Here is a 72089-nt window from a genome sequence, read left to right on the forward strand (position 1 = left end):
ACTTGAAGTAGCTCAAGAACCATAACCTTATGTAGTAATAGTTGGCACTAGTTTTAACAAGTATTGTTAAACTTGAATAATAGCTATTAATAAACACAAATTGTTCGCATTAGTGGTAGAAATCATCTATGACTGGAGAAATGTGGAATCTCTCATTGATGAGCTTTTATTGATGGTTTCTAGAAAATCCATCAAATTCCAAGATGCTATCTAAAATCTCGAATATGATAAATGACTTAGAGTCATGAACATGAGATGTAATCCATGTATGAGAATCAAGTATGGGCTTGATTAATGTGACAACCCGAAATTTATTCCGTCATTTTAACCCCTTTTTCCATTAATAAGCCTCGTTTTATTTAACTGTCCGTTAACTTTAGGAATGGTTAATTAATTTGGGACTTTTTAAATGACTTGCTAAGGGTTGAAGCAAATTAGAAACACTGTAACATCCCGGAATATCAAGAGTAAAGTTGAAGGGCTAAAAGAGTAAATTGGGAAGGGGAACTCGGCGAGTCCATGGGTGGACTCGGCGAGTAGGGTCGCGACTTTGGTCGCGTGTTAAGTGGCCGACTCGGCGAGTCAGCGGATGGACTCGGCGAGTAGGCGCTAAGTGGAGAAAACCCTAAATCCGGAGGATGAGCCCTATTTAAAGGACATTATACCCTCTCCCCAGCCTCTTTACCCCTATAGAAGTCCAGAAAGCCCTGAGGCGTGATTGTGAGGGATTAGAGTGCAATTGGAGCTTGGAGAAGTGGTTGTTGAAGAAATCTTGAAGGAGAAGAGACTTGGATCAAAGAGCTTCGCAAGGATCCGAATTAATCTTCTCTTGGAGCTTCCTTTTGAGGTATTATTTCATTGTTTGAGCTGCTATTATCTAGATTCATCATTTTTGGAGGTGTTAGAGATCATATCCTTTGGTGTATTGGAGTTTAGAGGTTAGATCTGAGGTTGCTACCTCAGATCTGGAATGGAGAAGGGTTGGAATGCATAAAAGTCCCTGTTTTTGAGTGATTGAAGGAGCTATCTTGTCCCAAAACCAAACCCTAGAGTGAAAATGCCTAGATCTCCTTGGATTCACGTAAAGTTTGCCACTTTACGTGATGGATGGCCTTAGGAAGGGTAGATCTATGGTTTGGATCATCTGCATGGCTTGGAAAGCCTCGGTATAGATTCAGACCCGGTGGTACTCGGTGAGTCACATGGGTAGACTCGGCGAGTTGCTTGAAGATAGGCTAGAACTCGGCGAGTTGGATGAAGATGGCCTGGAACTCGACGAGTTTGAAGAACAACTCGGTGAGAAGGTTGAAGATAGCCTTAAACTCGACGAGTCTATCCTTGGACTCGGCAAGTCTTGTCGAGAAGTCCCAATCTTTTCTGGTTGAGCCGAGAATCGGTGAGTCAAGGGATGGCTCGGTGAGTTGTGTGCGAGTGGACTCAGAGTTGTTGGACTCGGCGAGTCTCGGGGTGACTCGGCGAGTTGGGTCACAGATTGAAGGAAATGTTGGGCATGGGGACTCGGGGAGTCATCAGGTTGACTCGGCGAGTAGAGTCAGTCAGGGGTTGACTTTGACTTTGACCAAGGGTTGACTAGTTGTCTTCCAGGGGTATTTTGGTAATTATTGAGTTCAGTGCCTTGGTGTTGTTCAGTGGAGGAGTTCGTGTCGGAGTTGGAGCAGCGGGATCTTATCTTTTCAGCCGGCAGTTTCGAGGTGAGTTATCCACACTATATCTACAGGGTCTAAGGCACCAAGGCCGGCCCTTTATCGGATTGAGATCCGGGTATTTGTTGTATGTTATTGTTTTGATATGTTGCATCTTGGTAGCTAGGATGGTATATGTTATAGACCTGGTTAAGGTCGGTTCCCTGATATGTAGGGTGATGCTATGCTAGTGACCGGTTAGGTCGGTATCCTGGTTAGCATGCTGGTATGTTATGTGATCTGTTTGATCGGCTTGTTGACTGTGAATTGTTATATGATTGTATGTTTATGTCCACATGGTTGTTTGGACTGGAGTTGGGTTGAGGCGAGTCCTGCTTTGTGTTGTAGGCCAAGATACCCAGGGCGGACCGGTTGTCCAGAAGGCCCAGCGTGTGGTCCGGATAGGCTGTAGGCCCCAAGAGGGCGGACCAGACGTGCCGAGGCTCGGAGTGTGGACCAGGCCGACTGAAGGCCCGACGCGGGCGGACCAGTCATACTGTAGACTCAGAGAGTGGACTGGGTGGATTGAAGGCTCGGTGCGGGCGGACCAATCACACTGTAGACTCGATGTATATGGCTAGACTCGGAGGGTGGACCAGGTGGACTGTTGGCCGGTGCGGCGGACCAGTCACACAGTAAACCCGAAGTGCATGACTGTTCTGTGATCGGATATGATATGGCATGTTATGCGTGTATGGTATATGTGGTTGGTATTTTGGGGATATCTCACTAAGCTTTCGGGCTTACAGTTGTGGTTTTATGTTTTTCAGGTTCTTCAGGAGACCGTGGCAAGGCAAAGGCGTGATCGTACCGCTCCTCATGTTTGTGTTGTGATGAAATTCTGGGAATACTTTAATTTAACTATAATGAAAACCTTTTTGTAATAAATTAATGAAATCGGGGTGTCTTTGAAAAGTTTAAATTGGTTGGAATTTTTTCGGCCGTTACAAGTTGGTATCAGAGCCTTGGTTTGAGTGAATTGGAGGAACACTCGTGTGACTCCAGTCTCAAATCGAGGAGAGTTTTCAAAAGAGAATTTAAAATGGTTTTCAAAATGAGTAAAGGAGGATGCGGAGGTACGATCAGCCGGAGCCAGTAAGTAACCCCAAAATACCATACATGATATTTGTTTTTGAGCCAGTAAGTGATGCCTGTAGCCTAGGGTTTCCTTGTGGGAGATTTCCAGTGTTCCTCTAGTGGTGAGGGTTGAGAGCTTGTTATGTATGTTTTCACTAGGGTGTTGTGGTAGTACTTCATACAAATATGGGTAGGTGTGGAAGGTAGTATCGGCCCGTACTACTGAAAGCATAGGAACCATACGCGTATCAGGGAAACCATAACCTCTAGGGTTGGATTGAGAGTTGGTTCCCGAGATAGCAGGAAGAATTTGAGATTTTGTGGTGTTATTTCAGTATGGAGATTCCGAGACATGCTGGGAGTGGATCTGGATCAGGATCGGGAGCAGGAGAGGGAGTTCCGGGTGGGTCAGTACCGCCCGAGGTTATTGGTTAGATGAGCACGTGCGAGTTGGATGCGAGGATTCGTGAGATCCTACATGATGAGGTTGTTGCGTTGTTCCGGGCCGAGTTGCCGGAACTGTTTGGGTCGATCAAGACCGCCATGGTTGAGTATTTTGATGAGCGCTATGCAACTCCCACAGAGACGGCTGCCCGGCGGCTACAGCGGCTGTAGCAGCGGCAGGGGGAGGAGCCGGTCGGGGTTTTCAGTATCGGGACTTCGATAATACGAAGCCTCCAACCTTTGATGGAGTTCAGGACCCGATGTTGCTATGAGATGGTTATCGGACTTGGAGGGGTGTTTCTTCACGTGTTCATGCCCTGCTGATCAGAGGGTGAGGTGTGCTCTGAACCTGTTGAGGCTTGGGACGAAGGATTGGTGGAGATTGACCACGGGGTCATATTCGGATGCACAAAGGGCTGCGGTTTCATGGGATCAGTTCAGAGAGATGTTCAGCACTCGTTATGTTCCGCGAGTTGAGAGGGAGAAATTGGCTCAGGAGTTCCTGGAGCTGAAGTAGGATTCAGAGTCGGTAACTGAGATCACCAGGATGTTCACTGAGAGGGCGATGTTCTGCCTTGAGTTCGCTTCGGAGCAGGCTCAGATGTCTCGATATCTGAGCATGCTCAAGAGGGATATCAAACAGTTTGTGTCTATGCAGAGGTGCAAGACTTTGTTGGAGTTGCAGGAGGCCACCATGCGGCGCGAGTTAGAGATTGAGTTGTAGTTGCATGAGCTGAGGCAGGCTCCGGTGCAGTTGCAGCCGGCGCCGAAACGGTCCAAGACCGTTGATTCTAGGATGGGAGATCTAAGTAGCCACACTTGTGGGAAGTGTGAGAGGAGTCACACCGGATTTTGTAGGTCCGGTGGTGCATGCCGCAAGTGCGGAAAGGAGGGGCACTATGCGAGGGATTGTCGGCAGTCAGAGCCGGTTCGGGATTTGAGGATTTGTTATCATTGTCATCAGGTTGGACACTTGAGGGTCAACTGTCCACAGCTTGTTGCAAGACCGGTGCAGGCTCCAGCACCGGCCACTTTGAGGATCACGGATGGAGGTCAGGGTGGAGCGGAGCCCCCAAGGGCTCAGGGTCGTTCTTTTCAGCTTGCAGCCGAGGAGGTCAGAGCAGTGTCGGATGCAGCCGCGGGTATGTTTCTTTCTTGATGTCTTGTTATCTTGTGTGTATTGAGGATTATTGTTTATCTGCTGGTTTCATTGTGTGGTTTTCGGTATGGTATTCGTTGTTCTTTGAGAGTTATGGTATGGTTATGGGTTATTGTTTGGGAATTTCATTGGTTATAATTTAAGTGGGGTTTTTAGTGGAAATCTGGCATATGGTTTGAAGGTTGGGTAGCCTCTGCAGTCTGAGGAGGGGTTAGCTGAAGATTGAGTTTCTTTCTAGCGGGTTAATCAGTGTTGATATGCGATATTGTGAAGGTTGTTAGTGCTAGTGGGAATCAGTCCGCGTGTAAGTGTTGGTTTTGTGCAGGGTTGTTTTGGGAGGTCGGTGATAGCGACCGGTGATTGATAACCAGTGGTATAAGTGGGGGAGAATTGGAAAATTCTCCGGAAGATGGATGATCATGTGAGGTTGCTTATCTGTTTGGGATTCCGCAGTGATAAGTCAGCCCAGAGTGTAGGTTGGTATGAGTAAGTGTCGGGCATGCGGGGCGGGATACAGACCTAGGGCATTTGATTGTGGAAGGCCTAGGATCGGGTCGGGATCGAGTATGTATGATGGAGATAGAGTTCGGAACCCCTAGAGGGCTAGAACAGTATGCATGGGATGATTTCCCGGAGAGATAACTCGGAATGAGGAATGTTGGTTGAGCGGTCCAGATAAACTGAAGGCCGGTCGGCATACCAGTCAGGCCGAAGGCTCAGAGAACGGTCCAGCCAGACTGAAGGCACTAGAGGGCGGTCCAGATTGGCTGAAGGTTCTGAGAGTGGTCCAGATTGGCTGAAAGCCTGGTGAGGCGGTCCAGTCATGCTGAAGACTCTGCAGGTATTGTTAGATCGGTTCAAGGAAATGGATTGAGTATGTTGCGATGTGTTAGCATTAGAAGGTCTGGCCCCGAGTATTGATCTTGATTAGTGGAGATGGTGCATGGACTCGAGAGTCCTTGCGAGTAGAGTCAGAGCATGTGTGTTGGATGGATAGCGGTTACGCTATGAAGGAGTGGTGTAGCATTGGGCGAGCACCGTGGCACTTGTCGTAGTGACAAGGCAGCCAAGTGGATTTCCCTGGTAAAGGAAAGAGAGAGGAGTGTAACTCCGAGAGGGAGTGCAAATTCACGGAAGTGAAAGCAGCAGCACAGAGCTATGTTTGGAGTAATCCAAGTATGGTCATTGAGCAGCGTGTTTGCGGCAGTGGAATGGAATCACATCCGTTTTGGGATGTCTGCTGAGGTCGTGGAAGGAATTCCGCGGGTGTAGAGCCAAGAGGCTCGGAAGGGATGCAGGGAGGGAGTCTTAGGCTCTCAGTGTGATTCTAATCAGGGAATTGTGTATGTAGTAGTGGTTCATCCTGGGGGATGTTTGGAGATGTCGTCAGTGTAACGGGTTTTCCCAACCCGAGGGTGCTAGAGCTAGTTCAGCATGTGTATGTGATTTCAAGAGGAGAACTCATGGGAGTTGCTCTGAAGAATGTGTCTTTCTGTCAGCAGAATGGATAGAGTTGGACTCGGATCGGGAATTCGGTGGTTCATGGTTATTTCTAGCTCATATGGGTCGAGCGATTGTCGTGATTTGGAGCAGTGATGCATCATGGATAAAACTCAGTTGTTAAGTGGGGTTATCAGAGGGTGAAGCCGGTGGCCGGCTTGAGACGGTGGTCAGGACACCATAAGAAAGGAGAAAGTGAATTCGAGTTTCGATGGTTGTGCCTTGAGGAACCTGGTCTGGTTAATGCCAGGCGGCGCGTTGCGGTAGTATTTCTAGAGTTGAGTTGCCGCAGGCTTCGAGGGTGAAGCCTAATTTAAGTGGGGGAGAATTGTAACATCCCGGAATATCAAGAGTAAATTTGAAGGGCTAAAAGAGTAAATTGGGAAGGGGAACTCGGCGATTCCATGGGTGGACTCGGCGAGTAGGGTCACGACTTTGGTCGCGTGTTAAGTGGCCGACTCGGCGAGTCAGCGGATGGACTCGGCGAGTAGGCGCTGAGTGGAGAAAACCCTAATTCCGGAGGATGAGCCCTATTTAAAGGACATTATACCCTCTCCCCAGCCTCTTTACCCCCTGTAGAAGTCCAGAAAGCCCTGAGGCGTGATTGTGAGGGATTAGAGTGCAATTGGAGCATGGAGAAGTGGTTGTTGAAGAAATCTTGAAGGAGAAGAGACTTGGATCAAAGGGCTTTTCAAGGATCCGAATTAATCTTCTCTTGGAGCTTCCTTTTGAGGTATTATTTCATTGTTTGAGCTGCTATTATCTAGATTCATCATTTTTGGAGGTGTTAGAGATCATATCCTTTGGTGTATTGGAGTTTAGAGGTTAGATCTGAGGTTGCTACCTCAGATCTGGAATGGAGAAGGGTTGGAATGCATAAAAGTCCCTGTTTTTGAGTGATTGAAGGAGCTATCTTGTCCCAAACCCAAACCCTAGAGTGCAAATGCCTAGATCTCCTTGGATTCACGTAAAGTTTGCCACTTTACGTGATGGATGGCCTTAGGAAGGGTAGATCTATGGTTTGGATCATCTGCATGGCTTGGAAAGCCTCGGTATAGATTCAGACCCGGTGGTACTCGGTGAGTCACATGGGTAGACTCGGCGAGTTGCTTGAAGATAGGCTGGAACTCGGCGAGTTGGATGAAGATGGCCTAGAACTCGACGAGTTGGAAGAACAACTCGGCGAGTAGGTTGAAGATAGCCTTAAACTCGACGAGTCTGTCCTTGGACTCGGCAAGTCTTGTCGAGAAGTCCCAATCTTTTCTGGTTGAGCCGAGAATCGGTGAGTCATGGGATGACTCGGTGAGTTGTGTGCGAGTGGACTCAGAGTTGTTGGACTCGGCGAGTCTCGGGGTGACTCGGCGAGTTGGGTCGCGGATTGAAGGAAATGCTGGGCATGGGGACTCGTCGAGTCATCAGGTTGACTCGGCGAGTAGAGTCAGTCAGGGGTTGACTTTGACTTTGACCAAGGGTTGACTAGTTGTCTTCCAGGGGTATTTTGGTAATTATTGAGTTCAGTGCCTTGGTGTTGTTCAGTGGAGGAGTTCGTGTCGGAGTTGGAGCAGCGGGATCTTATCTTTTCAGCCGGCAGTTTCGAGGTGAGTTATCCACACTATATCTACAGGGTCTAAGGCACCAAGGCCGGCCCTTTATCGGATTGAGATCCGGGTATTTGTTGTATGTTATTGTTTTGATATGTTGCATCCTGGTAGCTAGGATGGTATATGTTAGAGACCTGGTTAAGGTCGGTTCCCTGATATGTAGGGTGATGCTATGCTAGTGACCGGTTAGGTCGGTATCCTGGTTAGCATGATGGTATGTTATGTGATTTGTTTGATCGGCTTGTTGACTGTGAATTGTTATATGATTGTATGTTTATGTGCACATGGTTGTTTGGACTGGAGTTGGGTTGAGGCGGGTCCTGCTTTGTGCTGTAGGCCAAGATACCCAGGGCGGATCGGTTGTCCCGAAGGCCCAGCGAGCGGTCCCGATAGGCTGTAGGCCCCAAGAGGGCGGATCAGACGTGCCGAGGCTCGAAGAGTGGACCAGGCCGACTGAAGGCCCGGCGCGGGCGGGCCAGTCATACAGTAGACTCAGAGAGTGGACCGGGTGGATTGAAGGCCCGGTGCGGGCGGACCAATCACACTGTAGACTCGATGTATATGGCTAGACTCGGAGGGTGGACCAGGTGGACTGTTGGCCGGTGCGGCGAACCAGTCACACAGTAGACCCGAAGTGCATGGCTGTTCTGTGATCGGATATGATATTGCATGGTATGCGTGTATGGTATATGTGGTTGGTATTTTGGGGATATCTCACTAAGCTTTCGGGCTTACAGTTGTGGTTTTATGTTTTTCAGGTTCTTCAGGAGACCGTGGCAAGGCAAAGGCGTGATCGTACCGCTCCTCATGTTTGTGTTGTGATGAGATTCTGGGAATACTTTAATTTAACTGTAATGAAAACCTTTTTGTAATAAATTAATGAAATCGGGGTGTTTTTGAAAAGTTTAAATTGGTTGGAATTTTTCGGTCGTTACAAACACCCTCATTAATCCCTTGGAAAATTTTAGTTTCAACCAAGTCAAAATACGACCACTAAATCGGGTGCGACCAAAAACACCGTTTAACGGAAGTATCGGGTAGATTTTCACTGAGCCTCAATTCAAGCCCCTATATAAAGGGGAGTGGACTTCATTTCCACCCTTTTCACTCTCTCTCTACACTCTCTCTCTACAACTTATTTTCGAGCCAAAAACGCCCGTTTCGAGCCCCAAACGAGTAAGCAATCTACCCTAACATGTTGTATAACTTAGTTAGCATACAAATTCGTGTTTAAAACATCAATTAGGGGCCAATACATGTGTTTACCGCCCAAGAACTCTCTTGGACCGTGAACACCCTTAAGTGGGGTTTTTAAGCCCCAAAACCCCTCAAAACTACCCCAAGGCTTAGATATGGTTAAATGACTTATGGGAACGGACTTAGAACACCTTGAACTTAACTTTTGGGGAGTAAACTTGAGTTTACTTCCCAAGAACATGCTTGGGCCGTAAACTCCTCTTTATGGGGATTAAACTCAAGTTCAAGTGTTAGAAATGCCCTCAAACACCTCCTATGGCCTTGGTAAATATCTAGAAGCAACCCCCATTGAAGTAAAGGCTTTAAACTTTAATTAAACCAAGGAAATAGAAGTTTACGGCCGTAAACCCCCATAGGAAAGGTCCATGGGCCGTAAACTCCCATTAAGTGCCCAAATGATGCCCTAACTTCTTCATTTGACTTGGAAAAATGCATAGAACTTTATTTCCTACCATTTAAGTCCTTAAAACACCAAAGGAATATGTACTTAGGAGCTTACAGCCGTAAACTCCTTAATTGGTCCATTTGTTGCCTTAAATCCATTCATACACTTTGTATTTGGACCTAGCATAATTCTACAAATGATATAAGACCTTGAAACATCCTAGAACACCCCCACCATGAGTTTACGGCCGTAAACTCATGGGGACAAGGTCTTAGGGCCGTGAACTCTATAAAGAGTTCACTCTTGAAGAGTAAACTCCGTATCTAAGCCATACACACCCTTAAATATTACCCGGGACACTCCAAGCACTTTAACCAAAGTGTTTTATGCACTTTAGGATGCTTATACATGATTAATTAGCATTATGTTTACTAATTGTATGTAAACATATGTCATCATATGTTAATATGTCACTAAGTGTGTTCAAGTCTTTACTTGACACCGAGCACCCAACTGGCACCTTCGTCGGATCCACTTACAACAGGTGAGTTCATACCCCTGAATTAACCTTTTTAAATGTTTTTACATGTTTTTATGGGGGGAATACAAGTTAAACATGCCAGTTATCATATCAATCACATGTGATTGATAACCCGCATGCACAATGATTTATTACACTGTCAACCGTTTTACCAAGTATGATAATGTAAATGGTTTTCTAAAATGTCTTTACTTGCCCAAATCTTTACTTATATTGTTTTTATCAAAGTTATGATCAAAACGTGTTTATGAAAGGTTTTCAAAGGGTTTCTAAAGGTTCCCAAACTGATTTTACAAAAGAATACCAAGTCATGATTGTCTTACGTATAATGGTTTTTCAAAGTTTTCATCAAAGTTTTCATCCATGTTTTTATACTCCTACTTTGTTAGATACTATTGCTTCGTTATACTTCCACTTAGTTAAATGCTATTACTTTATTGACGCTTCTACTTCGAGATACGCTTATACTTGTTTACGCTTTTACTTCGTGATACACTTTTACTTCGAGATACACTTTTACTTCGTGATACACTATTACTTCGAGATACACTTTTACTTCGTGATACGCTTCTACTTGAAAACGCTCCTACTTATTCACGCTTCCACTTATTAACACTCCTACTTTATTAATGCTACTATTTCGTAAACGATTATACTTTATTAACACTTCTACTTCGAGAAACGCTTCTACTTCGTGAAACACTTCTACTTTGTTAACGCTTCCACTTAGTTAAAGGTATGCCTATACGTGTATAGTTATATAAATAATGTTTAAAGGACTTAGGAAGGCTAGTTCGCCCTATTTCCTTTTCCTCGTTTGGATGTGGTCTTGTGGGATCGGATATCCATACGAAGTTCGTTTGATCATTAATTATATATCATGTATACATGTATAGACATATGGGTTTTACATCGGTCTGTTCAGTTATGAGTCTCTACTGCTAGTCTAGCACTTTCATCAGAATTCACTATTTGGGATACATCTTCAGGACACGGCCTTCTCCGTTGTCTAGTTGGTAACCAGAGTCTCTTGTAGGGAGAGCGGACATTGTGTGTATAGATCTATACGGGATTGACACTCCCGCACCCTGACTGCTAGCTACAGTCCATGGCCTACCAAGCCAAGGGGTGACAAATGTCATACTTACACCGACGCTTGTAGGGTGTCAAGTACTCTAGTGTTGATTAGTATGGTTACGAGTATCTCCAGGTTACCTTATAATTCATGGTCTTAAGGTAACGATATTTAACACTGTATGCTGGAAACACACTCTTAGAATTACACTGTTTTAGACCTTGCCAGCTGTATCTTTCATTTGATACTGTCTGGGGTCTGTATTCATTGTTTTGGACCTTGCTGGTTGTATCTTTCATTTGATACCGTCTGGGGTCTGTATCACCTTTTTTTAGACTATGCCAGGCGTATCGTTCATTCGATTCTCCCCTGGAATCTATGATTTCTTCTGCCTTAGTCAGCAGTCTTCACTGCTGAGGCGTATGTTATTTTCCCTGATATTCTCCTACTTTCTCTAAAATCAAATACCGTGTTTTGATAATGATAGTGTTTAAGGGAAAATTACTTTTGCAAACATAACTCTGTCCAGTCTTGGTAGAGGACTGCTTTTAATTAGAAAATATAGGATTTTCTGGAAAGGACTCTAATACACTGTAAACTCTAAAACTATTACTTTTATAAAGTTATTTTGAACTTACACAAATGCCACTAAATACTTATGAACTCACCAACATTTATAAAAATGCTGATACTCGCTTTCAAAATAACTTGTATTCTCAGGTCAGTAATAAACAGGTACATCTCAGGAGCTTTTGGTGAAGACAGTCTAGTACCAAGCTGCACCTATATTATTACTTGTATTACTTTAATGTTTCTATGTAAAGTAAACCATGTAAAACTATTACTATTAATGCAATGGTTGTTGTACTTTGATTACTATACTGCATATGTTGTGATACTTGATATGACGTCATCCACCCCAGAACGTTTCCGCCGTTCCGGTTTTGGGGTGTGACAATTAAAATCTAGCCCTATAGCAAGGCTAGAAGGAAAATTTTAAAGCAAGACTTATAGTAAAAGGATTTTCTCATACTCATGTCATTGACTATAGTCCTTATCATACACAAGAAGCTATGATTATATCAATAAGGATATTATTTATTATAAAATAATATTTTTAATATGAGACAAAAATTAGATTTCAAGAAAGACCACTTTTCTTAATAGACATCTATTTGAAGATATCTATATAGATTAGCCTAAAGGTTTTCTTGATCCAAGTTATCCTAACAAAATGTGTAGAGCTTGAGATCCACTTGTGGATAAAAAGCAAACATCTCAATGTTGCAATCATTATTTCAATATAAAACCACAAAGTATGTTTTTATATCAAAATGAATAGAACATGTTTGTTTACTATGAACTAGTGCGATATAGTGAAATTCTTAATCATGTGTGAATGAGACATACTTAATCATTTGAAATCAAATTCTTACTAAGCAAGATAGTTTTCACCTTGAATCGGAAGGTATTTATAAAATGAAAGACTTAGGAAGAAGAAGATACATTCTTGGAATGTAAAATCTATAAGGATAGATAAAAGGAATGTTAAAAGTTTCATGTCCTGATATATTGGCAATATCTTGAAAGGGATCAAAACACAAGATACTTTTGGAGAATTATTGGCATTGTTATATGGCACCATTTTGAGATAGCCTCAAAATTACATAGCTCATAGACTTGAACTAGATGAAATGATTTATATTGTATTTGCTTGGCAAATGAATTCATCATTTACGCCATATTATGCATAGGACATGGTATTTGATCAGGCTGTAAGCATGTCATAGGATACTAATTGAATATATGGTGAAGTCATCAGAGGACTAAGAAAAACATTCTAAGAGTACTTTAGAAGAACTAAGAGAATGTATATGAGAAAATCAGTATAGAAATGATCTTTATGGAAAGAGCTACACAAGATGTTAATTTGTAAACAGATATATATATATATATATATATATATATATATATATATATATATATATATATATATATATATATGAATTTATAATTGGATTTTGACTTCATTATGGAATGAAAGGTAAGTTTTGTTGGAATGAGGTCCAAGCAAAACATAATGACACAATCCACTACAAAATAAGAATACACTACTTTTGAAGTTGAATTCAAATATGATTGGATGAATAAGATCATTGAAAAACTATGTTGATTTCTTCCATTTGAGGATCACATAGAAATCTTTGTGACTTCGAGAGTATAATTAATCAAGCTAAGGGACTCTCTGTCATGAAAGAACACCAATCATATCTCGAAGGTATTTAACTATACCTAGAGTAAAGTTAAGTATGGAGATGAAAGTATTCACAGAATTCACACAAATTAAATTTTGACAGATCCATTGATAAAGTCATTCTTTTAAGCTAACTGTGATTGGTCACACTTCAGCAATAAGACTTTATTATTCTAGAAATGGATTTTTGATTTGGATTTAGTATTTGGATATTGGAAAATTATAACAACAACTATTAGACAATTTTATGATATAGTCTTCACGTTAATACTTGTTGTGTTCTATATTAACATGTTTAGTCCATGAATAATGTTATTATTCTAAAAGTTCATAGTCGGTTATAATTGTGGGAGCAACTATAAATTAAGACTAATATGAATTGGATTGGTTGACTCCCATTAGATGAAAGTAGGCAAGTGGTTGTAACCAAGTTTCACAGGTACTTGTCAGAGAACTAGTATTGAACTGACCCGCATCAAGATCATGTCATGGATCGCTATCGTGAATGATACTTGATTAAAAGGTACTATCTTTGTATCCTTGACACATGAGATACATAGTGAGACTTAAGTGTAGGGAGTACTATGCTTGATATGGTCAAATGTTGTTCTATAAACGGGAAATTATAAAAGCCATTTTCAGGTATGGTGTGAAGTATGCAAGAGACTTATGTAGTCAAGATAGGATTTGTTCCTCTTATGTGTTGAGAGTTAGGCATGTAAGGTGCCTAACCAAAAAGTTGAAGAACTAATGAGATTGATCACGATCTGAATCTCATGTTCAACATGATATCTATAGCAAAGGGATAACTGATAAACTTACCTTATGCACCAATTGTAGCTTTGAGCTTTTTGGGAATTGGGAGTTGATAGAATGGCATAAACAGTTATATGGTCTTAGGCGTAGTGAAATGTTGCTAGACATTCACCACAGTCTATATTAGTCTAATATGAGTCTTGCGCAAGTGGGAGACTGAAAGGCATAGTATGCTCAAGAGTCATATTAAAGTGATACTACTAAATAACATATGATACTAATGGGTCACACTAAGAACAACTTGATACAATTTATTATTTATTAGAAATTGATTTTAATAAGTATTCAATCAAACTCTTATAATTAAATTGGAAATTATTTATTTCATGGAAATAATAAATTCCATTAGCAACTAACTTAATATATATCATATAGTATGATTTATAAGCCATGTACAAACTTTTGCACTAGTTGAATCCTTTTGTTTCTTTCCTAAAAGACAATGTTTATATTTTATAAAAGAGTTTATAAAAGTTTGACTTTTTTTTCTTCTTCTTTACGCAATTTTCGAGATACACATAAAAAGAAGAAGTGTATGACTTGTCTAATCATGCTTTAAAAGCATGGGAGACATGCTTATAACAATGAGGACAAGTTTGCTTAAAGTGCTAAGGACTAATGGGTAATAACTTCACTTTATGCATATAAATAAGAGAGGTTGCACTTGGAGTATTTTCTCATTTATTCTTTGATGCAAAATCCGAATCCTCTCTTCCCTCTCCCTTTCTCTCTAGGTTTGTTTGGAAAAGTTGAAGAACACTTGCATCTTCAAGCCCTCTTTAAGTTCATATTGGTTATAAACTTAAAGCTTAAGGGTTTAAGAGTTTTGGACTAACATCTACATCAAGTTGAGTCATTGTTGGTGTCTCAAAGGTTCCACATTCTTCATCAACTTCCATGCATCCCATGAGGACCCAAAGGATTACAAATGTTGTTATTTTTTTCATCATTTCTATGGTTGGCGTGTTTAATCTTTCTATAACTTGCAAGAAGATCGTTGGTGGGTATAAAATGTTTATGTTTTTTCAAAATTAAAAGTCTTCCGTTGCCATATTTATCAAGTTTATGAAACTATTTTTGAACTAACATGAATTCTTTGGCATAATATGTTCTTGATTTCTGGTTTTGTTCGTGTAATTAAGCTTCCAATGCATGCGTTAATTCTGATATGAGTTTCTAGGACTATCTCCTTAAGGCTGCTGTTTCTCGTTCGATCATGTCAATTCTTAGATTAAATGTTTAGATGTTTAAGTTTCCATGTTGTTATTTTGGTTAGTCTTTAAACTTTTCTACTCATTAAGTTTTTGTCAAGTTGCTGCTATCTCAAGCTCCTAAAAGTTCACTTTGCTATGCTAAAGTGACTAGCTTAGCTATTCTTTTGTTGCTTGTTTGACAATTAGGTGTTTGTAACATTACATTTAAAATAAAATAAATTATATATATATATATATATATATATATATATATATATATATATATATATATATATATATATATATATATATATATATATAAAGAGCATCCTAACATTGGTTACAAATATGCCCTAACTTTTTTCTCAAATTTGATTCCTTTTTTTTTTAAACTTAATATTTTGTAATAAATTTATTTGTATTACTTTACTAATTACCAATATTTACACTTTTTACGATATTGTTTTCACGAAATCGCCAAAACACTTCTTACAAATTCAAGGTTCTAAATAACGTAAGGCGTGAGTTGGCGGCAATGCCAAGCCTCAAGCTTTTCTGAGCCTTGGCGAGTCATGACGTTTGTAAGGCGTGACTTATGGCGACAATTTTCTATATAATTAATATTTTTATATATATTTTCAACTATTATTCATTTTATACACATATATGAGTTAAGGCGGAGTTTTGGCAAAGCTTGGCGGCAGGTACAAGCCTTGGAGTCATGGCGCCCCATGGCGAGCTTTTTAGAACCTTGTACAAATTTGTTCCAACGTTTTTTTTCAACTTTGTTTTCTTATAGTTTTAAAAACTTAATATGCTTTAAATTGTTCTTACATTTTTTTTAATAAAATCCATTCTAAAATTTAAAATAACATAAATTAAAAAATTACATTTTAGAAATCCTAAAAATAAAAAATAACATGAAAATAAAAATAACATTAAAAACCTAAAAAATAATTAAAGTGAAAAATTAAAAAATCTAGAAAAAAACATAATATCCAAATTTCAGTTGCGTTTGAGCTTATATTTTTCACGAATTAAAGTTTTCATCACTTGGGCCGCCTCCTGATCTTTGGTGTTGATGTGCCTTACATCTTTCATCAGCAACAAATATTATGTGAGTCGGACTGTTTCAAACATATGTTTCTCTAAAGTTGTATTCAATTGTGCCATTTATTCCATCATTTCCTCCGATCTAGCTGACCGATCGGTTCCGACCGACGAATTTGAAAATGTCGCTTTTCCTTTTCCTCATTCTTGATTTTTTGTTTTGTCCCTTCCCATGGGACGAGGAGGCAGAATATTTATTCGATGTCATCGTTATCATCATTAAGATTAAGGTCTACGTGACCATCCGATGAAACTTGTTATAAGCTCGAATATGAAGATGTTCGACTTCTTTTTGGTGGATTAGCAATTTCTTAATGGGTTGCAAGTTCCCTCCACCCAACTCGTTTTTTTTTTTTTTTGACAACTTCACACACATGAATAAACTTAAAAGGCTTTAGCATGTCTTCTTGGAATATTGCGTGCGTTTTTTTTCAACAAATTCACCTCATTTTCTTTCTCTAGCCCATTGTTTTTCATAGTTTGTGTAAATTTCGTTCCAAATGTGTCACGAGTTTGTTAACAAGATCCCATTTCAAGTTTCACTGGTCGGATGTCTGCTAATTTGGATCTCAACCTATTCCCTTACAAAACCGCTCCGTAATACGTAACGAAAATTGATCACACGATTAACCATTTCCCATGTCGCCGTCTTCACATATATCGACCTATGCCTTTGCTAACTCAGTTTCTTCTTTTTCTGTCCAACTTATCGGATCGGCCTAACCTTTTCTTTGTTGAGTTTGTTCTTCTTCATGTTCCGAATTGGAAAGATTTCAGTTGAAGGTGTGAAAGGTGGTTGGGATTGAAATTGGAATTGGGTTTTGGCTGATTCGTTTTCGGTTGGGATTGGAATTTGAATTTTTGTGGCATTTAGAATTATTAATAATAGCTAGGAACAACATCCACTTGTGCCTGGTAAGGTGGTGGTGATGTCGGATCATAACCGAAAAATACAAACGGGTAGGAAACATTTTGTTTTGGAGTATTTTGCTTGGAAGACTTTGGATTCTCGGACCACATTTTGATTGAAAAGTGTGTAAATTGGTAATATGTTGAAAGAATGGTACATATATATAATAGTAAATTTGTTTAAAAAAACAGAAAAGAACATGCAAAATTATCTGTTGCCAATAATTGGCAACATTCATTTCCTTCCAACCGTCACATTTCACCCCGGTAGAAACCCACCGTCAGTATTATACCGGCTGTAAAAGAGACGTCGCGGCCCGATATTTAACAGCCATAAACCATCCACATCAGCATAGCTCCGATGATTTTTTTATGATACTCTTTAGCCTTAGTGGTTGGTTTTTGTTGTTATTAACATGTTTTAAGTGAATGATAATTCTCTACCCTAAAATTACTCTTTTAAGCACAATCAATCAATATAACCCCTAATTTTGTTAAGAGTTAAACATAAATGCGTGTGTATATATTACCCCCTAGCATCACTATCTTCAAGATCACACACTCTAAAGAATCATGGAAACTCAAAAGTTTCTCCAGTCACCGCATCTCCATGCGTTCCCATTCAACCCACTCCGCAAAAACACTTTACTCACAACTGTTAAGGCCCCATTATCCACCACCTCCACACGACGCACCGTCTTATTATCGCACCGTCCTTCCATCACACCAACCCGAGAGAAAGACGCAAAAAAACGTGTCGTTATAACCGGTATGGGTATAGTCTCTGTCTTTGGAAGCGACGTCGATAAGTTTTACGAAAGACTCTTAACCGGGGAGAGCGGAATCACTTTAATAGATCGATTTGATGCTTCAGAACTCACCACACGAATCGGTGGTCAGATTCGTGGGTTCGATTCAAATGGATATATTGATCGAAAAACGGACCAGAGACTCGATGATTGTCAACGGTATTGCATTGTTGCAGGGAAGAAAGCACTTGAAGATGCTGCTATTAGCGGTGATGAACTCTCCAAGGTTCGTAATCCATTTCATTGATATGTTCGCTAGCTATATGACATGACACTTGACAGTGATTTCCGATGACATGCAGATTGATAAGAAGCGAGCAGGTGTGCTTGTTGGATCTGGACTTGGAGGCGCAACCGTGTTTCACAATGGTGTGAAGTCTCTCATACAGAGGGGTTTCAAGAAAATCACACCTTTTCTAGTACCTTATGAGATATCAAACATGGCTGCTGCTTTACTTGCTATTGATCTTGGCTTTATGGGACCAACGTACTCCATTTCAGCTGCATGTGCAACATCCAATTATTGTTTGTATGCCGCTGCAAATCATATCCGTGAAGGGAAGGCGGATTTGATGATTGCTGGTGGCGTTGAAGCTGCGGTTGTTCCTATTGGAGTCGCTGGTTTTGCTTCGTGGGGAGCATTGTCTAAAAGAAACAATGATCCTCAGACTGCTTCAAGACCATGGGACAAAGATAGAGATGGCTTCGTGATGGGTGAAGGCGCTGGTGTTTTGGTAAATTTCTTACGCTTTTCATCTCTGGATTTCATATACATATCTTTTTGTAGTTCGTATTTACGTGTTTTTTTTTTGTAGGTGATGGAGAGTTTAGAACATGCAATGAAAAGGGATGCTCCGATACTAGCTGAATACTTGGGAGGTGCAGTAAGTTTTGATGCACATCATATAACTAGTCCACGATCCGATGGATTTGGTGTTTCATCTTGTATTCAAAGATGCCTTGTGGATGCTCGTGTTTCGGTAGAAGAGGTACTTTGCTTTTATTTTTTTCAAGATTAATTTCCTTTAAACCGGTTTAAACAATAAGAAATTCATTGGATTCGCTTCTGAAACATGTTCTTGATTGTAGGTAAATTACATTAACGCACATGCAACTTCAACAATACTTGGCGATATAGCTGAGGCAAATGCTTTGAAGAAGGTATTCAACAACATTACAGGGATCAAAGTTAACGCTACTAAGGTGAACATCTTATGCCCTATGTTGTTACAACATCAAATTAATAATGACATTATCTTTTTGTTTAACGGCTAGTTGGTTGATGGACAAAAGTGAACATCTCAGATGGTTGGTTTAAACAATATTAGCCATTACTAATTTGAACAAAGATTACAAAAGTGAAAACCTATTGGACTTTAGAGCCCATAACAAGTAACTTGAAAACGCTCTTATATTGTGTAGACAAATTAAAGCTTCTTTCATTTTGAACTTTTATGAAAAAACTCCAACAAACAGTACTTCTATTACATATATTCTTAGTTACAACAATTCCGTGATTTGGACAAAGACTGCAGAGTTGCCAAAAAGAAAAAGTAATAATAATAATAATAATAATAATTTCGTTTTGTTTTAAAGATTAATTTAGACTGAACTACTAATTTGGTTTTGTTTTAATGTCAGTCAATTATTGGGCACTGCATGGCAGCGTCGGGAGGTGTTGAAGCGATAGCTACTATTAAAGCGATTCAAACCGGGTGGTTACACCCAACCGTTAATCAATTTGTATAATTGATTACCCTACATTCCTATTGGCTATTATATTCTCTTTCATCAATTTTTCTTTAATTTTTTGCCTTGTCATTCCTATTGTAGAACCTAGAACCTTCAGTCGAATTTGACACCGTTGCAAATAAAAAACAAAAGCATGAAATCAACGTTGGTGAGTTTGCTTCCTCCATGGTTTAGTTGCAACGATTAATATATATTAAGTTGATCACTTTTCAATCTTCAATTTCTGGTATATATGCAGCCATTTCAAATTCATTTGGTATTGGTGGACATAACTCGGTTGTAGCATTCTCTGCATTCAAGCCTTAATTTGATTACGAAGAATATGTCCTCGATCCATGAAGAAGGTGCATGTCATTCGAGGCATTTGATCAATATGTGTCATGGAATAGCATGTATAGAATAATTCAAAAGTCAAAAGTCAATATGTTGTAACGTGGATGGATGTGTGGTGAGACGTTGCATAACGAGTATAAATACTTATTCATTGTATTTTCTTTTCATAACAAATAACAATAAAATACAATTCAGATCCATTTTCCGCTTTATCTTTAAGAACATATTTTAATTTATTCCTAAAACTACTAGAATCAGAGGTATATCATAGACAGAATCAGAGACGGATTTATTTCTTTGATAATTAGCGACTGATCACTGAAGGAGCTGGATTTCCACATATAGCCTATCAATTTTCATTGATTCAGCAACAGATTTCTAAGAAATATTATGTGACTATGTGTTCGTTAGGGTTTAATGATTTTGAGGATTTATGCTATTTAGTTGCTTAAATGTCTTAAATGGTCTTATAGTTAAAGAAAAGTTTATTCTAAACATGTTCATTTGGGTTTGATTAGCAAATATAATATTGTGTACATGTATTGTAATGTTAGCCCATAATCAGGACTATGGGGGTCTCGAAAATCTGGGTGCTGATGAATGTAGATAATCTCCTGAAGGTGACCGTGGAGAAAGTAAGTCAGAGATCGCCAAACTGAGAACGGCCTACGGTTTGAATAGTAGCCGGTTTAACAATCAGACTAAAAGTCTCATCATAATCAATATCACGTTGACTATGCCCGTTAGCAACTAAATGCGCTTTGTTGTGCGATACCAAACCATCAACATTAAACTTCAGCTTAAATAACCACATAGATCGAACCACATTCGACCTTGGTGGTCGAGGCACACGAACCTAAGTATCATTTGTAATAAGAGCATTATACTCCTCATTCATGGCTTTATGCTAGTTTGCATCTTTCAAAGCCTATAAGTGAGACCTCAAGATAAAGGAGAAGGAGTAGGTGTGAAGGAGGTGATGTGGCTGAAGGAGAGGAAATGTGGGCGTCACCCTTATGGAGAAGGGGAGCAGGGGTAGGAGATAATATGCGATGAAGATTTGGAAACATATCGGAGCCATAGAGAAAATCATAAGATGACGGATCGAAGGGTGTGATTGAACCGTATGGGAAAATAGTCTCGTCAAAGTTGACGTGACGGGAAATAAAGATCTTATTTATAGAAAGGTAAACGAGAAAAATACAAGGTGTAGAACATGGCAAAACTTTATAAGTAGTGTGAAGGTGACGGAAGCGTACGCAGCCAAAAACACGGAGGTTATCATATGCCAGATTACGCTAGAAGAGACGAAAGTGAAGAATGTCACTGGAGATGGACACATATGGAAGAATGTTGAGTAAGTGAGCTGCCATGTGAAGTGCTTTAGGCCAAAATGTGGGGGTAGGTGAGATTGGAAGAAGAGGGTACACATCATGTTATTAGTGATGCGAATCATATGTTTGGACCACTCATTTGTTGAATTTGGTGTCTAAACTCATAACTATAACTGAGATGTACTTGACCTGATTGTAGCATGGTCATTTTGGGTTGTCTTCACCAGTGCAATTTGATAGGATGGACTTTTGAAAACAAGGTTATTTATTATTTATTAATATATTACAAGTATAATATATTAATATGAAATCATATTATTATTTAATTAGTATTGATCAAAAATTAATTTGGAATTAACTTTGTAGTCAAAAGAGACTAATTAAATATATGAGGAATGAATATGTAAACTAATGATTCTTATAGTGTGGGCCAATGATCCATGATTATGTAGATGGGCTAAACCAATGAAATTATCCATGGATAGTCCATGGAGATTAAACCCATGAAGCATAAGAATGTGAAAGGTCATTAGGGTTTGCAAAGATGTAACCATAGCACTATAAATAGAACCCCCATGAACCAAAATTGGTTACACCTTCTTTGTGAGCTAAGTAACTTATTCTCTTAAGCCACCCTTTGCATATTGGTGTTTGTGAACCATTAGATGCATCACACTTGGGGTGCTCAAGCTTCAAAGGCCAGGAACTACAAGTCCTTCATAAAGGTACGTCACCAAACTAGTAGTATCATTCAATTGTTCAAATGTATGCTAGTTAGGACAATGCTTTGGAAAAACTGAAAATGCATGTATAATTAGAGAAAACATAGATTCAAAGCATTTAGGATTGCATGTGCACCGTAGGAGTGTTATTGTCCTTAAAACCCAACATTGGTATCAGAGACTAGGATTGTTTTCTATTGTATTTGATGCTTACTAGTTTTTCAAAGCTGAAAAAGTCAAAATTTTGGCCTCTAAATGGTAAACTCGTCGAATCCATGAACAGACTCAATAAGTCCACTGAGTAACAGAGCAACTCGTCGAGTCAGTTCATGTACTCGACAAGTTGAAGGCTCTATTTTCAGAATTTTGAGTTTCTTGGCCTGGTTTGGACTGGGAACACTACCAAAAACTGTTTTGGATTATTGGAAATGTTATTAATGATATTGTAGTGCTTGTACTCATCCAACCACAAGATAATTGTCAAAGTTTTAAAGTAATTGTTGTTTTATATGATAAACAAAGTTGCTTGCAAATTGTTGACTTAGAATTATCTTGTTTGTGAGTTTGGTTAGATCATCCATGAATTATGTGATAATTTGTGTTGTTAGAAAATGATCTAAATGAATTTTAATAACCTTCATAACTTGTCCTCAAGTTATGGAAAATGAAAAGTCTCATACATTAAAATGACATTAAACTCGTAAGTTATGAAAATGAAAGGACAATTGTCAAATATTAAGATAATAGGTTAATAATTTTTATTATTTGATAAGAATTGCCTTGCTATATGAGTTAGAATTGATCAATAGAATATTATATGATAATTTTCCTTATTAGAATTGATATAAATGTTCTTTAATGGGTTCCAACTTGTCCTCTAGTTATGGAACATGAAAAGTCTTATCATAAATGTTTTAATGAACTCTATAACTTGTCCTTAAGTTATGGAAAATCATGAGTCTTTTCGTAAAACCAACATTAACTCATAAGTTATAGAATTGAAGAGTTTTGACAAGTTTCAAAACTTGCCCTCAAGTTTTGGAATTTGTAAAGTCTCACTAATGAAACTTTATTTCCAAACCCCTAGAGTTTTAAAAGTTATAATTCAACCCTTATACTTTATTATATTATAAGTTTAATATATATATATATATATATATATATATATATATATATATATATATATATATATATACATACCTATGTGTTCTTTTATGACTTATGAGTTAATGGTTTATTAAAATAAAGACTCTTTATTTTATGTAACTTATGTGTTCTTTAATGGACTTTAAAAGAAATGACTTTTGGTAATCCATACCTTAAGGACAAATTATGGACTCCATTAAAAACATCTAGATCAAGAATTAAACTAACAAATAATTTGCAAATAATTCCTATGATTTAACAAAACTCATAAGTGTATGAACATTCATATCAACAATTTCAAGAATCATATAAACACACATAAAACTTGAAATTTTGACAATAACCTTTGAAATTGGATTAGCATAATCATTACCACATCAAAAACAGGTTGTATAAGTCCAAAACAGTTCAGTGTAATGATTCTAGTCTAATTCCAGCTTAAAAACTCGAAAATCTGCAAACTGGAAGACCAACTCGTCAAGTTCTATAAGGAACTCGTCGAGTTCAGGCTTTAACTCATGAACTCGTCAAGTTTTCAGTCTGGGCAGATTCTTGGTTTTGAAAAATAAGTTGCATCAAGTATAATTGAAAACAACTCTAGGCTCTGATACCACTGACGGGTTTTGAGCATTCGTGTTAACATCTGCATTTTGTACGTCTCCTTTATTGGTAAGAAATGGGCGTATTTGGTTAACGTATCGACAATCACCCAGATAGCATCCAATCTGTCCGATGTCTTATGTAATTTGGTTATGAAATCCATGGTAATCCTTTCCCATTTCCACTCGGGTATTATTGGTTGTTGTAACAATCCCGAGGGCTTCTGATATTCCACTTTTACTTTGGCACAAGTGAGACACTTTCCCACGTAAGTGGTAATATCTGCTTTCATGTTTGGCCACCAATAATACTGTCTAACGTCCAGGTACATCTTATCGGAACCTGGATGGACGGAGTATCATGGTTTGTGCGCTTCGTTCATGACTACGTCCCTGAATCCTCCAAAATTTGGGAACCAAATACGTGTCATGAAGTTGTAAGCTCCGTCTCCTTTGACTTCCAAATTGTTATCCATTCCACACAGTGTTTCATTAGCGGCATTCTCCGGGTTTAATGCCTCAAATTGAGCTTGATTTATTTGTGAAGTTAGGTGAAGGTGGATGGTTATCGATAATGTTTTCACTCGGTGACCTGAGTATTCTTTCCTGGTCATGGCATCGGCTACCACGTTAGCCTTGCCTGGGTGATACTTGAGCTTGAATTCATAATCATTTAGGAGCTTAACCCACCTTCTCTGCCTCATGTTGAACTCCTTTTGATTTAGAATGTGATGGAGGCTTTTGTGGTCCATGAAGATGGTGCACTTTGTACCATAAAGGTAGTGCCCTCAAATATTTAGGGCGAAGACCACGACTCCCTGCTCAAGATCATGGGTGGTGTAATTTACCGCGTGTGTCTTCAATTGCCTAGACGCGTAAGCTATCACCTTTCCACGCTGCATAAGGACACAACCTAACCCTTGGTTCGAAGCATCGCAATATACTACGAAGTCTTCGGTTCCCTCTGGTAAGGATAACACTGAAGCACTAAAGAGGCCTCGCTTCAAGGTTTGGAAGGCAGCTTCTTGTTTGTCCATCCAGTTGAAGGGTACACCTTTTTGCGTTAGATTGGTGAGGGGCTTGGATATCTTGGAGAAGTTTTGAATAAACCTTCGGTAGTAGCCTTCGAGACCCAAGAATTTCTGAATTTTTGTTGGTGTTTTCAGAATAGCCCAACCTTCAATAGCCTTAATCTTGGAAGGATCCACATGAATTCCTTCCTCACTGACTACATGGCCCAAGAAGTTTACACTACGAATCCAAAACTCGCATTTGGAGAGTTTTGCATATAACTTTTCAGCTCTAAGAGCTCCCAAGATTTGACGGAGGTGTTGACCATGCTCCTCCTTACTTCAAGAGTATATGAGTATATCATCAATGAAGACGATTATAAAATTATCGAGGAATGGGTGGCAGACTCGATTCATGAGGTCCAGAAATGCTACGGGGGATTTGTCAGACCGAAAGGCATAACAACGAATTCGAAATGGTCGTATCGAGTTCTGAAAGCAGTTTTTGGAATATTTTTTTCCCAGACTCAGAGTTGATGATAACCGGATCTTAGTTCTATTTTGGAGAAGTAACTAGCTCATTGATGTTGGTCAAATAGATCATCAATTCGTGGGAGTGGATATCGATTTTTGATAGTAAGTTTTTTTAACTCCCGATATTCGATGCACATTCTGAAGGATATGTCCTTCTCCTTGACAAACAAGACCAGAGCTCCCCTGGGTGAGAAGCTTAGCCGGATGAATCCTTTGTTCAGAAGTTCTCTTAGATGACTGGATAGCTCCTGCATTTCGGCAGAAGCTAACCTGTAGGGTGATCTGGCAATTGATGTGGCTCCCAGTATTAGGTCAATTCGAAATTCGACCTGTCTTTCTGGGGGTATTCCCGGAAGGTCTTCAGGAAATACATCCGGAAAGTCGCATGCCACTAGGATGTCTTTAATATTTACTTCCTCCTTTGCTTTATCCACAACATGAGTGAGGAAGGCATAGTTTTTTTTTGTGGATACACTTTTGTGCCTTGATGCACGAGATAAGATGAAGATTGGCGTCAGGCTTATCACCGTAGATTATTAGGGTTTCGTGATTGGGGAGGTGAAGGCGAACGACCTTCTCGTGGCACATAATATCAGCATGGTGGGGGCTTAACCAACCCATGCCGATTATCACATCAAAACTCCTAATATTTACTGGCATCAAATCTATTTGAAATGAATGGTTGTTTAATGTTAATGTGCACCCTACGTAAACATCTTTGGTTGTTTTGGTTTTCCCATTAGCCATCTCCACCGTGAAGGCTTCGCATAGCTTCTGGGGTTGTTGGTTTAGTAAGTGTTTGAATTTATTACTCACAAAAATCCTCTCAACTCCACTATCGAATAAAATGCATACGTAAGTGTTGTTGAGGAGAAACGTACCAATAACAACCGTTGGGTCTTGAACTGCCTCTCCTTGTCCCAAATTCAGGATCCTACCTGATCCTCCTGCTCCTTAATTGTTGGCTTTGGGGCAGTTTCGCCTAAAATGTCCAGTTCCTCCACATCCATAACAAGTGTGACTAGCCCCATTGTTATTGTTGCTGTTGTTGATGATGATGTTGTTGGTTGGCTGTTGGTTATGTTGGGGTTGAGATCTGCAGTATCGGGTAGTGTGCCACTTGCGGTTGCAATTGGTACGCTGCATTTCTCTACACTCTCCATGGTAGTGAAATCTGCATTTGTTACATTTTGGTAGGGTTCCAGAGTATAGCCTCATAGTGGTTTGCGTAGTTGAGGCTGGAGCAGCTGGTGTAACTTGAGCGGTAGCAGTGTGGACTGCTACGGTTTATTGCTTTTTGGTGGATCCATGATTCTGTCGCCCCTTTCGTTTTTTGTCCTTATGTTTCTTGTTATCCCCTTCCTTCTTGGTCTCAGTTTCAGCGGTTTTGGCTCCTTTCTTGTTGCCATGATCGTAGAGCTTTTGGGCTAGTCTCTTCGCACTGTCAAAGGTTTCCAGATTCACCGCAATCATGTTTCCTTGTATTGGAGAAGCTAATCCCCAAATGAACCGCTCGATCTTCTTCCTTTAAGACGTGATCATACCCGGGCACAGAAGGGTTAGTTCACTGAACCTTATGATGTAGGCCTCAATATCTGAGTTCTGTACTATGAGGTTCCATAACTCCTGCTCCAATTTTTGTATCTCCCCACGGGGATAATACTCTGCCATCAACATTTCTTTGAGCTCCTCCCATGGCATGGCATTTGCCACTGGGAGTGTCTTAGCTTCCACATGACCATTCCACCAAGAAAGCTCTTGGTCGACGAACGTGCAAGCTGCAAATTTCACCTTGCATTCTTCAGTGCATCCGCAAATCTCAATGACTGACTCAATCTTTTCCATCTATCGCTTTAGAGTTATCATGCCTCCTGTTCCATTGAAACTTCGTGGTTTGGCATTTGAAAAGTGTTTGTAGGTACAGGCTTTTGCATGCCCTTAATTTGTTCCTTGGTTCGAGCTCTCAGTTCCCTGACCGTTACCGCCACCATTGTTCCCAGTTTGAATGTGTGCCAAGGCTGTTGTGACTGCAGCCGAGACTGCTGCTTGGAAAGAAGTAGAGTTCATCTCTGGTGGAGGTGTGGTGGTGGTGTCATGTTGTTGTTTCTGTGTATCGGTCTTTGAGACATCTTCTGTCATGGAATAGAAAATGGTGAATACTTAGTAGTTTTCGGTTTCGAATTTCTTCGGCATATAGCATTTTCAGTGGTTCGGTTGTGCACATAAGTGAATTCATACAATATCATGAAATAAGGAAAATAAAGCAAATAGCAGATAACAACATCACAAATAATGCGTAGAACTATTTCATTAAAGATATAATATTCATAGTACAAAGCATGAAAATTTGCCTTTTTAAAAGGCATACAATACATAGAGACATATATGATCCGACAACATAACGGCTTTATGAGTAGTGTAGTCACTTAAACATAAAGCCGGTCCTACATACAATAATACATAGAAAGAGACATAACAATAGTGGTGATGGGTGGAGTGGATCCTAATCGTGGCGGGAGGTTTCAGATGCCGAAATAGCGTACCAAACAGTCATCTAACTCGCTCATCTCCCGAGTGATTTTGTCTCTCTCTCTCTCTCTCTCGCTTTCTCTCTCTCTCTCTCTCTCTCTCTCTCTCGTTCTGCCTGAACTGCTCTTGCTTCTGCTGTAAAAAGTTGTTGCCTGAGAACAACAACTTCCTCCTCCGAGGAGCACGTCCGATCTGTGGGGTCCTCTGGAGCTATGTGTGGATCTGATATCATCCCTAACGGGTGGGATTCACTAAAGACTTCCTCGACGCCCTCTACTTCTTCAGCCTCCTCATCGGATCCCTCGTCACTATAGTCCGTCTCTAGGTACTCCTCATGTTATATCCATGGACCTGCCTCCTGAACCATTTCAGGTTCCTCCTCGATCCAACCATGGGCCACCAGGGCCTGATAATAGAGGTCACCTTGTTGTTGCTCGACCATGATGTTTGTGCAAGAAAGAGAAATGGAGGTGTGAGAAACATGTAGGGGTGTATATAGATAGCATTCTAAAATACTTCTATAGCATTTTTAATTGTTTTTGTTTGATTCCTTAAAACTTTTTGGATACAAGGTTGGTAAGTTTCTAGATTCATTGCCCACCATGATCACTCCCAAACACATGTTGGTCGTATTTTGAATAAATATAGTTGATCATGCTATATTTACCCCCAATACGACTACATAACTGTCCTGGTTTAACCATGATGTTCAATTTCTCCAAAAATGTTTATTGTTATTGTAATGATGCACACATAGGTGTGCATTTTATTTATTTTGTTCAGAGTATTTTAGTCCCAATGCATTTATAGTTGCATATCTTGTATGATTAGATATGTGAGTTCACTATAAACATTACTCTGATACCAATCTGTCACACCCCCGAACCAGACGGCGGAAACGTCCGGGGTTGGGTGACTTCATCTTGTAATATCATCACAGTGAATATAATAGAAACAAGACAAACATCATCATCACACGTACAATAACACAACGATACTGAGTTTACATCATTGTAATTGTTTACAAGAGTTACATCCCAAAAATATCAATGTTTATAATAGCAACAAAATGCAACAAATTTCCACAAATTCTCAATGTCCACCTGCTTAACGATTTCATAAGAATACAAGTTATTTTGAAAATGTTCAACATATATAATGTTGGTGAGTTCTTAAGCATATTTGTATGAAAAGTTTGTATCCCTTTGTAAACGCCAGAAAATCTGATATTTTGCGTAAAAGAAATAAATGGTTTGAACGCTTTGTATCAAATCTTGTAATAAAGCATGTGTGTTTTCTTGTTTTGAAAATGTATAAAGAGAGTATTCCAGAAAATCCTATTATTTCTGTTGTAAGTAGTAGATGATTGTATTATGTAAGTTTTCCCAGAAAATCTGATATTTTCTGCTTGTAAAAGTGTTGTAGTATAATAAACCAAAGACCGTAAATTGATGTTTGTATAGAATCGTGATTGTAGAATCGTTTATGTACTCCGTAAATTTTACAGCGGAGTTATTTTCTATGTGAGTCGTTATAACCATACTTGATATGACTGATCTGCCTGTCAGGACGTTTTTCATACGTCGACTTGTTTAAGGTATGATGTGTGTCACCCTAGACTAGCCTAGTTTAGCTGTAGCGAATAGCTCAGATGCAGGGCTGTCAACCTCGTATAAATCTATACACAAACTCTCGTTCTCCCTCCAGAAGACTCTGGTTATAACTACATGACTAAAGGTTGTATACTAGGTAGGTACGAATGAATGAATGTGTCTTACAAGAACCTTAACTATGTTTACGCGAATATTGTATCACACAGTTTAATGTTGTAAATAATGTTTTCGAGTATGTTTTAACGTTACATGGCCCAACAAGTATGTAAATGGATCACAAAGGCCCAATAAACATGTAGTGTATATTCCAGGCCCAACAAGCATGTAAATGGGCTACAAAGGCCCAATAAACATGTAGTGTATATTCCAGGCCCAACAAGCATGTAAATGAGCTACAAAGGCCCAATAAACATGTAATGCATATTCCAAGCCCAATTAAAAGTGTAAATGACGTATTTAATCTGTTTGTTGTTACGTTGGTTGTTTAAACTTAGTTGTTTACCAAAATGACATAAAAGACCCACTTTTTGTAAAAAGACATTTTTGGTCCTTAAAACCGAAAATTTACAATTAAGGCACATTTTGGGTAAAATGACACTTTAGGTCCCTTAAGACAAAAAGTTTACATTTTAGGGCTTGTTTTGAATGAAATAGCATTTCTTGCCCCCTTTTGTTAGAAATAACACTTTTGGTCCCAATTTTATGAAAATTTACATTTTCGGCCCAATTGTGTATAAATTTATCTTTTCGGCCCAAGTTTAATAAAATTTACATTTTCAGCCCTTTTAACCGAAAATTTACATTTTTGGCTCAAACTTGTTTAAAATGACTATTTAAATCATAACAGTCAAAAATTTGCAAGTTTAGCCCATGAAACCGTGAAGGCCCAATTTGAGGCCTATTTTGTGAAAAATACACTTTTGGCCCTTTTAAAGCCATGAATATCCTAAAAACCCATTTTTATTTAAAAATGACTCTTTTAGTCCTCTTAAAGCCGCAAGTTGACAAAAGATCCTCACTTTTTGTATTACTTTGTCAATTTTTGGCCCTTTACACGATTTTACTTAGTTTCAAACATCCGTAACATGTTTTAATCCTTTCATCTTCATCATAAGTTGCATATAGTGTTTTAGTTTACAAATATCACCATATTTTAGTAGATCTTTCGAAACCTATGAAGTTCCAACACATAAGCACAACATATAACATGGAAAAACACACATAATCATGCTTAACACATAGATCTACACAAAGCAACTTGTATCCTCCCCCCAAAACATAGTAAAAACCAAAACTAGAAGGGGGTATGAACTCACTTTGGGGTTTAGATCGGTTTTGATGAAGAGATATGAGGAGATGATGTTGTTTTCGGCCTAGCTTACTTCCTTGATGAGTTCTTCGAAAATGATATCGTTCTAGGAGCATGAATCACGAAATAAGGGTGGTTTAAGGAGAGATTTCTAGTGTAATTTTGGATTAAAAGTTATAGGACTTCACAATAACTTACCAAGTTGATGAGAAGCTTGATGTGAATCTCTTGAAGCACACACAAATTCACGATTTTTAGGAGGGAAATAAGGGAATTTCTTTGGAGAGTTGAGAGAATAATGTGTTTGAAAATGAAGAAGGATGGTGATGATGGAGGTGGCTTTGGCCGTGAAGAAGAAGAGGGAAGAGAAGAGAGTGAAGTGGTTTTTACATGGGAGATTAAGATGTAGGGGTTCAAATACATGTGGTATAATTAGCTTGGAAGTCCTCTAGTTAAAGATGAGGTGTCACATATTTAGATTAGTTACATTTTTTTAAACCGAGAATGAGAGTGAGGGATAGATTTAGAATTGGTCTTGGATGCAAACTGAGAACTTGATAGCCCAAATGAGATTTTTTCGGCCCATTAGGCCCATATCAGAGTTTACGGAACAAAAATGATAAAGGAAATTGGTTTGCGGCCCAATGAGGTTTAACAAAACATTTATGGTCCGTTAAGGCCCATGTAGACAAGGTGAGACATTTTAGGCCCAGTATGGCCCAAAATGCTATAGTTTGATGAATTTGGGTCTAATTAAGGCCCAAATAAAGACTTTTAGCCCAAATTAATCAATTTGAGAGTTTATTGGTCCATTAGGCCCAATACATAATTCCTGGCCTAATAATAGTTTAGAACCGGGAAAAGTTAGGGTTACAACCCAAAGTTGAGTGAGTGTAGTATATTGAATTTGGTTTAGGGCTTCATGAGTGAGTTTTGATTCGAATAGTTGATTTTGAATAAGTATTATGTATAACATCAACTTGGAGTTACAAGATATAACAATAGTGGATTACACGTAGACAGAATTTCCTAGCCCACAGATGCTAGTTGTGACAAAATTGGAAGTTGTATTAAATTGTTCCATGTAGCTAAACTTGAAGATGATGAATTAGGACACATGATGTGGCTAAAACATGTATATACACTCACAAGCATTTCATAAAAGACAAAAACATAATTTTTTTAACTCTGCAATTTATAAAATTTTTAGATTATTATTGCCGATCCCGAGCCCGGATAAAAGAAGATGCTTTATAACATTAAGTATTTTAAATGCCAAAGAACCCCAATTTTTTGGTTCGCTTAGAGCCCAAAAACTGGTTGAGCCGCCCTTGCCTATCATTCATACGAGTAAGAAGTAACTTTTATATATATATATATATATATATATATATATATATATATATATATATATATATATATATATATATATATATATATATATATATATATATATATATATATATATATATATATATATATATGGTTAAAAATATTATTTTGATAATGGCTAAAAAAGAAATCCTAGTTTCCGTAACCTATAACTTCCATGAAGAGATCGCCTATATTCATCAAATGCTCCTTGCAAATTTCAACAATGCCACACATTAATTGTCCTCGCAGGACCACGAGTTCATAAATCAGCACACAGGAGTCACCATTGATAACATTGTTTCTATATATATCACCCTCATTGAAACACCCACCATCACAATGATTCAAAGTAAATGACTTCTACTAATTTACCCTCAGCGTTCTTGTCAACCTTACCCAAATTTCCTATTAATTTCAATGGTTTGGTCATACATAGTGATGGGCGATATGAAAGACCTATCCGAAATGATACCAGCCCAGCTGGAACAGATACCTTAACCGGTGTCCATTCAAAAGACGTGGTTATCTCACACGAATCCAAAGTTTTTGTAAGGATTTACATTCCTAAAACCATAAACCCTAATCAGAAACTTCCAACTCTTATTTACTATCATGGGGGTGCTTTCGTTTCTGATTCAGCTGCTTCATCCACTTACCACAAGACACTTAACTTGATAACGACAGAATCTAACGTGATTATTGTGTCAGTAAACTACAGGTTAGCACCAGAATATCCTATACCAATTGCATACGAGGATTCATGGGAGGCAATTAAGTGGGTGGCTAGTCATGTTAGAGGAAATGGTCAAGAATCATGGTTAAACGACCATTCTGATCTTCAAAATGTGTTCTTAGCTGGAGATAGTGCAGGAGCTAACATCGCCCACAATATGGCTATCCGGGTCGGGTTGAGCCATGAGAATGTTTTTAACGTAAGTGGTGTTATTATGGTTCATCCTTATTTTGGTGGTGAAGATCCGATTGGAGCTGAGTCCACGAAATTTAAACGGGCGAAGGAGAGCATGGATAAGCTGTGGCTGTTGGCAAACCCTTCTGGGAATGGGTCAGATGACCCGTTGTTTAATCCAAGCATGGACCCGTATATTTCTGCTTTTGGGAGCTCCAAGATTCTTGTGTGTGTTGCTGAGAATGATATAGTAAGGGAAAGGGGTCTGAATTATAAGAAGGTGATGGAGACGAGTGGGTGGAAAGGCAAAGTAGAGTTGATGGAGAGCATAGGGGAGAAGCATATCTTCTTTTTGTTTGATACTTCATGTGAAAATTCTCGTTTCTTACGCAGTAGAATTTGTAACTTTATAAATCCGATCCGAAGCAAAGCTTGATGATATATGTTTATTATTAGCAAGTAGTTATTTCTCTTGCTTTTTGCTCGAATAACTATCAACAAGGAAAACGTATTTTAACATTATTTCGTTTAACTCATGATAGAAGATGTACTACGGATCGGCTCAAATTGACCAAATATTCAAATTGATATTTGGTATAAAGGCATAGATTTTGTACTCTTTTTAGATCAATTATATATTTCCAACATGATAATGTTATATTTGGAGTGAGAAATAAAGTTATCTTTTAATGGAACATATTCATGTTGGTGGTGTTTTTATTTGACTAAAATTTTATACTAATTATAGGTTGTTTTAATGTTATCTATATCCCTCTTAAACAATCAATTATGTTGATGGTAGCTTTTTCTTTTAATGGCAAATTTATTCTACTGCTAAACTACTCCTAATTCCACTTATGTCTCTAATATGATTTGAATCCTCAACCTCAAGGAGAAAAGACAACACTCAATACCGCTAGACTAGAAGCTCTTATGTATGTTGGGCTAGAAGCCCTTAGGTATGTTGAAGGTAGCTAACAATAAAAAACAATGACATTTATCGGCATCTACATTTAATGGCATGTTATTTGTGCCCTTTTATTAGTTACGTCACATAATATTTTTTATAATTCATAGTCATATTTATTAGTTACGTAATATTGATATAAAATCATACCAAAAAGTTATAAATTTAATATCATAACATGGTTATTTATTATGTATTACTAAATGTTTGTTTTTGATTTAATCTATTACTAGTATTACTAACAGTGGGACATGAAAAACTAATGTTAGTATTTCATCCGTCCGATTTCTTCAACTTCAAATCCTAACTGGATATACTTAGGTGTCATTTGTTTTTTCGAAGCAAAAATGTCTGAAATCTACGGACCACCTCTGCAACCCTCTGTAGCATAAACAGGGACTAAACAGCTGCAGCATGTAATAAAAAGTCTGTTTGTTTTTTTAACCTCTCCAGACTGCTGCAATAAGTTAAAGTAAAATATGAACATGTTTGAAGCAGAGAGTCAAGTGCTACGCAACGCAGCACACGCATAACAGTTTTTAAGTCAAAAGTCTTTTGAAAAACAAACAACTGCGAACGGTCAAGTGTTGCGTGTGTGCTGTGCGATGCAGCAAGATGTGGTCGGAAGTGGTTTTTTAGAAAAAAACAAACAACACCTGAATAATTATAGTTTTTTTTTTTCAGTTTCTTTGTTCCTCCTACTTCACGAATCCATCCAAGCACGACGTCCCTTTCTCATGTTCTTCAACCTCCATCCACATCGACGTTAAACTTCTAACCTCATAGCAGTTGAATCCATTGAGCGCTTCTCTCCCCACGATGACAGTTCTTCTTCGACTATACCAACGTTCAGTCCCTTGTCTTAGAAACCGTCGTCCCCCACCATCATCTCCCTCTTCCCCTTTTGTATAAATACCAAAGGAAACTGGTGAATCGACCCTGTTGTCATCCGTTCCCCTAATTCCTTTAATGTTCCAATGTTTTAGTCAGTTCCTTGGATTGTCACTGGTTTATCTAACGATCTTACTACTCGGAATACCTTCTAGGGTAGGAACGCATTCAAGATTCAAAATTTAGGGGGTGGTTTTTAGCTATTTGGAGCGTCTTCTAAGGGAGCATGTTCTGAATGAAACTGCAGGTAATAATTTAATTTCTAATTTGATTTGATTTTTTGTTGCAAATATATTTCCTCATTTCCAATTCAGTTGATTCGATGTTAACTTCGGTTTCAACAATGTGACAAATCCTACTCATCTTTCTCGCTCTCTCCTTCAAGGGTACCTTCAAATTGGTGCGTTTTGATGTGATTTTTGTGATTACTATTTGTGGATGATGATTTCTTTCTTCTTTTGGACAACGACCTCAAGGTACCATCTACTATTCCTCCTCTTTCCGCGATTATTTCATTGTTATTTGTGTTTGTTTTTTTTGAAGTTCTATTGCAACTTAGGTCCTAAAATAACAATCATCAACTATAGAGTAAGATTTTGTTTTTCTTTTTTGTTTCTTTCCATTCATATGATTGTGATCTCTTTTCATGATTAATAGGTGGGGATTCTGTTTTCTTACAACTTTAGTATGTAATAAAGTTCATTTCTCTATAAGGTTTATCTTACTGAAAACTTGACTTTCTTTTCATTTTCTTCCGGATCGAGCAAATCATGAAGTCCCAACCCATCCCCGACACTACTTTTAGAAATATGGTATTGTCTATGGAAGTTTGTATTGAAATATGGTATTTGTATGGACTTTTTCAGGAAACAAAAATATATGGGAAGAGTGTTTGTTAGAATTCTATAAATCACATTTTTCTCTTTGTGTATATAGTTGATTTTTACAATAAGGACATGAGAAAGAGGGTGATCCCAAGTTGACAAATTTCATAAAAAATGACGAGTCCGTAGGTGAAACTAGACAGCATGGAATGAACTTGGTGAAAACTTGTTAGTTGTTGGGAGAGCATCATATTGTGAGTTTTTATCTTGTGTTTTTGGTGGTTGTTGTACAAGGTTTGAGGAGAACCTATTTGTTGGAAAATGGTGACCATTTTGATCTTAAAGTTAAAGATGCAGAGCATGTATTTTGGTTTATCTTTTTACTTCTAGTTTACACACCCTAGTGTTTGATTTAATGCATGGGTGAAGGTTTTATACTACTTTAACCTTTCTATTATTATCATTTATCCTACTTTGTAACATACACATGTCACAAATTAAGAACTACATCATGATTGGCTAGGCTAATAATTTTTTTTTTTAGGGAACAAGAAAAAAGATGGGGCATTAGTTGCATAAAGTCCAACAAATAAGGTTTCTAGGAAGCCACCTACAAAGGTAATATGTATAATTTAAATTAGTTGATTATAATATTTGGCTTCAAATTTTTTTTTATGATCTAAGAATGGTCTGTCTTTAATGTGACACAGAAGTTTCATGTCCAAAAAACAGTTGCAGATAAATATTCGGAAGAAGGGAAAAGGAAGAACAAACTTGTAATTATTCATTTATCACTCTCATGGTGGTAACGTAGGTCAACACATACTTTAGTGGTTATTACTACTTAACTAAGCCCTCAGATACTTTTATTCATCCCTCCGACATGAAGCAAGGATTTTACTGTAAGTATCTGTATGAATTAAACATGGGTAAAGCTGATTATGGCATTTTATGATGATTAGTAATAGAGCAATAATATGGTTTATGATTACGATTTTTGCTTTAATGGTAGGGTTAGGTGTATTTTAACCTTCTCATATGTCTTTTATTCATTTATCCTTTTCTGGAACAAAAGAATTGTTTACTAAAAAATATAATGTTTTCTTTGTACTTGACGCTGTAGGAAAAAGACTTTAACATTTGGTGGAAGGGAATATAAGAGGTAGATGCTATCTTCATGATTTTTCCATGTTTGTATTATGCTCTAGAGCCACCTTGGGCATTATAAAAGTTGTTTCGGTTGTACTTATTGCTTTTTCATGTACAATATGGAGGTATAGAAGTAATTATGTCTTCAATGGTAAGGTTGAAAACTGTCATCTGTTGGATCTCAAGGTGAAATCGATGGCTTTCGATTGGCTTAAAAAATAGAACTAGAAAGGGTATTTGTAACATTCATCATCCAAGAGAGAGAAGGAAAGGAAATCATCCTAGAAGCTCAGAGCATTTTGGATCCAGAAGTGTTTCACCCTCAAGCATATTTTGGTGGTAAAAGGTATGAAACTTGATGAGTTAATTGATTAGATATTGTTATCCTTGCGCTTATGCTCACTTTGGTCCCATAAGCTTGGTGTTCATGAGAATGGATTACTCATAACAAAAGGGTTTTCCTTTTAGACGTTTTTAGGTGTTAGGAACAACAAAAATGTGATCTTGGCCCTTATATTCCTTCCATGAAAGAGTTGTGATGTCTTAATGGATCATTGAGTTAAGGTCTTAGCTTTTGGGCTTTGTCTAGCCATGGAAAGTCATAAAGGTGGAAACTTTATGACTTAAGACGATGATGTGAGTCTAGATTTGAGTTTGGAAGGAAAGGAATTAAGGAATAAGCTCTTATTATAGAGTTTGGATTCAGACGTAGTACGTTAGGCATACAAATAGGTACGATACGCATACTGCTTTAGAGGCCCATGGCTTTAGGTGGTTTGTGTTTACACCCAACCTAACAGCTAAGTGCGTGGGGCATACTCAACCAACTTGATTTTCCCTTGATTTTTGACTTGTTGGCCTTGACCTTTGACTTGTAGTTTGACCTAGGGGAATTTTGGGTATTTTGAGTCGTAGTTTGAGTCTAGGTCAATGTTTGTTATGTATGTGACTTGTAGAGTTGGTTATGGAGTAGCATTCGCTTTTAATATCTTTTCAGACTGTGAAGTGAGTTTTCTTCATTGTACTTATCGGTGGCAGCAATCAATTCCGGCCCAATAGATTGTGTATTTTGGATTTGAATGTTGTTATACTATAGTGAACTGTTAAGATCTGCATGGTTATTTGGTTGTTGTTATGTGTTTTTAGTTTTACATGTCGACAGAGTGTGGTTGTGTTGAGACTGTACTACTTGATGGGTTTGAGCCAAAAGAACATCCTATGTGCTCATGCAAACCCTAATGCTTGGATCTAGGTTTCTCTATTGTATATGCAATTCATCCAAGACTTACAAATCAGAGATCTAGCATACATATTTCAAAATTAACATAAGAAATCAGATCTAGATGATTACCTCTTCTACAATGACTTGAATCTTCTTGTCTTGGAGCTTAGAGTCACAAATTTCACTCCTCTAATGGCTTACAAACACCACAAGCAAGAGAATGCTAATTGAGAGACAGGGGATGGGCACAATTTCGGCTATGAAGACTCTTAGGGTTTTCAGTGGCCGAAATCTGATGCCCTAGGGGTCTATTTATAGTTGTGCTGCTAGGGTTTCAGTCAAAACCCTAATGGACAACTTAGGCCTTAAGAAATCCAAGGAAGCTTCTGGAATAGGGCCTCTTTGGCAGTAATTAGGACGGACACATCCCTAATTTTTTCCATGCCTAGTCCATAAGCCTTCTCAGCCCAATATTCAACAATCACACATTTGACAATTTAAGTCCCCGATATTTAATTAGTGTCTTTTAGCCACATAATTAATTCTTAATTAATTATTGTCTAATATTAATTAAACTATATGATTTCCCCTTTAATATATTATTCATATAATATATTAATAAACCATAATAACCTCTCACTTGATAAATCATCCTATCATGTTGCTTTGGTGAAGGCAACCCAAAAGGACCATGCACAACCGGGTCAAATACTTACCAAATATAGTTACGAGCTTAGACACTAATCTAACAGTCTCCCACTTGGATAAATCTAGTAACTACAAATGTAAGTACATTCTGATTAGCAATCGTAGCTCTTAAAGACACTGTCAAACTCGGATATTATCAGTAACCTGTTCATTAGATAAGGGACCGTATAGTCCGCTGTTCTAGATATTGTGCGGACAATTACATGGAACATAATCATACTTATTTTCTAGTAGTTGTTTCTCCATCTCTAACTTGTGTGACATAGAACTTAATTGAACATATCAATTCAGTCCTGACCGGGCCCGGCACATAAGTCAAACCAAATCATCGAGGGGCCCAGATATCTCTATTACCCTCTTAGGATAAAAGGAATAGATAAACTTCGACTTATATGTATTTACCATTCACTCATCAAATCATACACAACAATTTGTTTTATAACATCAAGTTACTGATGCGTTTACGCATTATCAATGGACAATCAACAAGCAAACAATATACCATATATCTAGGTTTTAAGACCATATAATATTATCGTCTTGTGATCACTCGTGACAAATTCCATGAAGTGATACCAGCAAGCGCGGGTTTAATCCAATGCTCAAATCAAGTTCATAAGCACTCATGAACGTTGCAGCAAACCTTTGCTATGTCTAATACACTTTAGACAATCTACAAACCAATTAATGACAATCTTCTTTCATACCTACTCCCAAAGTATGAGCGACTATGGAACGTTCGAATAATCTTATTATTCAGGAAGTCAAAACATGCAAAGTGAAACAATAGGTAAATAATCAACATAAGATAGTAACATTACTAATAAATAATACTCTTTTATTTAATCATCAAATGTCAATTATATTTATCTATTACAAGTTTCGAAGCTATCTAATCTAAACTAATATCGTCCTTCAGCCCAATGCTCCTAGCGTGCTGCAAGTGTTTAACCCTACTCAGTCCCTTTGTAAGCGGATCTGCCGGGTTATCCTCCGACGATACCCTCTTCACTATGAGGAGTCCTTATTCCACTCGATGCCGAATAAAGTGATATTTTCTGTCGATATGTCGAGATCTCCCATGATCCCTCGGTTCTTGGTGAAGTCAACCGCTCCTTCATTATCACAGAAAATTTCCATGGGCTCCTTTATGGATGGCACAACTCCAAGGTCTCCAATGAAGTTTTTCAACCATATCGCCTCCTTTGACGCTTCGCTCGCTGCTATATACTCTGATTCGCACGTTGAATCAGCCACAATCCCCTGCTTGGAACTTTTCTAAGTCACTGCTCCTCCATTTAGGGTAAAGACCCAGCCCGACTACGAACGGTAGTTTTCCCTGTCGGTCTAAAAACTTGTGTCACTAAACCCTTGAACCCTTAAGTCATCACTCCCACCGAGGACTAGAAACCATTTGTAACAACCCAAAGTTGTTCATCGCTGAAAACCCATTCTACCTGTATAACTCGCTGTATGTCAATTCGTTTCGATGTCGTTTTTGGGTTAAATTAATTAAAATTATATGTTTAATTGATGCTAATGAGTGTCCAAACCTGTTAGGAACTAACGAAATTAGCCCAAATTGTATAATTTAGAAATTTTAGAAACGTCCCCGTCGAGTTACGGAAACTTAATCGGGTGCGACCAAAAGCCCCGTTTAGTGCTGGTATCGGGTAGAAATCCATCGTGTCCAAGTTTTAGGACCTATTTAAACGTGTTTAAACATTCATTTGAAGCTTTTGCTTCCTCTCTTTACTCTCTCTCTAACCTCTCTCCTAAATCCAAGTTTAAGGGTCCAAATCTCAAGTTTAAGGCTTCTAATCACCAAGGTACCTTCCCTAGCTTGTTATGTAACCTCTTTAGCCTTCAAATTCGAGTTTAAACTACGGATTAGGACCATTATCATGTGTTTACGGCCCTAGAACAGTCCTAGGCCGTAAACTCATATAAATGGGGTTTTTGGAGCAACAAAACCCTTCCAAACCACAATTAGACCTTAGATATGGCTGGATGACTTTATGGAATGAGCTTAGAATGCCTTGAAACATGATTTAGAGTCTTGTTTATGAGTTTACGGCCCTGGAAGGTGCCTAGGCCGTAAACACTAATTTAGAGGGTTTTTAAGCCCTTAAACCCTTCCTAGACTCAAACAAGGCTTAGATATGAATTTTAGAATATTGGTAATGGCCTTAGAACATCATAAACATAATTTTTGAGGAGTAAATAGGAGTTTACGGCCAAGGTTCATGCATGGGCCGTAAACCACTCAAAAATGGAGAGTAAACTCATTTTTACATGTCCAAATGCCTTGAAACTCAACCAATAGCCTTGTGGTAAACTCTAGAGCCATCTAAAAATAGTTTGGGGACCTTAAACACATCAAACATCCTCTTAATAAGAGTTTACGGCCATAGATCATGCTCTTAGGCCGTAAACTCCTAATTGTGAGTTAAATGGTGCCCTAAATTCATAACAAGGCTTGGAAAATTAACTAGAATCACATGTGATTGTCCCTTGTGCCCCAAAATAATTAGTCTTGACCATAGGAGAGTTTACGGCCGTAAACTCCAAGTTTACAACCGTGAACTCCCTTAAACATAGTATAAGTCCCATAAATTTAATCCAAGGCATTTTAGAAATCCATTCCAACATTTCCCAAGTCCAAACAAGCCATTAAGCACTCAAAATCACACCAACATGAGTTCACGGCCGTGAACTCATGTATGTATGTGTTTCATGGTTGTAAACTCCTTAAAATGTTTACTCTTGGGGAGTAAACTCAAATCCCAAGTCCCTAGTACCATTACACGTCCGTATATGTCACCCGGGTCACTCCAAACACTCGTTTTGAGGTGTTTAATCTCATTGGAGTATAATGTTCCATATAATTAGTGATTGTAAATCTAATTAGATATATATGGACATTATTTCATTTTACATAGGGACATCGCGAGTAACAGGCCCCGAACCGACGTTTAGTGTCCGAAATCGTCACATTTCCGCGTCCGGTGAGTTCATACCCCTACCCTTTTTAAATGGTTTTTAACGTTTTCAGGGGGGAATACAAGCAAAAGTACAAGAAATCTTGTACTTAAACGTATTTTCAGTTCAAATGTTTTTATTTCATGTATGATTTTAATAATGAAAATTGTGATAACTAATGGTTCGAATTGCAGGTTAAACAGTTAGACTAAAGTCAAATTTCTTTAAAAAGTGTTTTGATCAATATTACTTTTTGTAAAAGAAATCATACTAATCATAACTAAGATTAATATTAAACGAATGCGAATACGAATATAACTAATAGGATAGAACGAATACGAATATAACTATTAGGTTAGTACGAATACGAATGCGAATACGAATATAACTAATAGGATAGAACGAATATGAATATAACTATTAGGTTAGTACGAATACGAATGCGAATACAAATATAACTAATAGGATAGAACGAATACGAATATAACTAATAGGATAGAACGAATACGAATACGAATCCAACAAATAGCATAGTACGAATACGAATAGAAATAGGAGTACGAATGCATATTAACGCCTTTGGATGACACCAAGACTTCGAATATACAGCTAGTGTACCCCTTGAGTGTCACCAGAGTTTCGAATTAAATATGAAAATACGCCTCTGGACCTCTTCTGAGTTTCGAATATATCCTCCTCAAAATGTCGACAAAGCTTCGATTATACAACTAATGTACTCTTTTGGAACTCAACAGAACTTCAAAAATACTGTAATGTACGCTTCTGTGTGATTCCAAACATTCGAAAATACAACTAAGTTAGTAGATAATAGTCATTCGAATGTAGAATATCTAAGGGTTTAGAATACTTAACTAATATAATACACATGGTAATTTCTAGTACTTCGAAATAAATCCTAAGAACCAACTAGTAACGAACTTAGATACAAATAGGCAACTCAACACATAGGAAAATATGGGATTTTCCTGGGATAACATAACAACCAGTAACGAACTTAGATACAAATAGGCAACTTAACACATAGGAAAATATGGGATTTTCCTGGGTAGCACATCAACTCATAAACGGATAAAGTAACAAACGAATAACTAAAACTATAAGGAAAATGTGGGATTTTCCTGGAATGACATAACCAACCGTTTTTGAAATTGTAACAAAGGAAACTCGATCTTTTCAAAACTAAACCGCTTGTGAACTCACCAGCTTTATGCTGATTTTCAAACCGCTTGTATTCTCAGGTCAGCGTTAGACAGGTACATCGCCACCTTTTGGAGAAGACAGAGCGTTCCGAAGACTCGTCTTTACTTTTGTTCATATTAAATATGTAAAACACATGTACAACTCTTCTTTCAAAAAGATGTAAACAATATTATGTAATGTAATGTTTTGTGATTACTGCTTTACTATGTGCATTGGATTTGATACTCAACGTGGACTCAACCCCAGAAATGTTTCCGCCTTTGGTTTTCGGGGTGTGATAGATTGGTATCAGAGCCCTTGTTTATAGTGAACTGGTATACCAAAGCTTACATGGTATAAGACTATAAACGTTATAGGGCCTAAGTGCTCTGAACTAAAAGTATACTCTACGAATATAAGTATTTTCTAAAGTATACAAGTATACCGACCGTCGAAATCCGTAACTACAAGTAGAACAAAATATAAATAAATGGGTGTTGTACACTGCGGTTAAACCTGGGCAGTTATGTAGTCGTGTCTAGGATCAATATAGCCTGGCCAACTATATTCATTCGAGACACGGCCAACATGTGCTTGGGAGTGACTGTGGTATGCAGCATACCTAATTAAAACTTACCTAATATCCCAAACAATGAGTCGTCGCTGCAGCGAACCATGAAATACTATGGGAGTATTTCTCGAGCCGATCCTTTGTAGAAATCCTCGTATACGTGTTGTTCCTTGATCATTCCTCTAGTGATAAAATTTTCTGCCTTGATCACTCTTTCCTGCTATATCGCTTAATATAATGTTATATCTGTCTCGATGAGATATCCCCTGATCCATATCTCTTGATTCAATTCAGAGGACTTATGATCCTCTATTTCCTAATCTTTTTAGATCAAGATGCCTCCGAGGAAAAGACCCAGCTCAAAGAACACCAACAACCCTCCGCCACCACCACCTCCTCTTCAAATCGTTCTAGAAACACTTCAGGCAACCATTTCTGCCACCATATCAGCTCTTCTACCTCAACTAAACCCAAATGGTTCAGGAGGTGGTTCCTAAAACCAAAACCAAGAAGGTAATCAGGGACACCGGAAGGAGTGTTCCTATAAAGATTTTATGAATGCAAAACCCACATTCTTCGATGGAACAGGGGGTGTCATTGCTCTAACTCGGTGGTTAGAGAAAATCGAATCTATCTTCGAGATTTGCGCCTGTTTGGAATCTGACAAGGTGAAATTTGCCGCCTGTACGCTCACCGATAAGGCTTTGACTTGGTGGAACAGCAGAGTCAAATCCCTGACTCTACCTGTAGCTAATGCTATGGGATGGGAAGTTATGAAAGAACTTCTACGTGCGGAGTATTGCCCTCGGGGTGAGATCCAGAAGCTGGAGGATGAACTCTGGAACCTGAAGATGAAAGGTTCCGATATCGCCTCTTACACTTCAAGGTTTAATGACTTGGCACTTCTTTGTCCGGGAATGGTTACCCCAGAAAGCAAAAAGGTAGAAAGGTTCATCTGGGGATTAACTCAGCCGACCAAAGGGAACGTTATAGCAGCAAAGCCAGATACCTATAACAGCACCAAGTGTCAGGCACAAACTTTGATCAATCACAATGATGATCAAGAGGAAGTAGGCACCACTCCCGAGCCAACAGAAAAGAGTGGCGAGAAAAGAAAGTTTTGGAGAAAGAAGAAGAAGAGTCAGTCTTCCCCAGAACCCTCAAAGAAACAACAAATAGTGGCAGTCCACGCTGCCACTCCCCCTGCTGCTGTTTCTGTTGTCAATTCCACATCTCAAGTACCTGTTACCGGATATGTCGGTACCCTCCCGTGCTGTGACCGATGTAACTACCACCATCGCATCCCTGGCCCTTGTCGTGCAAAGTTATGTAGAAGTTGTGGCCAGGAAGGTCACCTCGTACGAACCTGCAAAACCCCAACCCCGTCAACTAGTCAAGCTTCCGGAGCTGGTATCGGTCAAACCTGCTATAGTTGTGGAGAGGTCGGGCACTATAAGCGAAACTGTCCAAAGACAGTAACGTCTAGCAACACCGGGAGAGTCCTAACTATGGGGCAAGAAAGGATAGTCGTCGATCCCACCGTTGCCACAGGTATACTTCTTCTCGATAAATCTTGTACCTGTGATCCTTTTTGATTCTAATGCTGAAAGAATTTGCTAAACATTCATTCAAAATATCTTTCGAAACTAAATCCTTCGTTAGTAATCAAAATGTGCACCGTCGAGATAACCAACCAATGAGAAAGAGAATGTTAATGTCATACCTATAGATCGTATCCTCAATCTGGATAATTATCCCTTTCCATTCGATCTAATGATAAACTTTTCATGGAAAGCTTTGATGCAAACTCGGCATGGAATGCTTTAGAAAATCGAAATACTTCCCTCATGGTACATTAGACCCTTCGCGACCCTTGTGAAATCGATTCCATAACCTTCAAACTTTGATTGCCCTCGGAACTTAGTAGCACCCATCTGATACTTCACGTCTCGGTCTTTGATAAGTATATACCTAACGAAATCAAGACGCGTCCCGATAGTGAGGGTTCGCTGAGACGTCAAGCGGAGACCCGATGTCACGTAGGATCGCGAAAACCCGAAGCAACAAATTCATCCGTATCTCATTCAAATTCATGTCTTGTATCGTAATCATTGAATTTCAGGACGAAATTCCCTCTAACAGGGGGATAATGTAACAACCCAAAGTTGTTCATCGCTGAAAACCCATTCTACCTGTATAACTCGCCGTATGTCAATTCGTTCCGATGTCGTTTTTTGGTTAAATTAATTAAACTTATATGTTTAATTGATGCTAATGAGTGTCCAAACCTGTTAGGAACTAACGAAATTAGCCCAAATTGTATAATTTAGAAATTTTAGAAACGTCCCCGTCGAGTTACGGAAACTTAATCGGGTGCGACCAAAAGCCCCGTTTAGTGCTGGTATCGGGTAGAAATCCATCGTGTCCAAGTTTTAGGACCTATTTAAACGTGTTTAAACATTCATTTGAAGCTTTTGCTTCCTCTCTTTACTCTCTCTCTAACCTCTCTCCTAAATCCAAGTTTAAGGGTCCAAATCTCAAGTTTAAGGCTTCTAATCACCAAGGTACCTTCCCTAGCTTGTTATGTAACCTCTTTAGCCTTCAAATTCGAGTTTAAACTACGGATTAGGACCATTATCATGTGTTTACGGCCCTAGAACAGTCCTAGGCCGTAAACTCATATAAATGGGGTTTTTGGAGCAACAAAACCCTTCCAAACCACAATTAGACCTTAGATATGGCTGGATGACTTTATGGAATGAGCTTAGAATGCCTTGAAACATGATTTAGAGTCTTGTTTATGAGTTTACGGCCCTGGAAGGTGCCTAGGCCGTAAACACTAATTTAGAGGGTTTTTAAGCCCTTAAACCCTTCCTAGACTCAAACAAGGCTTAGATATGAATTTTAGAATATTGGTAATGGCCTTAGAACATCATAAACATAATTTTTGAGGAGTAAATAGGAGTTTACGGCCAAGGTTCATGCATGGGCCGTAAACCACTCAAAAATGGAGAGTAAACTCATTTTTACATGTCCAAATGCCTTGAAACTCAACCAATAGCCTTGTGGTAAATTCTAGAGCCATCTAAAAATAGTTTGGGGACCTTAAACACATCAAACATCCTCTTAATAAGAGTTTACGACCATAGATCATGCTCTTAGGCCGTAAACTCCTAATTGTGAGTTAAATGGTGCCCTAAATTCATAACAAGGCTTGGAAAATTAACTAGAATCACATGTGATTGTCCCTTGTGCCCCAAAATAATTAGTCTTGACCATAGGAGAGTTTACGGCCGTAAACTCCAAGTTTACAACCGTGAACTCCCTTAAACATAGTAGAAGTCCCATAAATTTAATCCAAGGCATTTTAGAAATCCATTCCAACATTTCCCAAGTCCAAACAAGCCATTAAGCACTCAAAATCACACCAACATGAGTTCACGGCCATGAACTCATGTATGTATGTGTTTCATGGTTGTAAACTCCTTAAAATGTTTACTCTTGGGGAGTAAACTCAAATCCCAAGTCCCTAGTACCATTACACGTCCGTAGATGTCACCCGGGTCACTCCAAACACTCGTTTTGAGGTGTTTAATCTCATTGGAGTATAATGTTCCATATAATTAGTGATTGTAAATCTAATTAGATATATATGGACATTATTTCATTTTACATAGGGACATCGCGAGTAATCAGGCCCCGAACCGACGTTTAGTGTCCGAAATCGTCACATTTCCGCGTCCGGTGAGTTCATACCCCTACCCTTTTTAAATGGTTTTTAACGTTTTCAGGGGGGAATACAAGCAAAAGTACAAGAAATCTTGTACTTAAACGTATTTTCAGTTCAAATGTTTTTATTTCATGTATGATTTTAATAATGAAAATTGTGATAACTAATGGTTCGAATTGCAGGTTAAACAGTTAGACTTAAGTCAAATTTCTTTAAAAAGTGTTTTGATCAATATTACTTTCTGTAAAAGAAATCATACTAATCATAACTAAGATTAATATTAAACGAATGCGAATACGAATATAACTAATAGGATAGAACGAATACGAATATAACTATGAGGTTAGTACGAATACGAATGCGAATACGAATATAACTAATAGGATAGAACGAATACGAATATAACTATTAGGTTAGTACGAATACGAATGCGAATACGAATATAACTAATAGGATAGAATGAATACGAATATAACTAATAGGATAGAACGAATACGAATACGAATCCAACAAATAGCATAGTACGAATACGAATAGAAATAGGAGTACGAATGCATATTAACGCCTTTGGATGACACCAAGACTTCGAATATACAGCTAGTGTACCCCTTGAGTGTCACCAGAGTTTCGAATTAAATATGAAAATACGCCTCTGGACCTCTTCTGAGTTTCGAATATATCCTCCTCAAAATGTCGACAAAGCTTCGATTATACAACTAATGTACTCTTTTGGAACTCAACAGAACTTCAAAAATACTGTAATGTACGCTTCTGTGTGATTTCAAATATTCGAAAATACAACTAAGTTAGTAGATAATAGTCATTCGAATGTAGGATATCTAAGGGTTTAGAATACTTAACTAATACTATACACATGGTAATTTCTAGTACTTCGAAATAAATCCTAAGAACCAACTAGTAACGAACTTAGATACAAATAGGCAACTCAACACATAGGAAACTATGGGATTTTCCTGGGATAACATAACAACCGGTATCGAACTTAGATACAAATAGGCAACTCAACACATAGGAAAATATGGGATTTTCCTGGGTAGCACATCAACTCATAAACGGATAAAATAACAAACGAATAACTAAAACTATAAGGAAAATATGGGATTTTCCTGGAATGACATAACCAACCATTTTTGAAATTGTAACAAAGGAAACTCGATCTTTTCAAAACTAAACCGCTTGTGAACTCACCAGCTTTATACTGGTTTTCAAACCGCTTGTATTCTCAGGTCAGCGTTAGACAGGTACGCCGCCACCTTTTGGAGAAGATGGAGCGTTCTGAAGACTCGTCTTTACTTTTGTTCATATTAAATATGTAAAACACTTGTACAACTCTTCTTTCAAACACATGTAAACAATATTATGTAATGTAATGTTTTGTGATTACTGCTTTACTATGTGCATTGGATTTGATACTCAACGTGGAGTCAACCCCGGAAATGTTTCCGCCTTTGGTTTTCGGGGTGTGACACCATTCCTTAGTCCTCCGAAGGTACTTAATAATATTCTTGACTGCGGTCCAATGTGCTTTTCCAGGGTTCCCTTGATATCTGTTGACCATGCTCAAAGTGAAGGCCATATCAAGGAGAATACAAGTCATAGCATACATAATCGAGCCAATTGCAGAAGTGTATGGTACTCGGCTCATTTCTGCTATCTCGACTTCGGTACTCGGGCTTTGAGTCTTACTCAACTTGACATTACTTTGGGTTGGTAACTCCCTCTTCTTGGAATTCTCCATACTAAAGTGCTTTAGTACCTTGTCCAAGTAAGTATTCTGACTAAGTCCTATTAGTCTTTTCCTTCTGTTTCTCACTATCCTTATTCCCAAAATATAGGCAGCTTCTCCGAGGTCCTTGAAGGGTCCAGTTAATGGTTTGGTCTAGGCTTTCAGTGTGTTTTGTTTTGTATGAGTCTGTAATATTGTTTGTGAGATGTTTAATTCGAATTAGTCATTTGTATGTTCACGACCGTAAACACGTTTACGGTTTACGGCCGCAAACTCTGTTGGTTGTCCAGTCGAGTATATATTGTGGAGGTGTAGGTCATTTGTCGTTGTTGATGCCCAGCAGTTCACGGCCGTAACCTGATTTGTACCTGACGATTATTGAATATAAGCGTATGCAAGCTCAGTTTCTCTTCATCTCATTCTTACTTTGATTGTTTATCGTTTGATTATTGGTAAAGATCTTAATTCGGACATAACAATTGGTATCAGAGCAGAAACTGGTGTCAAACCTCATTCGATTGAGATTTGGGGCATTTAATCTGATATTTCTGTTGTTCGAAATTTGGTTTCCATGTTCTAGTGGTTGAAGGATCTGATTTATATCAGAAAAACGTGTTTTTGAAAGCTTCCTGGGAGTTTGCTGCCAACTATAAACCTTGTTTACGGTCGTAAAAACAAGACATTCTTAAACCGTAAACTCTGCATACTCAAGAACCGTAATCAGGGTGTCAAAAATCTAAGAACAGTAAATGTATAATCCGTAAACTCGCAAACCGCAAACTTACAAATCGCAAACACAAAAACCGTAAACCTAGCCTACGGTCGTAAACTCGTCAACCTTAAACTCTGTTTACGGTCGTTATCAATTTACTTCTGCCAACCATAAAAATTTTTTAAAAACTCTTAATTGCTTTATTTTCAAATGGAATCTCAAAGCCAAAATCATTTTCAAGAACTTGATGCTGTTATGGGCACCACTACGCGAATTCCAAGGTTAATGTCTGCTGATGGTTTTCCCGAGTGGAAGTAGAGAATAGAGAAATACATTAAGATGAAAGATTTCAAAATCTGGAGAAGCATTCTTAGAGGCCCTTTTAGGATCACTATGACAGTTGTAGGTCAAGTGATTGACAAGGCTGTTGAGAACTATACTGATGAGGAGTTTGAGAAAGTTGAGGAGCAGGAAAGGGCTTTAGCCACTTTAACAATGACATTATCTCCTGATATTGTTCAACGTTTTTGTGAGTACACTTCAGCTGAAGATCTATGGGAAGCTCTAATTGAAGTTTATGAGGGCAATGAAAATATGAAGGAGAGTCGGCAGGACATGTTAAGGCAAAATTTTAATATGTTCAACTACATACCAGGAGAGACTCTTGAAGCTCAATTGCAACGGTTCACAGCTCTCACAACTGACATGAATATCGCTGGAATTTTCTTGACCAAGTCAGAAATTAACAAGAAGCTTCTGAATGCTCTTCCTAGATCATGGGATATGAATGTTGTTGTGATTAAGAAAACTAAGGATTTGAATCGCCTCTCTCTTGCTGAAATCATGGCGGTCATCAAAGCTTGTGACATTGATGACAAACATAGAGAAATTAATCATGTGAACTCATACTCTACTGCAAATCTTGGAATTTCATCCAACAATGCTCTCTCATCTTTCATGCCTCCCACAGGTCAAGCTTTTGCAACACAACAGCCTCAGATTCAGACCTTCAATGCTACACCATCCATCCCTCATCATCAAACTCAGCTATTTTGTCATTTCACAAGCTGCTTCTACTCCAAATGTGCCAGTCGTAACCTCTTACTCAAACACTAAAGAATCTGATGAAAATCTGGCTCTAGCCACTGGGCTAGTTAACTGCTACAATGCCTTTGTGGCTGGAGATCTTCCACCTCAGCTATCATTTGCTGATTTGTATCAGATACATCCTGAAGACGTGGAAGAGATGGACATTACATGGCAGATTGCTATGGTTGTTTTCAGAGCCAAGCAGTTTGCTAAGAAGACATGGAAGAGCAACTGGGCCATGAATGCTGACAAGAAGGTGGGATTTAACAAGAGTATGCTGAGATGTTTCAACTGCCACGATCCGGGTCATTTTGCTCGTGATTTCCCGAAACCAGATCGTATGGTCAATAACAACAAGCAAATTGTAGCAGTGGGAAACAACCGTGTTGGTGCTACAGCGAATGGAGAGACTGCTATGGTCACTCAGTCCTTTGACTGGGAGGACCGGATTCAAGCTTTAAATATCTCAGGGCCAGAAAAACCTAACCTAGCTCAGATTGATGATGCTACTTTGAAAAATGATTATGTTGACCCCGAAGCAAAGATGATGGAGCTGCAGCTTGCCCTAATGGCATTTACTTCTTCCGAGCCTAAGAAAAGCAAGCTAAACCTACCATCTTGTTCTCATGCATGTAAAGAATATGTTAAATTGCTTCATGATGAAATTCAAGTATTACGTAGAGAAGTAGAGGACCTTAGATATGAGGGCTATCAGCTTAGGAAAGGACAAAAACCACTTAAGGCCCAATTAGAAGCTAAAATAAAAGACTTTAGGAGAATTCAAATAGAATACAGTGAGAAATGTGAACTGTATGATTATGTTAAAAGACAAATTGATGAATTAATTACCAAGCTTGATACATTAAATAAACAATTTGAAACAACAAATTTTGATTTTAGAAAATTTGGTGGATCAAGGGAGGTAGTTGCCAACATGATTGATCATTGCATGCAGTTCAAACGAAACCAACAAAAGGGTTTGGGATATGATAGGGTACCTGCTCCTTATAATCATACATATCAGTCTCAACCTTTATCCCAGGATGAGATTGCCAGTGAATCAGTCTTGGTTTATGGCAAACCATCCAGTTTCGTTTCAGGAGGTTTTATCAATGTTGAAAGTACTGATGTTTCTACTTCCTCTGCAGATCAACCATTAGATCAGGCAAAGCATGAAGCTGGAGAATTTGTTTCTACTTTTATTTCTAATTCTGATATTTCTATTTCAAATGAAAGTGCTTGTGTTTCTGATGTTAAAACTGATAATGTTTCATGTGATGTTTCAACATCTGATACTATTGAACTTAATTTCTTTGATATGTTTGATGATTTTTTTGGAAATTCTGATGCTTGTAATTCTCATGAAGAAACATCAACTCCACAAGTCAAAACAACTGAGGCACCTTTACGTATCTCACAACCTATTTCTCATGCATGTTCTTCTGAGAAGAGTAAGAGTGTCTGTCAAGAAAATAAATCTGAAAAAAAAAGTTCAAATAATATACAGATTTGTTTTAATTATGGTGTTGGTGGTCATATAGCTAGGAATTTTCAAAATAGGATCTTCGTAAACTACTTATCACCAAAAGGAGAGAACGAATCTAGGGGAAGGTCTTTAGTTAGAAATTCCTCAAGAACTCGTTCTCAAAATGATGATTGGAAAGATGAAAGAAGCAGAAAAAGGGCTAATTTTCAAAAGAAAAGGAAAAAGGTCTTTACTAACGAAACTCAAAATAGTTTGCCAAAACCGAACAAGGCTCCGCCAAGATCGGTTTCATCAAAAGGCACTTCTGCATCTTCAACCTCTTTTGGTAGAAAATCCAGAGGATCAGTGCAAACTTCTAAGAAACATACTTCAAAACCACATGAGAATGTTGTAAAGCTCAAATACCAATGGAAGCCCAAATCACTTTCTGATCAATCATTAACATCCTCTTAAGTGGTCAAGAATGAGGATCTAAATTTGAAAATATTTAAGGATAAATCAGAGAAACCAAAAAGGAAACCCAGGACAGTGATAACCTGGGTTCCTAAATCTAAATGATTCCGCTCATTTTGCAGGGACAGTTGCGGAGGAATGTCGTCCGTCCTTGGTACGTCGACAATGGCTGCTCTCGGCATATGACTGGAGACATCTCCCAACTGAGCGAAATTCAATCCTTTAATGGGGGCTATGTTTCCTTCTTGGTCGGAGATGGTGGCAAGATCACACAGAGAGGAACTGTTACAAATGGAGTGCTAAGCTTTGAGAATGTCAACTACGCTCCCGAGTTAAAGCACAGCTTGTTGAGTGTTTCCCAAATTTGCGACAAAGGTTATTCTACCTATTTTACCGACAAAGAGTGTATGATTCTCAAGCCAGGCATTGTCATCCCAGAAGAATGGATTCTAGTCAAATCTAAACGGGATGGGAATGCTTACATTATTGATATGAACAGTAACCTTCCAGAACAAGTCACTTGTCGTTTCTCAAAAGTCTCCGTACAAAACGCAATGCTATGGCATCGAAGACTCGGTCATACTAACACAAAAAACCTGAATCGTCTTGCTAAGAATGAGATGGTTCGAGGCCTCCCTGTCAGATACTTTATTACATTTGAGAAGTGTATTTCCTGTGCTCAAGGAAAACATCATCAGAAACCACACCTGCCCAAGCAAGTCAACTCAATCAGTCAAGTGCTCCAAGTATTGCATATGGACTTATTCGGTCCGGTCAACGTCCTGAGCATCAATAGAAGCTCGTACTTTCTAGTTGTGATCGATGATTTCTCTCGGTTTATGTGGGTCTTCTTCTTATCCAACAAAGCAGGGGTTGCTGATCTAATAAAGAAGTTCGTTGTGATGATTGAGAAGCAAACCAACAACCAACTGAAGGCGCTTCGTACTGATAATGGAACTGAGTTCAAGAATGCTGTTCTTGACCATTTTTGAGCAGAAAAAGGATAGTGCGTCAATATAGCTCTGCTCACACGCCTCAACAAATGGTGTTGCTGAAAGGAGAAATTAACTTTGAAAGACGCCGCAAGGACAATGCTTTGTGATTCCAAACTACCTATTTTCTTTTGGGCCAAGGCAATTAACACTGCTTGCTACGTGCAGATTCGTGTTCTAATCAACAAAGCACAGATGAAGACACCGTACGAGATTCTTTATGGACACAAGCCTTCTGTCAGCCATTTCCATGTATTTGGCTACCCTTGCACCATTCTTCACTTGGGATCCAACCCTAAATTCAATGCCAAAGCCGATGATTGTTACTTTTTAGGGTATGTTGCGCGCACTGCGTATAGGGTTTACAAAAAAAAAGACTAAGCAGATAGTAGAATCCTATGACGTGCGCTGGTTGGAGGAGAATGAAATAGATGCTCGAGTGGGTCCCGACTGGTTATTTGATTACACATCACTTTTCAAATCTTTAAATGTGTCTACAGATAGTTCAAGTGGATCCTCTTCTGGTTCGAAGATTGTTTCTGAAGACAAAGATGAAGAAGTTGTCTATAGACCTCCAACGGTTGAGGGGAAGTCCTCTGCTTCATCTGAAAGAAGGTTCTTTGGTCCACCTGAGGGGGAGTCACCTGATTAACCAAATAGTCCAAAGTCTAAGGTTGTAAATGAAACTCCTAATGTTGATGCTACACCTCTTACACCTATTGATAGAGAGTTCATGTCTAGATATGCTTCCGCAGACAATCCAACTTTTATGGAACTACTCTTTCCTGAAGAAATTGCTAATGAGTTTGTAGCAGATTCATCTAATGTGAATCAATCAGCAGATGATGGAGGTCTCAACATACACACTCTTCCTGTTTCACACAATGATATCAGCCAAGACATACCTTCAAGAATTTAACACGATCATCCGATCGGTAACATTATTGGCCAGCTAGGTGATGGAGTCAAAACCAGAAGTCATAGTGGATATGTTAATGCATGTCTCTACTCTTGCTTTATATCTCAAATAGAGCCGAAGAATGTTGAAATGGCTTTGAATGATCCCAGCTGGGTAGATGCAATGCATGAAGAGCTAAATCAGTTTGAAAAGCTCGGGGTTTGGAAGTTGGTTGAGTTACCAAAGGGCAAAAGGTCTCTTGACATGCGTTGGGTCTATCGTAATAAGCAGGATGATTCTAGTGTAATAGTGCACAATAAAGTAAGGTTGGTGGTTCGCGGGTTTCGACAAATCAAGGGTCTTGATTATATTGAGGTGTATGCTCCCGTGGCTCGTCTAGAGGCTATTCGTATCTTTCTCGCATACGCTTCCTACATGAAATTCACGGTCTACCAAATGGATGTCAAGACTGCCTTCTTGTATGGCAAGGTAAAGGAAGAAATTTATGTTGATCAACCCCCTGGGTTTGTTAACTCAAATTTCCCTAATCATGTCTACAAGTTGGACAAGGCATTGTATGGGTTGCATCAAGCTCCTCGAGCATGGTATGCGACTCTAACAAAGAACTTGCTCGACCTTGGATACTCTCGCGGTACTGTTGATCAAACTTTATTCATCAAGCATGTGGGTAATGATCAGATACTAGTTCAGATCTACGTTGACGACATTATCTTCGGGTCTACTTGTCCAAAGCTTTGCAAAGAGTTTGAAGGCGTGATGAAGAAGCGATTCGAGATGAGTTCTCTAGGTGAAATGACCATGTTTTTGGGGCTTCAAGTCAAACAAAGTTCAACCGGAATCCTGCTGCATCAAGCTAAGTATGTGGAGGATATTCTTGAGAAGTTCGGGTTTGAAGACGGAAAGCCTGCATCGACACCAATGGCTGAAAGACCCCTGCTGAATCCAGATATTGATGGCGAATCCATAGATCAAACTCACTATAGATCAATGATCAGTTCCCTGATGTATCTCACCGCAAGTCGTCCCGACATCATGTTTGCAGTGTGTCAGTGCGCTCGCTATCAGGCTAATCCTAAACTTTCACATCTTATTGTTGTCAAAAGAATTTTTCGGTATATCAAAGGCAGCCCAAAATTGGGTCTTTGGTATCCGAAGAATTCTGAATTTGATTTATATGCTTTTGCTAACATTAATTATGGAGGCTGTGAGCTTGACAGGAAATCCACATCAAGAGGGTGCCAATTCCTTGGTGATAGGCTAGTGTCGTGGTAGTGCAAGAAGCAACATACCGTCTCTACCTCAACAACAGAAGCGGAATACGTTGCTGCATCAGCTTTCTATTCTCAAGTTATATGGATCCAACATCAGTTGTTGGACTACGGTTTGAATTATCTAGCAACCCCAATTCATTGTGATAATGAGGCTGCTATTCAAATCACTAAAAAATCCGGTCCAACATTCTAAAACCAAGCACATTGACATCAAAATTCACTTTATCTGAGATTGTTATGAGCGTTCGCTCATCCGGCTAGAACAAGTTCCCACTGCCAATAATGTGGCGGATCTGTTCACTAAGCCTTTTAACAAAGCTCGATTCGATGTGCTTGTGGGATTTTTGAAAATGATTCGTTTTTTGAGGATTAATTTTTGTTGTTAATTAGGTTAGTTTAAATTTGAGCATTTCAGTCATTTCATTCTCCTCCGTGCACAAATTTAGGGGGAGAAATAAAAACAAAACCAAACAAAAATTGAAAAATTAAAAAAAAAATCCAAAAACATTCTGCTTCTGTTTTTTTTTTTTTCAGAAAACATTCAAAAAACCAAAAGCATTAAAAATTTCAGAAAAATCAAAAAAATTGTTGTATGAAGTTTTGCTTGTTGATAAAGGTCTGGGAAATGAAAATTAGCAAGTGATAACGGGCAATCTGAATCTGCATAATGTACCTAAGTTGAATTGTCAACGCTCTGTGCTCGATGCGCTGGTAGGCACGAAAGATTTTAAATAAACTTGACTAGTGAAATTTGAACCTAATGAATTTAAGGACTTGACAAATCTTGACCTAGTTAGAACCGTTTAGCCTGACAATACGACACTCTGATAGGTTGAGCACGGAGATATACATAAGAATCTACCGGTCACATTAAATGAACCCGTATCTAGAACTGTGGATTCACTTTTCCTCGATGTGCAGATTCTGTCCTTAATTCTGGTTAGATGGGGTGACTGGGGAATTCCGATAAATTAGGTTTGTAGAAGGTTATTTTCTTTCTTTCTGTCTGTTAGTAAGGAGTATTCTGGAAGTCCTTGATGGCTGGGGCATGCCAGGAAGCGGGAAACATGTTCTAGTACAACTAAAATTTAACACATACAGGTTGTCCGTAGATCTCGCTGCTTAATTTAGGTGGACAACAATATCCCTGGTCGTAGTCAGTTAAATGGTTATAAGGCAATTTTGTTTAAAAATTAGGGCCAATCATGATAATGAGGAATTATAATCATTTATATGTATATGTATCATGTCAATGGTAAATTGTCCAAAAAGTGTCATAAATTTTTCGTGTTTAAGTGGACCATAATACTGGCGATCGATCAGACGAAGATGTGAAGATAAGGGTACCGACAAGTGGAATAAGGCTGTCTAATAACTTTGATCCCAGCATCACAAGAGCTTTTCAGTTATGTTGAGATAATTTTTATCTAGACTTGTTCAAAATTTAAATTTCCTTTTATTTTTATTTTTGTTTTTATTTTATCTTATTTTATTTTATTTTTACTTAACTGTCAAATTTTTAATTTAAAAAAAAATCTTTAACCTTTTGAAATTAGTTTATTTTTATTTTTATTTTAGTTTAATTTTTAATTTTAATTTTATTTTTATATCCTCAAAAGTTTTATTTTTGAAAAATCTAATCGGAATTCGGACTGTGCGTCAAACTATGTGGGAGACACTAAAACTCGAAGGAGGTATAAAAGGACGAGTTTACTGCGGTAAACCCTTTTCACCTTCTTCCCTCTCCTTGCGGCAGTAAACTGTTCCTCTCTCTCAAATCCTCGAATTTATGTGTTAATTTTTCGTGAAATCAGTTAGTCTACTTTGAAGGTATGTTAAATCCGACTAGGAAAATGCAATCGGTTCATCAAATCGACTGAAATTGGGGGAGTAATCGAAGTTTGAAGCTCTTCGGCGTTTAAGGTTTCGGGAGGGTTTACGGTTTGGGGATATGCTTGAACCGTAAACTCCGCTTTGACCTTTGCAACCGTAAACTCTTTGGCCTTTGCGACCGTAAACTCCCATCGCCTTACGACCGTAAACTCGGTTTGGCCCTACAACCGTCAACTCGGTTTGGACCTACAACCGTAAACCCTGTTTACGGTCAGAAGATCCTTTTGGTCCATAAACCCATTTGACCGTAAACTCGAAATTTTCATCAAAATATTTTTCTTTGGCCAAATTAAAACCGTTTAATTAAGAAAACTTAAAGCGTTTAACTGTTAGATATTTTGTTTTCTTACTTGGCTCGTTTAGTGCAGATCAATGGCGAATTTTAGGTTTGCTGAGATGCACAACCTGGCAATCGTATCAGATGATCCTCCGGTCGCTCACAGAAACTTCACATCAATGATGTTCAGATTGAGAGAATGTTTCTTAGCTTATGCCATCACTGTAAATCTTGTCATCTATCAAGACATTATCCGAGAATTCTGGCAAACAGCTAAAATGTCAAAAGTTAACAGGGAGATGATAATTGAGGCTGTAGTTAAAGGCTGCAAGATCAGAATCTCGGAGCAATACATCAGAGATACTTTGCTAATTATTGATGAATCCGATTTCCCTACTGAGATTGAAACTGATGAAGTAAAACAGATTCTTGATAGGATGGGATACGAGGGCTCCTACCCTCCTACAGTGAAGAAGCTATTTCCTCCTTATTGGCGATTTTTGGCACATGTGTTTGTAAGCTGCATCTCAGGCAGGAGATCAGGAGATGATGAAATCTCCCTCAGGAACACAAGGGCGATTGTTTCGTTGGCTGCTGGTATTAAATTCAACTTCTCGAAGTACATCTTTGATGAATTCCTGGTGAACATCAATTCCATGACACGGGGGAACAGAGATGCATTCATGTTATATCCAAGATTCATTCAAGTGTTCATTGATGATCAATTCCCAGATATGGTCAAGGATGGTGACAAACTGGATATGAAATCCTTGGGCCCTCATAGTGTTGGTCTTATTAAGCAGAATCAGAAGGGCAAGGTCATTTTTCAGGGATTACATCCTTTGATGAAATTTGGAAAATTTGCTGAAATTAACGAGTCCTCCGAGTCCCATGGAACGTCTGATAAAACTTTGTCCGAGCCGACTTCCTCTGAAAGAGTTATTTCTAAAGATATCATCTCGATCTCAGATCATGATGTCGACGAAACTCAAGCTCCAAATGCCCAAATCGATGAGGAACAAGATCTACAGTCTGTTCGGGTTCAAAGTGACTATCATGAGGGATCGGGGAACGAGAAAGAAGTGTACGAGGATGTCGACCTCACGGGATTCGATAAAGACGATATTCCATTGAACTTCGGCAGTAATGATGATTTTATGATTGGAGAAAACCTTGACAACTTGCTTGATGATGTCGATGAAGTTGCTCATACGACAACAGAGACAAGGGAAAAAGAAGACGTTTTTGTAGCTGCACCTCCTGTTTCCAATCCAACGGCGGAAATAGCAACTCCTATGGTGACGGTGTCAGGGATTCCTCCCCTTGATGTCGTTTTACCTACATATACGCCAATGGAAAGTGATCACACCACCACACAAGCTTCTCCTCCTCCAAGCAAAACACGCAGACTCGTTCTGAGACTGGCAACTCAGAGTGCTACAACTCAAAACGTTACAGCTCCACCAACAATCACACCTGTTATTGTTTCAGCTGAACCTTTCAGTGAAGGCCCTAGTACCGTATTTGAAGCTGGTGGTTCTTCATTCCAAACAAACTTCTCTCCTCCCAGGCCAGATAACGATGATGCCTCGGTTAGGCTTGCCAGGCTCTTGGCAGAGGAACAATTTTCTACACCACCCTATCGCGGCAAAGGAATTTTTATCGGGGGTGACGGTTTAAGAGAAGAATCTCCTTCACTTCGTGGACTCCAGAATCAGGTTGACGTTCTAAATCAGAAGAATGTTGGTCTTGATCAAAGGAACATTGAGCTAGTCATCAAGGTCACTGACCTTCAAACTGAAAACACAAAGCTCAGTATTCGAGTGGCCGAGCTTAGCAAAGATAATGCTCTGAAGACGAAGCAAATTGCTGATCTTCAGACACAATTTGGCCTCTTAACCGCCAACTTCCTCGATTTGAAGAAGAAACTAGAAGATAAATTTGGTGATGAATTCAAGTCACCTGTTGACGAATCACAGATCAATCCTCCCATTCAAGACGCTCCAAGTGTTGACGCTCCTGTTGTTTCTCAACCGATCAGATCCCCCATCGTCATGGATCGTTTTGAAAAAGATCCAGAACAAGCTTCAAGGGCAGCAGCATCAAAAGGTGCTAAAAAGAAGAAGGCTGCTAACAAATTGGCTGACAAAGGAAAATGGTTATTCAAGAGAAGTGTGGATCATAGGGCACCTTGGGATAAGCCCCAAATCACCTCTGAGCACTCATACTTTCAGGGATACCTATGGTGATAGGTCAGGAATCGTTTCGTGGGGATTCCATGACACTCTGAACATGTTTATGGTGAGAAGGAAGAGCGGGAATAAGGAACTATACAAGGATGCTCATGATTTTCACTCTTTTACTAAGGTTGACCTTATTGAGCTATCCAAAGCTCACTTCTCAAATCCATCAGGAAATCCCAAAGCTAGTCAGTTCAAATCTTCCTTGGAAAATCAAGTGGCCAAGGGCTTTCCGTCAATGAAGACTGCAGAATCTTTTGTTGAAGTTCACAAGTGTGTCATTGATCCCAAGACAAGTCAGCCTCTTCGTATAATGATGTCGCCTCCTACTGCTCAAGTCAAACATATCCCTGTTCTTCAAAATTATCCAGACGGGTCTCTTCAATCCATGCAATATTGGGTGTATGATGATTCATCAGATGCTGGTGTTATCAAGCTTAAGGAAGATTGTATCCGCTTGTATGACAAAAGGGATTTGCTTCAATTTGGCGAGTGGGACATACATCAAATTGCAAATCATCAGATTGTGATAGCTGAAGAATTTTTTGAGCCTACTGCAAAAGAGTACACACGGATGGTGGCAACGATCATTGACAAGAGAATATGGAATAGAGCGATGGGAAGATCTGATGTGCTGGTGGTCGACAAGGACTGAGTTCAAGTTAGCACCAAACCAAGGGGGAGATTGAAGGGTCCAGTTAATGGTTTGGTCTAGGCTTTCAGTGTGTTTTGTTTGGTATGAGTCTGTAATAGTGTTTGTGAGCTGTTTAATTCAAATTAGTCATTTTGTATGTTCACGACCGTAAACACGTTTACGGCCGTAAATGTGTTTACGGCTGCAAACTTTGTTTGCTGTCCAGTCGAGTATATATAGTGGAGGTGTAGGTCGTTTGTCGTTGTTGATGCCCAGTAGTTCACGGCCGTAACCTGAGTTGTACCTGACGATTATTGAATATAAGTGTGTGCAAGCTCAGTTTCTCTTCATCTCATTCTTACTTTGATTGTTTATCGTTTGATTATTGGTAAAGATCTTAATTCAGACCTAACAGTCCTTCATAGCAAAGCACTTCCCAAGCCACGACTTTACTTCCTGTAGCGTCGGGATGTCATTTCCTATGAGTAGTATGTCATCGACATACAATACGAGGAAGCTAACTATACTCCCACTAGCTTTAACATATACACATGATTCATCCTCACTTCGCAGAAAACCAAACTCTTTGACTTTCTCATCGAAACAAAGATTCCATCTGCGAGATGCTTGTTTCAGTCCATAAATGGACTTCTCAAGCTTACACGCTGTATTAGGGTGCTTTGCAGTGACAAAACCCTCTGGCTGGGCCATGTAAACATCCTCAACCAACTTGCCGTTAAGGAAAGCGGTTTTGACATCCATCTGCCATATCTCATAGTCATGAAATGCAACAATGGCTAGCATCACCCTAATAGACTTTATCTTCGCAACCGGTGAGAAGGTTTCTTCATAGTCAACTCTGGGAGTTTGAGTGAAACCCTTCGCAACCAATCGTGCCTTATAGGTGTGTACATTCCCATCCATGTCGGTCTTCTTCTTGAAGATCCACTTCCACCCGACAGTCTTACGACCTGGCACATTGTCAGCCAAATTCCAAACTTTGTTGTCATACATGGACTGAATCTCACTGTCTATAGCCTCTTTCCATTTTGCAGACTCCAGGCTTGCCATGGCTTCCTTACATTTGTTAGGTTCGTCCAAATTCACTATTTTACAATCACTAATGAACGTATCCCCTTCTATAGTAATATGAAAACCATAAAACTGGGGTTGAACCCTAACTCTTTCGGAATGTCTAAGAGGTAAGGACTCGTCAATCGGTTCACCGGAGTTTTCTCATCGGGTTGAGCTCCCGCGTTAGAGGTTCCTTCATTGCTCGACTCTTGAATCTCTTCAAGATTGATTTTCCTCCCACTGTCCCCTTGGCTTATGAGTTCTCGCTCTCAGAAACCCCTCTCCTTGCAACGAAGACAACATTGTCACTCGGTCTATAGAAGAGATATCCAAAGGAATTATGCGGGTAGCCGATGAAAATACACCGCTTACTATGAGGTTCGAGCTTGTCGTGAGTCTCTCGTCTTACGAAAGCCTCGCAACCCCAAACCTTGATATGTGCCAACGAGCGAGCTTTCCCTGTCCACATTTCGTGAGGTGTATTGGCAACCGTCTTCGTAGGGACTAAGTTAAGGATATGAGCAGCAGTCTCTAAGGCATACCCCCAGAATGAGATACGTAGCGAAGAACGACTCATCATGCAATGAACCATGTCTAGCAAGGTTCAATTACGCCTCTCAGCCACACCATTCAACTATGGTGTCCTAGGTGGCGTTAACTGCGAAACGATTCCGCATTCCTTGAGGTAGTCGTGGAATTCAAGACTTAGGTACTCTCCACCTCAATCGGATTGAAGCATCTTGATTTCCCTGCCCAACTGATTCTCCATTTCTTGTTTAAACTCTTTGAACTTTTCAAAGGTTTCTGACTTGTGTTTGATTAAGTAGATATACCCATATCTGCTATCATCATCAGTGAAAGTCACATAGAAGCGGCTTGCATCCCTTGTGGTGGATCTAAAGGGCCAAAACACATCGGTGTATATGAGATATAATAAACCCTCACCCCTCGCACAAGTGCCAGTGAAGGGTGACTTAGTCATCTCTCCAAGTAAACAAGACTCGCACACGTCATCGTCCCTAAGGTCGAATGACTCCACCACTCCATCCTTTTGGAGTTGGGCTATACGTTTCTTGTTGACATGTCCAAGACGACAATGCCACAAGCATGCTTTATCCAAACCATTGGAAGAATCAATACACAACACATCATTTCCTAAATTGTCTACAACCAATACAGTTTCATATATTCCATTACAAGGCAATGCTTAAAAATAGAAAACACCATTAAGACAAGCATTAATAGAACCCTTTTCATTATCAAATGAATATCTAAAAACTTGTCTATACAAACCATGAAATGAAATGATGTTTCTTGCCATATCTGGAGAATAGCAACAATTATTTAAATCTAATCCTAATCCACTACTGAGCACTAAAGAGTAAATTTTGATCTTGGTGACAAACAACGATCTTCTGTTCCCCATGATCAAATTTATCTTCCCATGCTCCACATCTCTATTTCTTCTTAGGCCCAGTAAATGAGAACCAATGTGAAAACCACATCCTGTATCAAGTACCCAAGAAATAGCATGTGATGAATCAGTAGATTTAATAGTGTAAATACCTGTGTAGGACGGTTTAATCTTTCCATCCTTGATATCTTGTAGATATTCACTACAAGAAAAATACCCTTTAATGATGCACAAACAATGACACTCTCTGATATACGTTACGCATTTTCGTGTGTCCTTAAAAATAATGTCAGCTTTCCAAAATTTGAAGGATAGAGGATACGCATTTATTACGCTCCCTAAAATTAATGTCCAATAAAAAAACACGGAGGGCACCTATGATAAAAAGCGTGTCCTCTACAAATGTCGCTTTATAATTTTTACTAAACGCGTGTTTCTACGAGTCCTTGATAGGTAAGGGGGGAAAATGAAATCCCCCAAAATTTTCAACATCCGCCTTTCTCTTCCTCTGTACTCTCTACACCCGCCAGATCGATTTCATTCTCTCCCTTCCTTCTCTCTACAAACCCCTTCCTCTACGATCAACTTTCACTCCTTCTCTATGCAAACCCTAATCAGACATAACACATTTGCAATGGTAATATCTTCTTTCACAAAATAGACGATTGACCGAAGAACTAGGGCTTTTGATGAATCATGCATTACCAACAACGATAGCTACCCATCATAATTTGTGTTTTCTCTCAGACTCCACCATTCCAACATCGCACCACAACAACGATTCCAGCCACAAATCAACAGTTTTGAGTTTTTTGGCTTCAATTTTGAAGGTACGTGGACATGATTTTAAAGTTCTGAACTTTTTTCTTTCCTGTGCTACCACTTCCCCCCTTTCCTTTTCATTTCACTCTCCTTGTAATTACCAATAAATTGAGATAGAGAGTCGGTCTATCGATTAATCAACCATGGTGGATGATTTGGTGTAACTATCACCTGTTATAGTTTTTTGAATTTTTTTGTTCGAACAATGCATGCCAACTGTTCGTTGAATTGCTCAAATGAAACTTCCATCACAAAAAATGAACCGATGGTCTACTTTTTTGTCCAGATTGCCCAGAGAGTGAAATATTAGCCGTCGGGATGGCACCTTATGCTCATTTGGCAGTTTATAAAGTATGCTTTGGTCTAGATTGGCCAGAGAGTGACATCTTAATCGGGCTTGATGCTGCAGTAGCTGATGGAGCTGATGTGATATCAATTTCTATTGGAGAAGAAAACATGCCTTTTTTTCAAGACAGCATTGTAATAGCCTCATTTGCAGCTATCCAAAAAGGAATATTTGTGAGTTGTGCAACAGGGAACTCAGGTCCGTTCAATGGCACTGCAACAAATATAGCTCCATGGGTTCTAACAATTGGTGCTAGCACAACTGACAGAAAAATCAAAGCCACAAAAAAACTAGGAAATAATAAGGAATTTGATGGTGAATCTTTATTTCAGCCAAAAGGCTCCCCTTCTTCTACACTTTTACCACTCATGTATGCTGGTTCTAATGAGTAGTTAGTATGATTTGAATTGAACCTCCTTCTTTCAATCGACTGGGCGTGTGATCAAAAAGTTTCGAGGTCACGACAGTGAGGTGTGTAATTTCCCTAACAAACCAATTTATCAATCACATAACACATATTTATAATTTCACAATCATAAAACCATTTTTGTGCAGGTGAATGCAGTAAAGTTCAATGAATATTCATTTGTTGTTGTATCAGCAGGGTATGATCATTCCTTACGTGCCTAGGACTGTAGATCTCACAGCACTGAGCCAATTCGGGTTTAGCTTTCTTTCCCTTTCCCTTTCCCTTTTCTACATCTACGTTTGTACTAAGTTTTTATATATATATTTATATTATCAAAAGTTGATGACAGTTTTAATTGATTTACAGATCATTGACACCTTTCTAGACCATAGTCACAGGAGTCGCTCATGTGGTCACGTACCACGTTTTGAACGTTTCGTACCCAAACGGAGTACAGTCTCGATCCGAACGCCATGCGAAACGGTCTCAGGTACGGCTCATTGGTGATCCGAGCAATTAATTAGTACGATGACGAGGACGCGTTTCTGACGAATTGGATTGCAACAATTCGTCGATTGGGTCATCGATTTCGTCGATTCGGTCGACGATTGGGTCGATTGGGTCGACGATTGAGCGATTGGGGGATTGAGCGGGAACTGTGATGACGATTCCAAAAAGTATCGACTCAGGAAAAAAAACGCTTCAGTAATTGGTTTGATTCCTCGATACCAGGTACCATGATTGCTTATTAAATCAGGCCCCTTTGACAATAAACTTCATCTTCTTTAATTAGATGTTCCACTGTAACATCAAATCGATTTCTGCTTTTCTTCTTTTCTTCTCTTCTATAGTTCTCTATTATTGAATATAAGTTATTCTATTAGTTACTAAATAGCCCGACAATTGGTTTGATTCATCGACTTCCAATAATACACTTGCCAATTTCTGTTTTTCTTCTCTTCTTCTCTTCTACTGTTGTTCTATTAGTTATTGAGAATGGTTTTTGGCAATGGCAATGCTAGTATTCACGTATCAGATAGTGAATATGTGTATTTTGGTATTTTGAATTATGGAATCATGAAAAATGTTGGTATTTTTCATGATTTTCTTCTCTTCTACAATATGTGTATTTTGGTATTTTGAATTATGGAATCATGAAAAATGTTGTTGGAATTGACTTTATAAAAATATATTGCAGGAATTCTGTTTATAAATGAAATATATTGCTGCAATTTTACTTCTATGTGACTATGTTCTAGACAGCGTTATGTCTATCTGTTTAACAAAAACTGAGATTATTGCTGGAAGTGTTGACGGAACTGTACGAACATTTGACATCCGGATTGATGGAACTGTATCTCTCTATCAAATGATGGTAACTGTGTATTAGCTTGGAGCACAAGAGCGTTGAATATTGATGTGACCACCATGCAGTTTGAAAGGAATATAAAGAGGGGCATAACAGTCTTTTCAGATTATGCTTGGAGTAGTGGAGATCAAGTTGATGTTTGGGTACAAGATATGTAACCATTTAACTCAACTCATTACATTTTCAATCGTTAATACTTATTAATCATCACAAACTCTATTTTTTACTGTTTTTTGTAGCTGGCATGAAGCAATTGTTATGGACACAAATAAGATTGATTTGACTTCTTTAACTGTCCAGTTTCCTGGTAGGTATTGTTATCTGACTTTTCCTTCAAAATTTATAAACTGTGTTGAGTTTTTACCTTTTTTCCCTTTCCAACTCAATGAAAGACATCAATTGTTAGGTCATGGCATGTGAGGCCAACTCTTGTCTAGAAGGATGACAAGTAGATTGAGTGGTCTAGTTTGAAAGGACTCCATTCTTCTGAGGTTAGCTACTATCTCTTTTCCCCATTTATTTGGTTTCTTAATTTTTTTATATAAAATATGTATATATATTCCTAAAGGCTAAATCCAATCCTCTCCAATCTACTAGAAAACCACCAATTCCAACGATTTTCAGAACTTTAGCTCAAAAGGACAAATAAAAACCCTCTCTTAGTGATAAAAATGTCAAGGATTCTTCTGTTAGTGCTGATGAAAACATGCCAGGTCAGCAGCAAAAGGATATCGGGTTTGGTTCTTCTTTTCCCCATTTATTTGGTTTCAATTTATGTTCACAAGTTTAATAAATTCTCTAGATTTAAAAAGAAGTATTGCTATTTAGTGTGTCCTTTAACTGACCTATTACTATTGTAGATTGAGGAAGTAAGTCATTCAGTGATTCAAAATATGGAAAACATGTCTAAATTGCTTTACTACTTTTTTTCAAGTTTCTTTTCTTCATATCATGTCATCTCTTCTATTTGTTTCAGTCTTTTACCACTTTATATTCCTGTCATATTCAGTCTTTTAACATCCAATTATCATCTTTGAGTATTGGGTTTTCTTTCTTTTTTGCTGCTGTGTTACCCTGCGTTAGGCTTTATAAAATGAATTTCTTTGCTGAAAATTGTGTATAATTTTTGTTAGAGCTTCTTTGGGCAGTTGGAGAAGGACATCTTATCTTTAGGTACTACATAAAATGGTGTTTTTATCTCTGATGATTTCCCTAACTTTTTGTTGTTTGATGATTTTATGGACACAAATAGAGAAGAAAAAAGGTACATTTTTTTTATTTTTCCACATTTACCCTCCATGATCAATGAAACTAACATCATCCAATATCTATACATATACTTCATTATCTGGACATAGTAAGACCACATCAATTACTGGAGCAAATGGTGTGTACTACTTTCAGAGTTGCAGCTGACACTCTTAACCAGACTAGCTTATGAGAATAAAAATCGACCAATTATACTTCACCGTTGCTTCTGCATTGAAGCCTTTGCAAGGTATGTGTACTGTCTCATGATATTAACTTCAGTTGCTTTAGTAGTTGTTATAGAAGTTTTGCCTTTTCTATTCAAAATTATAACTTAAAAACACCACCTGTTCCCTCTTTTCTAGCTTGTATTACTGTTGCTGGCTTCCAAATGAGGCCTTAATTGTCATAAACATTCTACTGTTAGATTTGGCCCTAATTTCTTTAATAGTCAACGATAGTGGGGTAGCATATTGAACTATTTGCTTAAGAAAGACATTATATCTTGTCCAATTTATATTTGAATTCAAGTTATGCATAATGTCAATATTGTTGGATTAATAAATACATTATACCTAAAGAATAAAGATTGTATGATGAAAGAAAGATTGTAAATTACCAACTATTGGTTTATCATTTGCTGAGTTAACCTACATTTTTTTTCTGTAGTTTTATCTTGTTTCTGATATAGCCGTGAAAGAACTCATTGCAGTTGCCACCAACAGAGAAGGTAAGCTATAATATGCAAAAGTTGAATTACTTTTTAAGAAATAACAACCTACTTTTAGTTATTTGTTTATTATATCAACATACAACATCAGATTCAAAAAGTGTTGTAGAGCTAACAAATGGTTCTTCAGGTATGCAATACTCTAGGCATAATTATAATATAAAACTATAAAAAATTTAATTTTTTGATATATATTTTTTATTTTGTTTTGTAGAGGATACTAAAGAGCAAATCTTGCAAAGGATATTTTTTGTTTTGTTTTGCAGAGGATACCCCTCACATTTTCCCAAATTACCCCTTCCTCTACAATGTTTTTTTGTTTCTGTGTATTTTGTACATCAGGTAAAGTTGGTGGAAGAAAGGAATATGAAGCCACTTGATTCAAATCTTGCAGCATTAGTCTTAAAGAATTATGAAAGGCAAGATGCAACTTTACTTAGATGGAATTTGATGTAGAGAGTAGATTAGATGCAAATTCAGATATTGTAAAAAATAGAATTGTATGACATTAAATTTTATGCAATGGATTATATTTTTTGTATATGATATTTTATTTTTTATTATGAGACATTAAATGCAAATTTAATTTAAAAATTAATAAATATATAAATAATTTTTTTAGAACATTTAAAATTATGATACGCAAAAATGTGTGTCAACTTCATTTATGACATGGCCTTTCTTGACAGGGGCTTCCTTGATACGCATTGCGTGTCATAAACACGCGCGTCGTAAGGTTACGACACGCAAATGCGTGTCGTCTACCTTTATGACAGGGCCTTCCTTGATACGCAATGCGTGTCATAACCGCGCGTCGTAAATGCGCATCATAAATGCGCGTCGTAAATGTGCGTCGTCTCTCTTTATGACAGGGCCTTCCTTGACACGCATTTGCGCGTCGTCTGAGCGTTTTACGACGCGCAATGAGCGTCGTAAAAGGCCTTTTTTCTAGTAGTGATTTAGGGCAGCTTTGTTTCCAATGCCCTATTTCATGGTAGTAGTGGCACTTTGCATCCTTGGGGTTGGAGTTGCGTTTAGCAGAACCAGCCTTGGTTCCACTAGAAGAAGAGACATTTTGGGACTTTCCCTTATAGTGGCTCTTTGAGGGAGCGTTCCTCTTCTTACCCTTTCCTTTCCCAATTGCCAGGACTGGGGTAGCAGTAGGAGTTGGAGATGATGCAACATATTTATCTTTAAGGTTGCTCTCAGTAGTCCTCAACAATCCTTGAAGCTTGCTCAAGGTGACCTCCTCCTTGTTCATGTGGTAGGTCATGTGGAACTGGTTGTATCAGGGAGGCAAGGAGTGAAGGATGATGTCAATTTCCATCTCTTCATCAAAATTTACATTCAACTTTAGTAGGCGATCGACATATCTCTGCATCTTTTGCAGATGAGAAGTAAGGGACTCTCCATTACCCATTTTGGCAATGATCATCAAAGTGATGATCTACTACCTTTCTTGCCTAGTGCTTTGGTGGTACCGGTCCAGTAGATCTTGATGCATCTCATAGGGATACATGTCCTCATAGGACTTCTGGAGTTCTGTTGTGACAATCTGAAATTTATTCCATCGCTGTAACCCATTTCCGCTAAAAAATAATTGTTATTTTCATTAAAACTTTTGGGTTAGTCAAATAAATTAATGTTTTTATTTTATTTCATAAAGTGTTGAAACGAAATAAAAACACATGTAGCACCCTCGAGTTTAATTGAGAAAAATTTTAGTTTATGACTAAGCCAGGTTACGACCATTTAATCGGGTAAAATTTTTAAACTCCATTTAACGTCGGTATTGGGTAGATTCCCACCTGGCCACAAACTCAAACCCTATATAAGGTTTGAGTGGTCATCAACTTGAACCTTTACCACTCAAGTCACTCTCTCTCTTCAAGGCCGATTCTTCCAAAAATCCACAAGTTCTCGCCCCCAAACTGTAAGTTCTCTTACCCTAGATTATACTAAAGCTCATTTCACATCAATATAGCATAAAAATCATCCAAGAATGTCAAGAACAAGGAGTTTACGGCCCAAGAACCTCCTTAGGCTGTAAACCCCTAAAAGGGTGCCAAAAATGCCCCAAATCCTTTCCTTAGGCTTAGAGACTAGCTTAGAACTTAACCTTGAAGTGTCTTGGACCTTAAACATCAATTTTGGAGGCTTGAAAGAGGGTTTACGGCCCAAGAACATTCTTAGGCCGTAAACTCCCTTAAATGATGCAAAATGAGCCCTAAACCCCTTATTTAGCCTTAGACCATAACCTAGAAACTTGTAAGAATGAGCTTAGGATCTCAAAAACGAAGGAAAAGGTGTGTCTAAGGGTTTACGGCCGTAAACCATAGGGTTCACGACCGTAAACTCCCAAGGAGTGGTCCAAGGACCGCAAACTCCAAGGGAGTGCCCCTTTTGAACCCAAATCACCCCTCAAGCCTTGGAATAGATCTTAGAATCCTTCCTAGTGATACAAGAGACCTTAAGACACACAAATACACTCCTCCCATGAGTTTACGGCCGTAAACTCATGGGGGAATTGGTCCCTCAACCGTAAACTCACCTAAGGTGAGTATTTGAGGAATAAACTCCATAGTGAGGCCTTACACTCCTTCCTTGCAACCCAATAGCCTCCTAGCCCTTGACCAAAGCATTTTTATTCACATTAGGATGCCTATACGTGTTAAATTAGTGTTTTAATCACTAATTATATGTAAACATATGTCGTCATATGTTACTAGGGTCGTAAAGTGTGTTCAAGTCTCCACTTGACACCAAACACTCAACCGAGACTTCCATCTGATCCACTCGCTGTAGGTGAGTTCATACCCCCTAATTAACCTTTCAAATGTTTTTTATGGGGGGAATACAAGTTGAATTCCACAAGTTATAGAATCAATCACATGTGATTTATAACTTGCAAGCAAAATGGATTTTCTATACTCTTAACTTCTTGTCAACAAAACTGTTTTAAATAACTATCAGACGCATTTATATTAAATTTTTATTAAACTATTTTCAAATTGTTTTTCAAACCTCTTTTCTTTTAAAATATATCTACACCAATATATTTATATAAGTAAGACTTGAAGGACTTAGGACTAATAGCTCGCCTTACTTCCTGTTCTTGTTTGATTATGGTCTTAGGGTATACTGTTATCTGTCCGAATGTCGTTGAATTCTTAGTTATATATCTTATATATTCGTGTTAGATATGAAAGTCTTCAATTACTTCAATGTCTTCGTAAATCAAAGGCATACAATCCCACACTATTTAACTATAATAGGTATAGTTAAGACTACTGCTCATTACCCCTATCACCATGATGCTCACTATAAATACTACTATTACGAGTTAATACATGTTAAAGAGAACACTCTATACACTATACTAAAAAGTTCATTATACTATAATACAAGAGAATACAATAATCCAGAATGTGACACACTATTCCTCTATACGGCACTCTACTGTGCTAACACCGTGTAACCAGAGCTTCGATCCGTATAGAGCTTCGATCCAGAAAGCAACCACTACATGTATAGATCTATACATGAAGGACACTATTACATTCCGACTGTTAACTACAGTCCGATCCGACTAGGCCCAGGGGTGACGAAACATCACTACACTACGTATGACCGGGAAGGTCATCGGACATTCTACTATCACTAAGATTGGTTACATGAGAAATCACATTCGTACCCAAATTAACACACAAAGAATTAAGGGCTAA

The 72089-nt window shown here is 38.5% G+C and overlaps 1 protein-coding gene and 1 pseudogene across 1 annotated transcript; both read left to right on the plus strand.

Moving 5' to 3' along the window:
• Window positions 1-17557: 17557 nt before the first annotated feature.
• LOC145099480 (3-oxoacyl-[acyl-carrier-protein] synthase I, chloroplastic-like) lies at window positions 17558-20118 on the plus strand. The gene is made up of 7 exons (XM_079037053.1): window positions 17558-18059; window positions 18136-18567; window positions 18649-18822; window positions 18923-19036; window positions 19475-19576; window positions 19667-19733; window positions 19824-20118. Exons 1-7 carry the CDS (start codon window positions 17598-17600, stop codon window positions 19889-19891), a joined length of 1419 nt encoding a protein of 472 aa, XP_078893179.1. The 5' UTR covers window positions 17558-17597; the 3' UTR covers window positions 19892-20118.
• A 12287-nt stretch (window positions 20119-32405) lies between these two features.
• LOC145099486 (putative carboxylesterase 2 pseudogene) lies at window positions 32406-33436 on the plus strand (annotated as a pseudogene).
• The last annotated feature ends 38653 nt before the right edge of the window (window positions 33437-72089 follow it).

The sequence above is a fragment of the Lactuca serriola genome, chromosome 1, assembly GCF_051521515.1.
Source record: "Lactuca serriola cultivar US96UC23 chromosome 1, Lser_US96UC23_V15, whole genome shotgun sequence".
NCBI lineage: Eukaryota > Viridiplantae > Streptophyta > Magnoliopsida > Asterales > Asteraceae > Lactuca > Lactuca serriola.

What these genes read in the sequence shown, in the direction of transcription:
- LOC145099480 (XM_079037053.1), top strand. Translation starts at nt 17,598, where the DNA reads ATGGAAACTCAAAAGTTTCTCCAGTCACCGCATCTCCATGCGTTCCCA. An exon ending in GCGGTGATGAACTCTCCAAG is followed by an intron (nt 18,060 to 18,135) that starts GTTCGTAATCCA and finishes GATGACATGCAG; the next exon opens with ATTGATAAGAAGCGAGCAGG. An exon ending in CTCGTGTTTCGGTAGAAGAG is followed by an intron (nt 18,823 to 18,922) that starts GTACTTTGCTTT and finishes TCTTGATTGTAG; the next exon opens with GTAAATTACATTAACGCACA.